Here is a 60,948-nt window from a genome sequence, read left to right as displayed (position 1 = left end):
TTCATACTTCATCATAACTCATACTTTATATTTTTTCATTTTTAAAATTCAAATTGTCGATCCGAACCGTTCAACATGATATCCATACTAAAATATGCTTGATAATGAAATTTTATAATTTTTGGAGATTTTTTACTACTTTTTTAAGATAGATACAAAATCATTGTTTCTGGATCGTTAAAAAAAATAGCGATTAATTTTATACCCATCTGGAAAAATAGTAAAAAAGTTTCATATAAATTGCATCCCCAAACATATTTTAGTATGGATATCATGTTGAACGGTTCAAATCGACAGTTTAAATTTTGAAAATAAAGCTATATAACATTACGAGGTATGATAAGGTATGAAAGATACGAGGCATTGAAATCCTCCTCAACCTGGTTATGGTATAAATATATATATTATATGAGGAGGGTTCAAATGCCTCCATGTTTTTGTGCCTCCATCATGCCTCCATCTCTCTCCATCGTTTTCAAAGTTCAAACAGTTAATCCAAACCGTTCAATCTAACCTCCATCCTAAAATATGTTTGGAGACCAAATTTTATATTTTTAGGAATTTTTTTACTATTTTTTTAGATAGGTACAAAATCAGTAAATCTGAACCATCTAAAAACAGTATTTTTGTACCTATCTAAAAAAATAGTAAAAAAATTCCTAAAAATATAAAATTTGGTCTCCAAACATATTTTAGTATGGAGGTTAGATTGAACGGTTCGGATCGACTATTTGAACTTTGAAAATGATGGAAAGAGATGGAGGCATAATGGAGGCACAAAAACATGGAGGCATTTGAACCCTCCTCATATTATATATACCGGATAAACTAACAATTAACATTTTGTATGAGATTGTAATAACATGGCCATTTGGGTTTCAGGTTCTCAGTCATTCCCTGAGATCTGTCAGTTGGATATAAACGGGAGCGATGCATCTGTAGTGAGTACCAAAGAAGTTGATGCAAGAAAACCACCTTTTGTCATGCCAGATCTAACAGCCCCTTAATGTCCAGATAATTAGCAACCAAGAGAATTTCGAGAAGCATGCACGACCTGATTAACATCGACGAAATTATCATCCCACCGCTTGAGTCGCTCTTTCGTTTTCTGCAGATTGCATGCATCAACAACTCGATCACCATTGAGAGGATCTTGACACTGAGGTTGGGTACCGAGATCCTGTGCTGGCCGCAATTGTCTTCAATTATGTGGCGGATTGTGGATTGCTTGTGATGTCATTTCTACTGCCTCAGAAACCATGAACTCTTCCCCGTCGAAGCTCTTGTGGATGATCAAAGAAGCTCTTGCAGGATGCTGCCTTGGTGTATACTGAAGCTATTTAATATAGAACAGTATTCTTATGTTTCGTTTTTTATATATAAGAGACCGAAAATTAACTCATAAATGGAATTTCATATGCAATTTGTCTGATTAATTATGTATTTTATGTATTGCCTGATCGTAAATAAAAAAATGATCAGATCATGGAATATTCAAGGATCCATAAAATATTGGAGGGAAAAGCATTCAAATATACACTCTATATTTTGAGGCGGTACGCCAGAAATACATTTTCTAAAGACGAAATTTTGTTGGTACTTTGTCCCCAGGTTACAGAAATACTTGTTAAAATTGATACTGAGAAAAGTTTCACAAAATCAGCAAAAATAATAATTATTCCTTAATTATAATATAATTATGTGACATTTATGGTTATTTGGTGACCACAATATATAGAACGGTTTTCCTCTTTCTCTGATTTTGTAATGTTTACATAAACAATTTTTTTATGTGCATATATTTGCATTTAAACGCATTACTCATAAATTAAATCAGTTTGAACGGTTTGAATTAGTCATTTAAAGTCTATCCAATAAGGTTTGAAGTTGATGAGATCAATCTTATAATATCCGTAATATTTTACTCTAAAGTATATAGAAAATCATATAAAAATACAAAAAAAATTAAAAATTAATGAGAATCAATTGATTCACATTCACCGCACATAGCTCCGCCCATGCAATAAAGCTTCTATTTGAACTCAAATTGCTTCCGTATACCTGAATAGCTACGGAATTATTATAAAAGCACATGTAATAATTTAAATTTACTACTTTTAAGTACAAATTATAAATGTTGGCATCTTTTGGCACCAAAAATAATTGTCATGAATCCCTCATCATAAATTGCAAGGTCGTTTGTTTTTTGTGACTAAACTACTGATCATATTTATGGGATGCACTTATCATTGTATATATATATATATACACACACACCATCTTATGCATATGAAATAACAATTATATATGATTCTAAAACACTGCTGCAAATATATACTTACCAGGATATATATGATATTGGAGGAAATTAAAATTGAAACAATGTTTTGCAAACAATCTTGTATTAAAAATTCATGCATCCATTTAAATAAAAAAATAATTCATGCATCTAAATATATCACAATTGAGAGATTCTTGACACTGACGATGGTTACCGGGATGATGTCCTCGAAGCGATTGCTACTGTCTCAGAAACCAAACTCTTCCCCGTCGAAGCTCTTGAGGACGAATGGACGATCATGTTCTTCATTGTTCGCCATATTATTTATTGCCAGAGCTTTAACATGAGAAAAATAAGTGAGAGAGGTCTTGGAATAAAATGAAATTGGAGTTGTGCATGACTTTTAATTAGTTTAATTTATATTTGAACAGTCCATTTTTAAATTAAAATTGGAGTTTGAAGTCATGCGTTTTTATGTGATCTTAAATAGTAAAACAAAATGTAATATATATTTTAACAGTCCATTTTTATCTCATAAGTTATATCTATATCTGAATTTATTTTTAATAAGCAACTTAATTTGACAATTTATTTTTGAAGTATCCTTTTCTGGGCAATAATTTATTTTAGCATTTCATCAGTGCAACTATTACGTGCTCCATCTGTTCTAAGTAAATGTTTCAGTCAATAAAACGGACATTTTTACCTTTAAAAAAAAAAAGAGTATTATGTGCTCAATTTTAGTTCGCTACTATGTTACCCTGATACACCTTAGAAACCCAACGTACCCGTGTCCGACACGCCTCCGACACGGGCACGATACGTATCAGACACGCCAGCTGGCGTATCGGCTTACGTGGCGTATCTTTATCTACTAGATACGGTCTCCGATACTGGTCAATACTGTGCGATACGGCAGTGACACGGAAGAGATACGTTTCCCGCTTACTGATTTTGGTTTCTTGATCGGATATGGCTTCCTACTGCCCAAGATATTCATTGCATTATATGGGCCGGCCCAAGATAACTCCTAGAATAATAAATAAAGTCTGCTTCCAGCGAGATTCGAACCCCTACCATTTCTGTTCAGTGCCAAAACCTTAGCCACTGCACTACACTTGATACATGCTACTCTCTAGTAACGTACATATTTAATTGATACTAGAGTTAGGCCGTACAAATTTGATTCAAGTTATAATTATAATTAAAATAATAAAAATTAATATATATAATAGTCATATCGTATCCTAGATTTTGAAAAATTACTTATCGTCATATTCGTATTGTATCCGATACGATACCCATACCTGTATCCATACAACATAGGTTCGCTAGCTATGTAACACTTTAATTTGTCACCCCTAAAAACTAATAAATTAAAATCCCTAAACACTTGAAGATCTTTGTTGATTAAAAGTGAAATATTGTACGTACACAACTATACTTTCAAAAAAGTACTATTATATTTTACGAAATTTAGATAAGTTGAGTATCCAAATTGGTGCATATTTAAAACCCAGTTGATAATACAACATCAAGCTGACTTGAAAATTTTAAACTTCAAAATTACTGGGATTTAGTTGTGAACAATAGTTTTTTTTTACTATAGTTTACGCTATTCACAATAGTTTTTTTTTTATCTCTCCGTTATTCCGTTATAATCGCTATTTAAAACTTTGATTTTGACCAATGATTTCTTTGTCAACATATTTTTATAGACTTCGGGCCATAATTCTCATTATCCATTATATTTAGAGCTATATTATATGCAAAAACATCATTGATATCAATTTTATCTTTGTTCTATATTACTCCATTCATGATATAATTTATTGAGATATTTTCATTTATATGAATTTCATATATATACCTGAATTTCTACTGGAACTCCAATATTATTTATAATTTGATTCTCTTCTAGAATTTTATTTGAAATTATCATATCCTCAACTTGACCATTTTCATTCTTTATTTTTTTTCTCGAGGATTTTTATCTTTAAAACCGATTGGTCTTCTACCTTCATGCGTGTCATAATATCATTAATCTGTCCAACATGAACATCGATTTTAATTGAAGCATTAGCAATTGGTATATCCGTATATGTGATTTTGCCACTTTATTTAAATTTGTAAATGTATTTGACAATTGATTAGCTAATCTTTGCAAATAAATTATCTTTTGAACATTTAGTTCATATTCTTTAGTACGAGGATCGTAATGTGACAATAATAGTTAATGCCAACTAATATGTTTTGCCAGGTGAATTGTCTTTTGAAACCTCCTCTTTTATTACCGTTTTATATTTTATTCGGACTATTTATTAATTATGTACAAATTTTGCTTATCAAAATGAATACATTATGCCACACGAAATATCACACTAGAAATTCATTAAAAATCAAGTAAAAATGAAATAATCATATGTCACAGGTTTTCTTTTCTTTTCTTTTTTTGTTTTTGCAAAAGGCTTTTTTGCAATAGAGTAATACGCAGTGACAATGATTTAAAAAACCTCTGTATTCTTTGAGAACATTATCCAAAACCAAATCCATCAAATTTATTCTTCAAAAAGAAAATCAGCTGCTTATTAGTTATTACTAGAAGCAAAGCAAGAGCTGACAAATCCCATTAATTTCTTTCAAGACATGCATAAACAAGCTAGCTAAGATCACACTAGGAACCAACTCAAGAGCATTTCATCTGAGACCCGCCTGAGAGGTGGAGGGTGCAGCCTTTGGACCCACTTGTCAGGCAGCAATTGCAGTGCGCCGACAGATGCTCGTCGCCAGAAGAAGGGCAAGTCATGTAGTCGACTTGTAGACAGTACAGCGGGCACGCAACAGCAACAGCAACAGCTTTTGCATTGCTGCTTATTTCTCCTAGGAAGAACACTCCTGATTTCATTCATTTATATGCAAGTTTTGAGAAACAAATTGAATAATTAAGAAAGTAGAAATAAGAAATTGGGACGAATCATATATTCATATTTAAGCTGTTGAGCATCACACCCTCTGATTAAACATGTGAAAGATATATAAACAATAATTTGAGTCAAAAAATTTACCAGACAGTAGGAGAATAACAGCAATGGAGAGCCATGTGTAAGCCATAACCTTTTGTGACTGGTGATGCGTGTACACACACACATATATATAGAGTAGAATATAAGTTCGCAGTAAAGTTTGACCAAACAAGTATTGACTTAATTATGACGCCGAAACCTAAAACAATCTTGACTTTTGACCATGGACTTCCACAGAGAATATCAGGTGGAATCTCTCTCTCTCTAGAGAGAGATGGCTATGGTATATCGCGGATGTTTTATTTTACGTCTATATCTTTAATTTTAATGTTCAAAATGTCGATTCGAACTTTTCATGTTAATTTTTATATTAAATTGTACTTTTTGATCAAATTTTATGTTTTTTTAAGACAAATTTTACTTTTTTTTTGAAAGATTTTTAAATCACTGATTTTTAATGATTCACAATTTTCTGAAAAACATTGATTTTAATATTTGGATCAGATATTATCCGTTGTATTTGAATCTTTATGAATTGAATATTTGGATGTAGATAGTTTGAGAACATGGACACGAATATTAATATAATTTATGTAAATAGGGATATCAATACGGTTTTAGTTTTAAAAGCCGGTATCAATATTTTTAACTTTGATATATGTTTTCTTATATAATTTGAACACTTAATAATTTCACTGCCATGGTGTAAAGAATGGATGCATCAAATAATTGTTGGGATAAATTCTTTTGAATCAGCTGGGGATCATTTTGATTTGAAATGGTTTTTGATTTTATTTTCCATATTCTCTTTGCATCTAGTACAAACTAATAAAAAATAAATAAAATCAAGTCCAACTTAATTTTTTTTTTTCACGGTGTGATGCGCAACTATGGACCGTAGTTAAAAATTGAGACTAATATATTATGATAACACCAACAAGATAAGAGCAATCAGGTGATAAACAACTTAATCTTCACAAGCAACCTAACATGTCCTGGCCATGTTGCCAATTTACACAAGGTGGGGAATATGTTACAGGTGCATAATAATCTACGAAGCGAAGTCGACAAAATACACTATTCCTCGCCACAGTCAGAGTCAGTAAACGAATACTCCTTTCGTCCTTCAATTTTGAGAATAATAGTTCCAGAATTTTCTTCCGACCATTCAATATTTTCCCTTGTAGCGAGGCTCTTGACCTGACAATATGAAGTGACATCTGGGATTAGATTTTTAAAAGTCTAAATTTGTAAGACCCCGAAAATGAGTTATTTTTTTAAAACTCACCGATCGCTTCATCTTTCCCTTTCCTACACCATTCTCGCCACATCCAGTGATAACTCTCAGATAATTGACCGCTAGTGAATCAAGAAAAAAGAACTCGTTAGACCATGAAAAAACACACTTATAGCTTGAAGTTTGGTACCACGACTAGATGGAAATGACTGGATTATTTTTTAAAAAGCCAACATCTTTTGTTTATTTTCTGATAAATTTCAACCATACAAACAAAGGGACAAATCAAGCAAGACATTTTAAATCAAAAAAAAAAGCAAGACATGACTCGACTTCTTCCTACCAACAGAACCAAAGCTTCCCAAAAGGAGTTTGTAAACACAAATAAACATTTAGTTCTATTAAATCTAGTTCAGTTTGATCTTATATGAGGGAAAACCATCATTACTAGCAAAGTTTTCAATACTTAACTGAATATACCTACAGAAGCACGCTTTTCTAACCATTAGACACATTGTTGAGAAATAAAAAGGGCAGGTGTTACAAGATAAAAGATGGGCATCATCTGCCAGGTACTATTATTTACTGCTCTTATAGTGCTTAATTGATTTTCAGCACGCAGACCGATGCTAACTGTTTGGATAACCTGAAACATTGATACAGCAAGAGCTTAGAAATTCAGAACAATCTTTGGACTTACAAGGTATACATGCGAATGACAGAAGATGTCGCTTGAGAATACCAATAGCTTGCTTAACATGCTGCCCATGCAAATCGATGGTCACAGTATTTTTTATAGTTTGATTCCTGCTTATACGAAATCGAAGATTAGGACTTGCAACAGAACTTCTAAATCTTTATTGTCAACCTATAATTATCTTAAGATCTGCTATAATGGGTTGACAGTAAATAGCTAGGAAGTTTTCACTACACTAGTAATGGCCAAAATGGAAATAAGTATTCACAACACATAAAATTATAAGGTGAATGTTAATATTCAAATTTAGCAATTAAAAAATAAAATTTGGTAACTGATTTTAACCTTGCTCCAAAGATCTCTAGGCTGGCCCTCTCATCTTCCGCACGAGCCAAGTCACGATAATAATTTCCCTGATATCATATGTAACTTGTTATATTATAAAAAAAATGACTAAGGCATATCTCGTCTATTTAAATATAAATAAAACATAATACAGACTATGTTTTTCAAAGAGCCTTCACAGACTCGCAGATAAAAAACTCAAAAGTATTGGTAAAATGTACGACTCTTTAAATGTCCATGAGGGAGAACATTTGAAAAAACATGTAACAGTCGAATGGAAATTAAACTTTCCATAAGGTCATGAAGTTCTACAACATGAAAAAGGAAGAAGTTACCTTTTCAGCAAGGCAAGAGGCATGGCTACGGCTACCTCTAGAATATTCCACTGCAGCCTGTAAAATAAACAAGTGGCAAAATTTGTTTATTTACATAAAACAAATGCTGGCTTAAATGCAAACATTGTATCATCTCTAATCTTACTCTCTGGTAGTATTTCTTCATCAAATCCCAGTTCTGTTGTGCGACTGTTCTGAATTCATGATAGCCATCTCCTTTTCCTGCATTAACATTAATTTCAGTGAGATGCACACGTGAAACTTAATTAATATACTACAAACTCATGATCAAGGAAAAGAATTTTACCATATTTAGGTTTTTGCCTGGTGGCTGACATGGCCATAGAATTCAACTCCCAGTTCTGCTGTGCAGATTTCAACTCAAGGTAGCCATCTCCTATACCCACATTAACATTACTTTCAGGGAGATGCACAAGGAAAAAATTAATATACCTCAAACTCATGAACAATTTCTATTTTACCATTTTTAGGGTTATGCCTGGTGGCTGACATGGCCTTGGAATGGAACTCAAAATCTTGCCCATTTTGTAGATTCTTAGCAATCTTTCTCCAGTCCATATTACCAGATGCATAACTACGGAGATGTGGTACTTCATGTATGTTGAACAGAGATTCTAGTACATCTTTTCCTATCTCAGGCTTTGATTGTGTTGGTTCCATTGGATGTGTATCATTCTTGGCCCTACAAAGCACAGATAATTATAAGAAACTTGCACCTACAAGTTACTCTACCAAAACAAAAGGTTTAGGGAAAAAAAAAATTAAACTTAGCAAAAGTTACATAAATAGAATTTTGAAAAGAGCAGTGAAGCTATTATACCTCTCAAAAATTAAACCACTCTCTCTTCTTTCCAATGGAAAGTTTGACCATGATGATGCTCTATCTCCGAACTAAAACAAACCCAATATAGAAAAGGAAATAAGCCCATAAAAACAAAAAAGCAAAGTGTGATAGCACACCATGTGACCATGACCATGATACCTAAATGGTTTAAGGTCATTATTCAAATAGAAAAAAGCAAAGTGTGATAGCTTACCATGGTACAAATTGAAAGGCTTTTCAGGTATAAGAGGAAAAAAAATAGCATAAAATAACTACCTGCTTTGGAGTAATGTTGTTCCCAGGTGGATTCTTGCAATCCATGCCATGAAAAATGTGAGAGTAATTAAAGCTATTATTTGGAGCAGGGATGAATCTCTTTCTGATTTGAGTACAATAAGATTGGTCTGACAACTCGAGCAGCAGTTCCAGTGCCTACAAAAAATTATGTCAGTTTCCTTTTCTTTTATTTTTTTCAAAAATCATTTTAGCATGACAAACCAAAGGACGTTCAATCCATGCACAATGCACTTGGTATTAGCTTATGTATATTTGCTTATAGATTTTGTGCCCACCATTTCACAGTACATACAAAGACAGCCAAACATTTCTCAAATTTACAACAACCAACTACAATCTTTTTGGTTATCTCCAAACAGTAAGTAAATAATAAGAAAAAGCTCGAGTAAGAACCAAAAAGAATAAATTACCTTAACTGTCTCCTACAAATTAACAAAATTTATTCACAAGAACTTTATAAACTGGAATCCAATTATCAAAATCCATCAGTAAAATTTATTTTCTCTTTAAAAACTAATAGTGCAGTTATGGACAGAGTACAAAGAAATTAGATAGAGTAAACATATAACATCACCCTAGCTAAGATAAGCAGGATGCAAGATGTGAATATCTCCTAAATTTGGGGTGAGTAGGAAAAAATTTCAATTATGGTTCTCAGATGACAATAAAATATAATTTTCATGATTTTCTAAAGATAAGCAATTATATAAAGATATTTTGACAGAATCAGGAAATGCAGTTCAGAATGTTGCATGACCTTTTCAACATCGCCTCTGCACAGGCCTGCAAATTTTTAGCACGGGGAAATAAATTGATTAGAGTGTGATCTGCAATATTAAATTGATATTAAAAGACAGCTGTGGCCAATACTCATGGAACAATTTCTATATATATTATATTACGAACTCAAAGCTAGTTCTTAGTACATACTGGTACAAATAGTGCCAAAAGAAACATGCCTGTACCAGATACGTACAGGCCATGAATAACTGTCTGTACGAAATAACAAAACCCTAAATTGAAATTTTAATTGAAGAAATTGAAATTTCTTACCTAGAATGTCTCTGACGACACCCATACCAAGATCAGAATTTTCCCCTAACATAGAACAGAGAAACCCTTCCGCCTCTTCCACATCTCTTTGGATTTTATCGTTACTCTCTGAGTGTGAGCCCGTATATTCCTTCCCAATCACGCCAGAAACCATGCCACTTGAAACTACTACATGCCGTGGCCGCGCCTTCTTGGCCTTCTTCTGAGAAGAATTCTCACTGACAGTCGGCTCCTTGTTGTGCTGATCCTCCTGTTCCACTTCTAGATGAGTACCGAGAATTCCCGCAGCCTTGAAGGTGTCACAACCCGCCTCGGTGTACGCCGACTCGATCTGGTCGACTGAAAGAGAGGTGAAGACATCGTGTAGCCAAGCGAGGTCGCTTGACCTCGATTGAGAGGTACAAGTGAGGGTTTGGGTTGGAACAAGTGGGGATCGTGAGGAGCTTTGATGCAGATCGGGATCCGTCGTAGGGGTTGACTCGGTTTTGGGCGGTTTGGTCTTCCGATTTTTCGGTTTTTTCTTAGAGGGATTCATCTTAGCGATTCGGAGCGAATGATTGAGAAAGAGGGTAGATAAAGAACAAGAGATCAAGCCTCGCCGGAGGCGCTGACCCGACCCAAATTTTGTTCCTCTTTCTCTCTCTCTGTCTCTCTTTTTTGTTTTTTTTTGCCCTTTCTTCTATTTTGGACTGTAGTGGCCTAGCTCCATTTTACACGAGTGCGTATCATCTGAGATATCTCATATTTTGCGTGACCGACGTGTCCGGTGCCTGTTCGGGGATAGCGCGGGGGACCAGTATTATTTATGCTTTGAGATTCGTGTAGAATATATTTGAACGGTTGAGATTATCCAAATAGTCAGGCAAAATTCTGGTTACTCTTATCCGAATTCACGCTGCAATACCGAACAAACAAAGTATAAGATTCCCTTCACTTTGGTGGGTGCGTTTCGACGAAGCAACAATATCACTATCCGAAAATAGTACTATTTTTTTAGTTATTGGATATTTAAATGAAACAAAAATAATACTAATTTTTTTTATCTTATATGAATTAGTTCACTATTTTACTAATTCAATTAAAAAGTTGAATTAACTGCTATTTTTAAACTTAAAATTAGCTCTATTCTTACTCTATTCCTTGTTTCATTCAAATATATTCTTTATGATTTTGAAGATCAACTCCCAGCCGCTTTGGAATTCGAGCTAGCGCGGGGCAGTATTATTAGACTTTGAGATTCGTGCCAAGTTAAAAAAAACGATCCAAATCCAATAATTGTAAAAGATTCTCTATTACAGTACCGGAGAGGATGTGAATTCGTGCAATACCTGAGGTGCATTTAATGGATCTGAACCGTTCTTTTAATATGGCACGAATCATAAAACGAATCCCTATAGCTCAATTAGTTTACACAATTTTAATTTTGTGTTCAAATTTACACAAATTGATGAGAACCAAAGATGGATCAAGTACTCGTGAAATTTTAAAATAAAACGACAGGTGGTTAAAAAAAGTTTCACATTGGAGGGCGGAGATATCCGTTAGAAATCTATTTTTTTTGGGTCTATTTATATGTTTGATTTATGTTAAAATTCGTATGTAAAATAAAAAAAAAAATTTGTTCACATATTTAAATTGGATGCGCAAGTTTTGTGATGACTAATAGAGAAAACATTCTTATTATATTAATTCTAAAATAGTCTAAATTACTGTAATTAGGTCATTTTTATTTTTAATATTCTTAATATTTGCACATTGTCACGTTAATTTTAACCCCCACATTTATATTATTGTTCTACTTAAAAATCAATAATAATGTGACATCAGCATCATATCATATCTCTCTTCGTTCCAACTTGGCGAGTATGTTGAATCACAAAATAAATTAAAAATATCTAACATATTTCCGAAATTTTTATTAATACCATTTCAAAAAAAAAAATACCTATGAAATTGGAGAATTCGAAAAATACCAGGGCCTCTAATTCAATGTCCATTGAAATTAGAGGACCACAGATTGAATTGAAGGACCCCTAAAAACCTAAATATCAGTATATTACAGTCCATTTTTTAGTTTTGAAGGGCTCTGAATTCAATCTGTGCCCCTCTCCCGCGAGAATGGAGCCGCAGATTAAATTGGTGGTTTTGATTTTTTTTGGAATTCAATAAAAAAAGTGGTTTTTTAGTTTATTTATTTTTAAATATGGTATAAATAAAAATTTCAGAACATATTTCAGCAATAACCTTCATCAAATTTGACTTGGCAGCCTCTGCAAAGACTAAAAAAAAATTCATCAAATTTATATTAGTTTATAATTCATGTTACAAAAAGGGATAGAAACATAATATTTATTACTGCATATGTTTAACTCATATACAAATTTTGATTCACAAATTCACAAAATTGCTTATTGCTAGACATAACACGCACAAAATTACCCGAAATTTTTATTGATATCCAAAAATAATAATTAATTTCAAAATCTACACTCTTAGAATTCAAAAACTATTGAAATCGGAAAAAAAAATTACAGTTCTAGACTAACTTTTTGCAAATTTTATTCTCAGTTATGAAACCTCCAAAACCGGAGATTAAATTTCTGATTTCTGAAACTGGAAAACAAATTCGCAATCGGTCACACAAGTTGAGATATCATTGTTAAAGCGATGTGATTGGTAACTTTCTAGAAAAAAAAATTCTAGAAATTAGAACCGGAGCTTTTTTTTTTTTTCCTTTTTTTTTTGTGAGATGACAAAAGGTTATTACTTTTTTTTTTAAAAAAAACTTAGCTGCTAAGTGTGCATTGAATAAAATGGTGTTCACAACGCCTTCAGTTGGCCACATTTCATAGCCACAATAGATCCTGTATCCCACTTCAAAAAGTTATTACTTAATACAGAAGAAACACAAACTTCCATGCTTACCAGAGGTGCTACTTTTATTATCCGAATTTGATCTGGAACTAAACTGGATTCGAATTGAAACAGATCCAAATCCGATTAATTTGAATATGGTGTGATTTAAAAAATATGATCGATTAAATTATGGTACAGTTATAAAATTAATAATTTAATATCTGATTCGGAATTGATACTGTAATAGGTAGGATATGGCTTTGATTTAATTATCTGATCTATAATCGAACCCGATCCGATACTCGTATAAATGCCCGATAAAATGATAATACTATTTTTTATAATTATTTAATATAAAAGCATATATTAATAGCTATGAAAGATAATCATTTGCAATATTTTTAAATTTTTTGAATAAAATTTGTTGCTCTTTTTGCACAGATTATTGAAATCAAATGTCACGTTCACCTTTTGTCTATAAATTTTTGAAGTTAATTAATTTCTTCATTGATCTCTTTGTCTACCATATAGTCTTTCTGCATGGATCATTGAAATTTATTGCTCTCTTCGCTGATTGAAACAAATTGGTATTAATATTCTATTCATGGATTTTTGAAACATAAAATGAAATCGCCATCTCCAATATTTTACTTTCTAAAATTATCTCACCTTCAATATTTTGAAGCATATTTTAATTTATATTATAATGATATATTATGTTTGGATATTCAAGAAATTATAATTATATTTATACGTAAAAGGGTTTCTCAAATGTTTGTGAGTGGCGACATGTACCCGCCCACTCCAGATCCAGACCCGTCCCGGATCCGAACCAGACCTGATAATCCACAAACAAGCTATGAGTATCTATCTACCCGAAACCGAAAGACTAGATCCAAAATATCTACGGATAGATAGGTATCCGTATCCGGATCTAATCCGATTTAAAATGAATAAGTATATGGATCGAAATTCGGACCCAAATAGTATGAGTGCAAATATAATAGCATCCGGATTCTACCCGACCCAATAGCACCTCTAATGATTACATGAGAAAGCGACAAACAGAAAATTTAATACTGAGCTCATAGACAACTCTTTGACAAACAGAAAAATGCATGATTTCTTTGTTAAGTAAAGCTTCCCAATTAGATGACCAGACGCCACTCTAGCAACTCATAAATTCATCGCTTAGAGAAACTTTTACTAATAAAGATAAGTTCATATATTATATGGAACTCAATATTAATATTACATATAATATTTTATTGGAAAAAGTGACTACAATTTACTGTTCTAGCGATATTGGAGTAAGCCAAAATCAGTTTAGATTAGTTTAGAAATGGCATAAATCAGTAGGCATTAATTTGAGTTATATTGATCAATTTATTCAATTAGTGAAATATAAAAATATACTTTTCTCAAAACCAATAATAATAATACAAATATAATAGTTTGGCCTACTCTATCCATACCCATTAAGATTAGCGAGTAACAAAACGGTAGTGGACGAATAATAAATAATACAAATGTAATAGTTTTATTATTTTTACAAATAAACCATCAAAACTTATCATGTCATACATATGCAATCACAATTACTAATATAAAATTAAAATATAAATATGCAAATAATTCTAAGTAATAGATTTTTATGAAGCAAAAAAAATCAAAATCACAAATATCTCTTCTAAAAAATTTAATTCCTTAACTAAATAATAAAATATTCAAATAAAAAAGTACAATGTTTAACATAATATTCTTCTTATGATATAATTTATTTTATATAATTACCCGTTATCCAACGGGTATAAAATAACCTTTACCCGTACCCATACCCGTTTATCTAACGAAAAAAAAATCCTTACCCATACTCATACCCAATAAATTAACGAAAAAAAAAATCTTACCAATATCCATCTTATCGAATACGATACCGATAAACGGTGTGATTGTCACCCCTAGTTTTACTTTGAGATCCATGCTTGACACAAATCTACACCATAATTTGGATTTGTAAGTGCATTACGTTCATGAGAAAAATTTATGTTTTGCGAAAAATTAGAATCGGATGGAATTTAAAATTCTGAAAATTTAGAATTGAGTTAAACTTATACAACCAAATTTCTTCATTTGGCATTTAATTTCCTCTATTATACCACCAAATGGTATATGGGAAAGTCTAATATTCATAAAATAAGACTTTGACATTGATTTTCATGGAATTTTGCTGAATGTCTATTTTAGTTATAATGGAACTGATACAAGTAATGCACAATGCATTAACAACACCAACTAATCAAGTTCAGAGATAAAAATTAAAGAAACCATGAAATCATATAGCAAGATTTTCCAAATGATGTCTCAGGCAGGTAATTTTCAATAGATTCAAGTTTTGTCTAATCTAATTCAATAGAAACTCTACAAAAATTCAAAACTATATGCTCCCAATCTTTCATTTTTTGTTAAAATTATAAAAATCTAATATTTGTGTAATAAATTTTAGATATATCAAATGTAATTAGGCATGCAAATTAACTATGATGAGGGTCCTATAAAGTCAAGTTACAATTTTAGGCTTATTAAAATCTAGCGACCCTACCCAAAATCTAGCTCACATTGAAAGTTGAAACAATTATTATCCCCTTAATTAAGATTCCAATATTGCCTTAGCTAATTGCTTATAAAATCATAGGTGATATATATAACTCATGTTGGTTGTCAATTATCAACTAACTAAAATAGAAAAAAAAAATCTACATAATGCTTGCTACAATGTGACTTTTGCGTGCATTCCAACTTTGAAAAATCATGAATAGGGTGACTGAATGAATGATATTGAACATCACAAAAAACTTGACTTGAAGTTTGTAATCAATTTTTTTTCTTATCAATTGTTAGTATATATATATGTTACGAATGGTTAGTATGATTGCATGTAGCCGTCAAATATGTTCAATTAACAAAAAAACAAAAAAAAATGGTTGGATAATGTAAATGAGGGTACATGAAATACTAATTAATTAATACTTTGAATGATGTCAGAATCAGGATTGTTATCAAGGCATTTTTTTTCACCTTTAATTTCTTGCCATCTTCATGCCTAAACTACGTACACTGAGAACCACGCTCCTTAATTCTGGCTTTTGAGTGCTTCTCAGCTTCAAAGGGGAAATAATATGAAATTATGAAGCAAGAACGGTTTATTCAAACGACTCCCTATGATGCTTTGCTTTAATTGTACATGTTCACAAGAGCCAGGAACACCTATCTAATACATTGCAACAATATAGTCCCCTCAATTTCTTTTGAGCTCTAATAAACTAATTAAAAGGTACTGCGTAACAGAATGAAGCAAATAGTTTGCACTCTCTAGTAGGCTTTTAGTGTGTTTTTCATGGTCTAAATGCCTCAATCAACAACAGAACACAAAAATGAAGTTCTTTGATCAGATTCTTATTTAAACCATAAAGATAAATCATTCAACAATGATGAAATTAATGGAATAAATCATTTGTTATATCTAATTGGTGATAGCTCATGCTAACCAAACCGTGCGACTGCACTTTCAAGCTCTGTTCCAACAGAACTCATATTTGGTCTTTGTAAACCATGTGACGCACATTATTGTTGTACGAGCTATGGCCTCCATTTTGCGTCCCGCCGGCAAAGACAGCCTTTTATCCAACACTTCCATTAACCTTCCAGCAAGATCAACATGTCATTCCCTGGTTCAGGCCCAAACAACAACAAGCCCGGAATCTGAGATTTTGGCAACCCAATTTTCATCTAGCAGTATGTTTGCTAACTTGATATCACGGTGTATGATTCGAGGTTCTCAATACCGATGCAGGTATTTGATTCCTCTTGCTGAATCAAGCAGGAACCTTAATTTTTCAGTTTCCAAGAAGAGAAAAGTTGGGTCCTCATTCGCCAGATTCTTGGTGGGTGAATGTGCCATTCCAGATCTCTGTTTTGCATAATTCAAAGACACAAAGCCGCGCATTGTTTTCTGTGCAGTAACCGATGAGACTCACCACATTTACATGATGAGCCTTGGCATGTGTTTGCAGCTCAGCTTTTAACACTGTCTCTCAATCTAAAACTGTGGTGTCACAGCGCTTCACTGCCACCAGACAACCATCAGAAAGCAACCCACTGAAGTGATGTTCAAGGAGCCAGTATCCACACTGGAATCGGATTCACTGGTTGGACTATTGCTATTCCTCGCAACTGCGAGACTCAGTAAATGTATACCCCTTTTGTCTTTTAATTTTGAGAACAATGGTTCCCAAATTTTCTTCAAACCAGTCAATCTTTTCCCTAGTATAGCAAGGCTCTTTACCTGAAAATATGTAGTGACATCTAAGATTAGATTTTAAAAAAACTAAATTTGTAAAGACATCTTGGCTATTTGAAAAGGCACAAAAAGCAAAATTGATGCATAAAGAAACAAGAATTTTACCACATTTAGGTTTCTGCTTAGTGGCTGACACAGCCATAGGATGCAACTCTGAGTTGTGCTGCGCAACCTTTGTGAAGTCATGGTAGCCATCTCCTTTACCAACAATAACATTAATTTCAGTGAGAAGCAAAAGGGAAAAAGTAGTATACATGAAACTCATATTTAGAGTGAGACATGTAGTTAATTAAATCATAGATAATTAGGTCCTTTTGTAAATGGGGTTATATTTTGGTATAGCTAAAATGTGAGGTTATATTTTGGTACAAGTGATTGTAAATAATTTGAAGAGTCAGGGGGAAAGCAATTAAATAGTTGTTTTGTTTTTCTCTTGTAGACTAAATTGTTGTTTTATATTTCTTTTCTAGTTGAGGCTGCTCAATGAACTTAAATTTATGTATCAGATTAAATTGCAGTCTGATTTTCTCTGCTTAAAAGTACTCGCAATCTCCAGGAAGCACCATGTGTAGTAGGTTTTAAAAGCAATATTTTGGTATATGTGAAATGTTGATTTAGAAATCTGTTATGATGTTTTGAACCACTTTTTAGGAAGTTGATTTTTTTCTTGTTTACAATTGAAATTAATTTTCTCATTTATGTCTCATTTATTTTTGTTTGTTAATTGCTCACTGGAGGGATGAAGCATCTAAGCCACTATTATCTGATATTTATTATCCTCTCCTAATTTTATGATATTGACAATTGAGGCATGTAAGCTTTCAGTGTACCAGTATACTGAAATTGACTTTTTTTTAAATGAAGGTTATGACACTTAAGCTGTGGTGTCCATTCTTTGTGACAGTTTTGCATCTGTTGAATTTGAGATGGATGTCCACCTTATTTTGCATATGTTGAATTTTACGTGTGGGCTAATCTGACAATAGAGATTGTGCGCTAAATGTGGATAGTCTTCTGGTACAGTACCGCTGCTTATGGATGTAACACTGCTGGTACAATACCACTGTTTATGCATGGATGTAACACTGCTGGTACAATACTGCTGTCTATTAATATAGAATTCTCTTATATTTGATTCCTTACCACCGAGTACACTTACAAATAACCAATAAAGTGGAATGAATAATAAGAGAATTGATTTCTAGCTCAGACCAAAAATGAAAGTAATATTAATTATTGTCAAAAGCAGACAAGGTAAGATTTCAATTTCTTCATAATATAACGGGTTTCGATAAAATAGTCTAATTTGTTATAATTAGATCTCTGTTATCTTTTTAATGGAAACGACTATCTAATTAGATCTCCTAACAACAATTATGTCACAACATGATTCTAAAATAGTCTACATTGTTATAATTAGATCTCTTTTATATATATTTTCAGGAGCCCGACTAATATGCTTTTTGTAAGTACTTCGGCCGAAATACTTACAGTCAAATTTCATATTTTTTATATTCATAACTTCAAGTTAAAGTTAAGTAGTTCAGTAAATTGCTTATATATTAAACTGGTAAAATATCATTTTTTTTACTATTTTTAATAATTTTAGAAAGTTGGTCTTTGTTGACATACCAACAATGCATTAGTATATATAGCACAAATCTTAACTTTTTGACCATTTCACTTGATACTAAATGAATTAAAAAAATTATATGTAAATGACACTACTACAAAAACAGGATTTACTAACGTCCATTTTCTAACGGTTTAGACCGATCTTGGTCTGCAACCAATAAACTAAAGGAATTGTGTCAAGTTAGTAAATAAGTTGAAACATTCGTCTATCGGTTGAGCCTTTCAAAAAATTTGTAGAATTTATTTTCTTCTTAAAACAAGATCCAACCAGACCCAGCGAGTCAACTCATCAGCTCGTGAGCTAGCTCGGGCTAGCTTGTCACGAGTTCAAGCTAAGGTTTTAGCTCGCTCGGCTGTAGCTCAGTCCATAATTAACGAGCTAAGCTAGGGCCTAGCTCGGAAGTCGGACCGAGCTAGCTCGTTGACACCCCTAGTAAAGGATGTTCAAATGCACATATTTTGAAATTTTACAGAATTTTTAGACAATCTGATTAGATGGAATAACTAGATTAATCTCAATCTGAAAATAAAATGAACAAGTCAAACCCTGCGGTTAACTATTGATAAAAATTGAATTTTAATGGTAATAAAAGTTCACACATCTATGCACATATATCCCTTTTACATAACATACAACATTTGTATTGCATCAAACAGGCATAAAAATATAGTTAGGAAGAATCAGCAAAAAGAAAACCAATTAACAAAAGCAAAGAAATAAAAAATTGAAACTAGTTACTGAGAAAAGAAAACTAATTAATAAAAACAAAAAAAAAATTAACTCTCAGGGAGCTAATCCAATTTATCAGCTATTCCAGTCTTCCTATCCAAAATTTTACCCGATCAACAAAAACAAATTGCAATTGAAATTACTAGGTACTGGAGCTAAAGTTGCATTATAACACAATTGAAATTTGCGTTGAGGTAGTGAAATTATTGTGCTATATGTTTGTGAGAATTACTATAATACATAACTGATCAAATATAGGTAGACTTTTGGCAAATGGTAACAGATCCGTACCAGTTTCGAAAGTTGTTTCAGTAAATTAAAACAAGTAGAGATACATATAATTTATTTTTTGTAATTTAGACTACTTATTGCTATCAAAGAAGCTTGGTAACTGCTTTTATGTGTAATCCTACAAAATCTCAAAATATCATAACCCTGCAATTTTTTTTTTTAAAAAAAATAAGGCATTAGCCCGTTTCATTTATTTGAAACTGGTAACTTACACAAACCCCATCGAATAAAAGCAAAGAGCTCGCTCAATCCATGGTGTCTGACAGCATCCTAATACATCCCTAATACATAGTCTAAGGTCTCACAAAAGTTCAAACACAGCAAGGTGCACGCAGGCACACTAAAAGTATATAAAGGAAGGATATCACACACTCTATAACAGCCAAAAAGTTTCAAGAGACTGATAACAAAATGAGTGTGATACAAGGAGATGATAAAAAGTTCAGCCTTCATTGATTCCACCAGTGACCCATTCCAACATCAGGTCATCGGTCGAATCCACCACTTGAAGAGGTATCTCATCAAGATCTTTGGGAATTCATGCTTGCTCTGCATCATGTATGTCATCCTTGATTGTGCCTGACCAATAAGTGATAAGAGACAAGATTTGTAAGATAATGGTGCAAGCAGTATATATTCTAACATTATTAAAGCATAGATTATATATTTCGGTGTTTCCAAATACTCCAAATAACTATAGAAACAACAATTAGAAATGCCATTCTATTATTGTGGGAAAGAGTACGTGTAAGCAAATTGGATAACATCAGCTATGGATGACCAGATTTGGTATCTATGTCGACAATCTCCCATCCACAACCACACCTGTTTAGCATAGAAACATCTAAAAAATAAGTGGTTAGAGTTTTCATCATAACTACAAAATTGACAGGCAATATCGTCATTACATCCTTTGTTTTGTAGGTTTTTCTTTGTCAATATTCTGTGTTTAGTAACTAGCCACATAAAGGCTTGGATTTTAGGAGGAATTGGCAAAGACCGCCAAATCAAAGGATGAGTAGGTTTAATTACTGGAAAATTCAGAAAGGACTACGTACATGGACCTAATTGTAAAAAGTCCATTAGCATTCCAACATCAAAACACATTGTCTAACTCATGTGTAAAAGATATATTGCTAATAATGTTCAATAGTTGGGTTTGTTAACACATCAAAACACCCCCTAGTGTTCTCCTGAATGTAATAGAAGCCTCCTGTGTAAGAACAACTTCTTGGACTCTAATCATAGGGGTAAGACAAATATCAAACAATTTGGGAAACTTGATTTTGAGTGCACAATTTTCATGCCATTGATCATGCCACAACAAGACTTGACCTTGACTGCTAGGTACCACAGTGCTACCTAGGGAGTTGAGCAAATTTGCTCAGTTTTCAAAACATCAATCCAAAATGAAGAGCATGGTAAAGGATTGGGATTATCATAGTATTTATAATTGATAATTGTTTTCCATATGTTTTTGTATGTGGGGTCTTTGAATTTCCATAATCATTTAGCCAACAAAGAAAAATTCATTTTCTGGATATCAAGGATACCCATGCCTCCAAAATTTTTTTTTCATGCACATTGTCTACCAATTGCATAGAGCATATTTTCTTTTAGTACTGGTACCTTGCCAAATGAAAAATCTCCTAATTTATCTATTTGAGCAATAACTATTTTAGAAATCTTATATAAAGACATAGCATACATAGGCACAGCAGACATCACAACATTCACTAAAGTGAGCCTACCTCCAAAGAGAGAAGTTGGCATTTTCAATTTTGCAATTTATGACTAATTTTATCAACAATGAGTCTCCAGTCTTGCACACTTAATTTCCTATTATGCAAAGGCACTCCTAAATATTTAAATGGGACATGTAAGTTAACAGGGATGCAAGTTCAGAGGTAGTGTCAGGATGCAACTTAACAGGGAACATTTTAGTTTTGTCTAAATTCATTATAACTCCTGACACCTCTTCAAACATAACCCTGCAAATAGAGCAGACATATTTTGATTTGATTGCAATTATATCATATATTCTTATCGAGCTTCAGTTCTCTGGTGCATATATAATACACCTGATTCAGTTACACTGAGTCTAATTTATTCTGTTACATTGAATCTAACTTTATCAAACTTTCAAATTTTCTGGAAGCTAATCCTTGTGTTTGGATATCTCTAGTATAATGTCAATGTGAGAATAATTCAAGCTATTATTTGAATCACGGATGTATGTCTTATGATTTGAGAACAATAAGATTCATGAGACATTAACTCAATCAACAATTCCAATGCCAAAAATAATTATGTTAGATTTTTTTTATTCAAAAATCATCTTAGCATCACAAATTAAAGGATACTCACTTGGTATTCTCTTATGTATATTAACTTGTAAATTATGCACCTACAATTTCACGGTACATACAAAAACAGAAACATTTTTCAAAACGACCTGATGGCTTGGTCATTCCGACGATGGTCGACCGTCGACAAGGGTCATTCGACTCTTGAGATCAGGGCGATGTCAATCCCGTCAACAGCTAGGACAGTTGTGGTCGGAAAATCGCGAACGGAGAGGAGAGAGAGTAGGAAACGTGGGTTCTGATTAAGGCTAACGTCAAGATTGGCAATGTGTGCGCGGATCTTGATGAGATTTGAGTTTTAGCGGTATTGATGAAAGGGTATATTTGTCTTTTTTATTTTTAAAATAATTAAATAAAAGGTAAAATAGATAAAGGGGATAGAAAAAAGAAAACTAAGTTTTGATGGGGATATTGGATATTTTGGTATTATTATGGGGAAATGGGCTATTTTGAAAATTTTGATGGGTACATGGGAAATTTTCCCAAATTTTAAAGTGCGGTGTAATTTGATTATTATTTTCTATATTAAGTATCTTTTTATAATTTATTCTGAAAACTTTTAATTAAGATGGATCATATTTTTATAATGTTTTAAATATTAATTATATATTTCTATAACTTTTTGGTAAAAATAGAAATTAAAACATTTTTTTAATTCGGTGCTCACTTCTGACTCTATCTTTATAAACCCTCAATTATGCATTTAACAGTGACGGCCCACTCAAGTAATCTTTTATTTTATTTGTTTTTGTACTTTTCAGTACGCATTATTAAAATTCAAAAATATCACATTATTAAAACTCACGGTTTGCTGATCCATGAAAATCATTTTTTTTTTTTTTCTATTTCGCACGACATATTACCTCCCAAAATCACTAAATTTCATTAGAATGTAGTTTTAGAACACGTATCCTCTGCATTAACTAAAAGGAATCTTTTGAGTTAATATATTTTGACCGTTTGATTTTAACCGGAATCAATCTGACCGTCTGATTTTAACACAAAAGTTCTTTAATATTAGATCCGCACAAATTTTAAAACAAATCGGATGGTCCAGATGCATTAACTCAAAAGATTCCTTTCTGAGTTAATTATGAGGATACAAATTCGTAGTTTTATCTATCTTCATTCTTCAATGTATCCATCATCGATGTCAAGTCTGTCTGAAATTTCAAAAAAGAAGAACGTCCATACATTTCAAGCACGGAACCGGATCACCTAGGGATGTAGGAAATTTCTGCCTCTAGAGCCACTGCCGAGTGGGACCGGAATCACTTTTAACATTTAAATATTTGAACTCGGATCCACCTCGGATCCACCCGACAGTGACTCTACTGGTAGAAAATTCCTGCCCCGAGATGCATGCGTTTACGCAACATAGAATTTGGTGTCCAAAATAGAGATGTCCATAATCATGAGATAGCAAATAGATGTGACGAGGTGAAAAGGATTTGAGCCAAAAATAGATTGATTTCTGGTCATGATTTATTGCGTAAACGAGAATCGCCAGCTGGTTGGTTCCGGTTGGTTCCCCATAATCTCTGGATGCGATGCATTCCGAGCATTGCTGAATGTTGATGCCTGGGTCCTGCACGCTTCCGAAAGTACGACCAGAATCTGTATCCTCCACAAAATTCTAAAATTTTGAGTTTGGATTTTGGAAAAAATTAAATGAGATATACCTTTTTTTTTATATTTTCTGAAAATAAATATAAAAATAAAATATATTTTTTATTTTACGGGAATGTTGAGATATCACACGTTTTTTTTTAACAAGAATGCATATCCTCTGCATTAACTCAAAAGAAATCTTAACCATATGATATTAAACAGAGTCAATCTATAACTTATTTATAACATAGAAGCATTTCAATATTAGTGCAGATCTAATTCGCACGAATCTTTAAATAGATTGAACAATCGAGATTCATGAACTCAGAATATTCCCTTTTGAGTTAACGCAGAGGATACGAATTCTTTTGACAACACCTTTGTGACTTTTCGTCGTACTTCGGAAGGTGGAAAATGACGCGTTGATTGTTATTTTGTTGCAGCCAGATTGTTTGTAGACATGCAATTGCAATACACATTGTCGTTGCATTATATACATCAACTTTTTTTTTTAAATAGTCACAACTTGCAATATACCTCCTCGATGAATAAAGCTTTATAATTAGAAGACTTGGTGAACATTATTCTAAAATCTATTAAATTAGTTTTGCAAAACTAATTTAAACTATTGAAACTGATTTACTTTACGAGTAATGCGTGTACATTCAAAATTTTAAAGTTTTTAAGCGGTAAAAAAATAGAGTTTTATAAATTATTTTAATAGTTTCATTTTCATCATTTTGTTACCGTTATTTCTACTAAATGAATTTGAATTTTTTTAACTTTTGCATGTACATGCATCACATGTAAAATACACTGGTTTCAACAATTTGAATTTATCATTTAAAACTAATTCTATAAATTTTGAAGTTATATTCACCAATCATCCAAATTATTTCGATGAACATATAACATACTAGTCAAGCGCTCAACTTGGACCTATACCTAATAAATTTTGAAATTACATTCATCAATCATCCAAATCATCTTGAAAAACATAACACATACTAATTTTGCTTTTTCTAATATAATAACATAAAACACTGAACATTGGATTTGAATTTGTATCTAAAATTTAAATACGAATATTCGATACCCGAATATCTGTGTAGATACGGATACATATAAAATATAGTTTTAAATTTTAATTATTCATATTCGAATAATAAATATATACTATATAATTTAATATATATATGAAAATTTTTATGTTATTCATTATTTCTTTTGAAGAGGATTATGTTATTCATTCTTATAAAAAATAAATATTTATATCCATATTCGTTTAATATCCAATTCGTATATAATTCATATTTATATCCGTTTAATATCCGATTCGTATATAATTCATATCTATATCCATATAATATCTAATATATATTTGAAAAATAAAAACAGATACGGATATGATTTTCCTAATATCCGATCTGTTTGCACCCATACTATATGGATCCATAAATTATATAGAAAACAGATTGCCAATTTGCCATGCACCCTGGCTGTTATAAATCCCTATCTCGTAGCCACAAACGGTTCCCTCACACAACAGACGGCCCAGCAACGAATTCGTATCCTCTCAGATATCTCAAACTTTGCGTGACTTTATGGAAAAATCCAACCGTTTAAATATGTTCTACACGGATCTCAAAGCATACATAATACTGACCCTTACATCACCCCCGAATAGGCACCCGACACGTCGGTCACTCAAAAATTGAGATATCTCAGAGGATACGCACTCCCCAGCAACACCATTTGCCATTCAGGCCGCCCTCGGAAAGCAGTTTTGTCTTTTTCCCGCGCCATTCGCCATTCGACCTCATTCTAATGTCTAAAAGACTCCGACTCCCGAGGCGTTGCAAAGAATCCCCACAAACACATCTTAACAGTTTTCTTTTACTGTCACCGTGGCAATGCTTTATTGGCTTATTTTACCTACCACTGAGTTTTCGTGGGGAACGTGAGGAAATGTATGTTTAGATTGTGACTGTTGAAAACACCCACATGCATTAATTGAAAGCACTAACAAATTTTGCCACTATAAGCTTCTCTCTTCATTCCACTTAAACACTAACCAGTAACAAGTAATTACTTCTCTTTATCTCTCTCAGACGTCACCACCTTTTTTCCTTTTCCTGCGGAACTCGAGCTTTTCTCTTTCTCGTGACCACTACCTTTTCATCTGTCGCACTGTGTCGTGGTCCTTTTTGGCATTGTTACCGCTTTTTGTCTCTAATTAGACCAAAAGTGCAATAGATTTTCGTATATACCTCTTACTCTTAGCTTAGCAATCGATTCTTCAAAAATAAGCACCACTAACCAAAAGGGGAATCGCGAATTCGGATTCGAAGTATCAGATTTCAAATATCGAAAATTTGAATTTCAAATTGAAATGGAGTTCTGGCCTGAATTCTTGGCGAGCAGCTGGGGACGTGAATTCGTGGCAGGTGGGGTCGGAGGCATGGCAGGGGTCTTAGCGGGTCATCCGTTAGATACCCTCAGGATCCGGCTCCAACAGCCGATTCCCGACCCAGCCAGGGCAATTAATGCCTGTACCGGTCAAAGAGGCAGTGCCACGTCAGCTATCGGATTGCTTAGGGGAATACTCAGATCAGAGGGTCCCTCCGCACTTTATCGGGGAATGGGGGCCCCGCTGGCTAGTATAACATTCCAGGTTTGTGTTTTAGTTTTGATTATTTATTTGATTGCAAAGGATTGTTGTTAATATGTTAGTTCAATAAAAAATGGTTTGGTAATATCTCTTTGGACTTTCAGTGAATTTTTGATTCTATAGTATGGAATTTGGAATCTAGAATCTAGTCTAGATACGTTTTCCTTTAAAAAAGGGGCAAATACAAGAAAAAAAAAAGATTTCTAGATCATGTTGCATTAGTATAATATTGTAATTAGTGATACTTCTTCGTTAATAAAAGTAGATTTAAGGAATATTCCCATTTTGCAGCACGGTACAAAATTTAGATACTGTCATTATTGTGAAATTTCATTCTGCAATTAACCCAATGGTTTAATTAAGCCTCAGTTATGAAGCATTGTGAAATTTCATCTCATTTAAATTTTATTCATGGCACAGAATGCAGCAGTGTTTCAAATCTATGCAAGTCTCTCGAAATCTATCAATACATCAAAAGATGATGAACCAACTTCTTATAAAAATGTCGCTTTGGCCGGTGTTGGTGTTGGTGCCATACAAACCCTCATTCTCTGCCCAGTCGAGCTAGTAAAAATCCGGCTCCAGGTTATGAGCGGGCCCAGCATTGGTCCAATTACAATGGCCAAGGAGATATTCAACAAAGAAGGGATTCGTGGCATTTACCGCGGTCTCTCTGTGACGGTCCTGAGAGATGCGCCAGCACATGGAGTCTATTTCTGGACATATGAGTACACACGTGAATGGTTGCATCCTGGCTGTAGAAAATCTGGAGAGGAGAGTCTGTCCACCATGCTTTTCTCTGGTGGTCTCGCAGGTATTTCACCTGATTATTTTGATCTGTCAGGGATCTATTTGATCCAGTAATAGCTTTCACTCTGTAGTGTACTCTACTGGTACCCGGTGGAAAAATTGTTGGAACATATAATTGGCACTTGTTATGTGGAAATTTACAAGGAAGTATATCATGTTGTTGCGAATATTTGCCAAAGGAACATCCTATTTTGTTGAAAAGTAAAAAAACAAAATCCATATGTAGTTGGGTTCTTGCACCACTAGTTTTGCCGGATGATGTTTTTGGTAGTTCAAAAGGGAAGAATATCTCTTGTTTAATATTGAATCATGTTAACTTTCTTGATGTGTTATGCCAACAAATTTTGTGTGTAACTTAATACGAAGTTGCAAAAGATGGACCAGTAATAGGACTTCTTTCTGAATATACCAGTAAAGTACAAGTTTTTTATAAATATATAAGAAGAAAGGGATTTTTTACAATGCCCTGGTAAAGCAGGAGGGGATCTTTTATTAATTGCATGTATGCTTTACTGTATTGATTGTTATGCCTTAGTTCAGGTTCCACTGGTTAGAGGTTAAGGTCCCTTGTTTGTTACATTTTTAGACCTGTATTCAACTCCCTGGTACCTCAACTTTTCTAACTTGGTTTTATTAAGATATTTAAGGTTAAGGCTTAGAAAAGTTAAATTAAGCACAAACTGATTGCAGGGGTGGCTAGTTGGTTGTTTTGCTACCCACTAGATGTGGTCAAGTCTCGACTTCAGGCCCAGTCGGGGGGTCACCTGACCAAACTGAGATACACTGGAATTGCTGATTGCTTTAAAAAAAGTGTTAGTGAAGAGGGCTTAGCTGTGCTTTGGCGCGGTCTTGGCACTGCTGTGGCACGTGCTTTTGTTGTCAATGGTGCCATTTTTTCTGCTTATGAGTTAGCCTTGAGATTCTTGAATGGGAATGATGGCCAAAGGCTTGTTTTAGAGGAAAATTGAATTTCATCTTAGGCATCATCATGTCTTCAACCACCCTTTAATTCGTGTAAAAATCTTCTCGAAGGGAGCTAACTCATGGTGGATTATGTTGAAAAAGCAAAGGATTTGGAGGTCAGAGCGCTTCTGTTTTACAAAGCGTGCTTGAAGGTGAGAAGGTCTTAGTGCTTTTAATCGGATTCGAGTACAAGGGAGAAGAATTCCATTTTATTATACCGATTGAAGTACTTCAGCAAAAATTTAAGTACAGATTGTTTTGTATGTATTCCCAAATGACTTTTATGGTGTATTCAGAGATTTTTAGTGCAACATATGATTGCAATTAGGCATTACTGGTGTTGGGTCACTGTTTTTGATGGTCCAAGTTGGGTGTGGTTCAATAATTACATAAAACAATGATTCATTTTTCATTTTCAATAATTACATAAAACAAATATAGATGTTTCTTTAATCAATTTCAGATAGATATATAATTTTTTTTGTAATTTAAAGCAAAATAGGGTGAGCTGGAGTTATCATGATTTAAATAAACCTAAAAAATATAAGCCCATTTATTGTCCATGGGCCTTCTATAATACTGGGCTACATTTGTAAGGCGTGGAGGATTTTGGATCAGCCTAGCAATTTTTAGCCGGGGCAAGAAAATTGTGAGATTGTCACTGCATAATCTTGAAATTGTGAGATTGCCACTACAGACTTCAAAATTGTGAGAATGCCACTATAAAATGTCCATAATTGTGAAAATGCCATTAACAGTGTATTTTTATAATATTTTTATCAAAAATTAATTTGAAGAGGCGAGATCAACTGGAGTGTTACTTTTTTTTGTATGAAGGATATAATCGGAAATACAGAATTATGTATATCAAAACAGTATTTTTCAGTTATTTTTTGATAAAAATATTATAAAAATACACTGTTAATGACATTTTCACAATTATGAACGTTTTATAGTGACATTCTCACAATTTTGAAGTTTGTAGTGGCAATCTCACAATTTCAAGGTTTTGTAGTGGCATTCTCACAATTTCCCCTAATTTAAAAAAAAAACACGGGGACCACAACAAACAACTGCTATTTATATTATTTATGAGTTTGGCTAATATAACATCAGTGTCATTTCAACTTATATAACACCAACTCTAAAACCTATCAAATCGACTTCAAACGGTAAATCCAAACTGTTCAAACCGATTTACTTCATTAGTTGTGCGTTTACATGCAAAATTTATAACTTTTCGAATTTATTTAGTATTAAGTCAAGCGGTCAAATATGTGAGTTTTTAAGTTAATTTTAATACATTAATTTTATAATATTTTTACCGCTTGATTTGATACTAAAATAACTTGAAAATATAAAAATTTTGTATGTAAATGCATCACACATAATGTAAATTGGTTTGAACAGTTTGAATTAGTCGTTCGAAGTCGATTTGATAGGTTTTTGAATTGGTGTTATATAGGCTGAAATGACACTGATGTTATAGTAGCCAAACTCATTATTTATGTTACAACGAAACATGATACAGCATAACAGCAGTACATAATTGTTTGGCGACAAATACCAATTACTTGCCTTATCCACACATAATATATATGCAAATCCAGAACAGAGACGAGCAAGCTAGTTAGCTAACTAGCTCCATTATAAATAGATAACACTTGTTCTTCAAGCTAACTGATTGGACCTCCTAAACCCTAGCCCAGAGGAGGTCATCTTGAGGAAGGAAGTGGCAAACTGGCACGCTGCCAGGCTTGACACCGAGCTTCTTGTATGCCTCCTCCACTCCGGCAGCTGCATCCATGTGGCACGCTGCAAGTGTCTGAACCTTTGTCCCGTCAGCACCGATCAATGACACAGTGTAGGCTGATGCAGTTGTCGTGTGGCAGTGGAACACAGCATAGGAGTAACCTTGTGCATGGCAGGCCACCAGCTCAGATGCCTTTACCTGAAAGTATATATAAAAAATTAATGTATAAAAATCTCAAACTTTTATATAAAAAAATAATTTTTCTTACGTCAGTAAAGAACAGTAACCATGCATGGTTAAATAGAAAATTATTTGATTATTTGAAAAATATAATCACCTTGTTCAAGCCGTTAATGGTATATTTCTGGTTTGGGGTTGCGGCCTTTGGATTTGAGACCAGACATGGCGAAGTCAACCATGGACTCAAGTGATGTGGCACAGGTCTTGATCTCACCAGGCAAAGCCTTGGACTCGCACTCGGTTAGGGTCTTCTTTATGGAGGAAGCCATTTCAGAGCTCGGTTCAACAGAGAGGCGGGAGAGGATGTCGGGCAGCTTGGATGAAGAGAAAGGGATAGAGTCAGCAACCTGGCGGGGGAGAAGCGAGGCACCAGCGGTGGCACGTGTGAAGTGGAGTGTCATTGTTGAGCCAGGCTGAAGGCTCTTCTCCAAGAAGAAGATGGAGCCGACATTGTCTTCGCTAGCTGCAGGTAAGGCAGCCTTACCTGCAAAGCAAAGCCATATCATTATTTAGAGATAAAAAAAAAAATATAGATATCCTCCAATTGCAAGAAATTGTAAGAGAGTTTAATTGCTGTTTGCCTGTTTCGATATATATATATGTGGCACCGGCTCTGCTTTATGTACTTTAATTCATGATATTTTATTTACTAAATGAGTCCTTTTACTCCTATAATTACTCTGCTGAAATTTTGTAACTGCAATTGTTTCATAAGAAAAATATTTGGACCAAGATACTAATTAATGAGAATAATATAACCTAGAGTAGAACTAGGGTGTTCTTAAGTTCACCAAGCCTCTTGATGAACTCAAGTTTAAAATCCGTTAAATCAGTTTCAAATGACGAATTCGAACCATTGAAACCCGCCTACTTTACGAGTGATGTGTCTACATGTAAAACATTTTAATTTTGAAATTAATTTTGGATAGAGTCAGGTGGTCAAAAAACGTTCAAAAATGAATGCATTAAAATTAATTTATTAACCTTCTAATTTTGACCGCCTGACTTTATACTAAATTAATTGAAATGTTTAAATTTTTCACATGTAAACGCATCACTCATAAAGTAGACAGATTTCAACGATTCAGATTCGTCATTTAAAGCTGATTTAACGAATTTTAGACTTGAGTTCATCAAAAAACTTGGTGAACTTAACCTATGTATCATATGAGCAATCAAGTAACCTAGTTCTACTCTATAACCTATGTATCATATGAGCAATCAAGATAATTAAGTCCTTATTTAGTCCTTATTAAGATCAACATTCTTTAAGATTTAATGAAAAACAAACAAACTAAAAATTATTTAAGATAATTAACAGTTCCCGACTAGCTAGGATCGATGTATTGATTAGCATCTGTGCGTCGCATTTATTGTCATTTTTTCGATTATTAATCTACGAGAAGTGAAAAGGAGAAATTAACTGGAATAAATGAGATCACGAATGGCACTCGGCATTGGAGAGTTTGGCAGGACAGACCGCCAGTACGCCTCTGCTGATGAATCAGCATCACTTACTCCGAATGCCACAGCAACCTGATCAAAAAATAAATTTTAAAGATAACAATTCAATAAATTAATTGACCAAAAGTAGCAACATAAAGGAAATTGTGATGAAACCAATATTAATTTGCCAGAATGCAAAGTATGTACTGTCAAGCAATAAACCAGTGTTTCTAGTGATGTTAGTACACTTTGTCAGATATATCATTATTTTGACCTTTCTATTTTAAAAGGACAATATATATATATATAGTCAATAGTTGTTGGTTTCAAAAATTGGGACATTTTAGATAGTGTGCTCACCAAAAGGAAGGAAAGGAGGAAGAGAGAACGGGCCATGGCTACGATTAAGAAAGTAGAAAAGATGTATAAAATGTAATAGGTTTTGGGGTGCATGGCAAAAGAAAACACACTGGTATTTATAGAAGTGGAGGTACTGAGGATGACTGAGAGGTGTGTGAATTGACCTATATGCCCTGATGCGACCCTGGTGGAGTTGTGTGGACCTCGTTGTAACCATGGTTCTGAAACTCGGAATCAGAATCGAAATCGGATACTTGACCGTGGAATCAAAATTGAATGAATCGGTCGGAATCGGAAGAATCGGATCAAAAACTCAGATTTTTTTGGCAGAATCTTGTTTTTAGCCAAAATATAGAAAAAAATCGGTAAAAAAAGGTTTTGTCAAGAAATTACGTTAAGACAAAATATTATAATCATATAATCTATTAATATGATATAATAGCATTACAACCAAAAGATTTTTTATTGTCAATTGCTATGACGGCCATACTAGATCATCTCGACATCCTATGTATTAAAATATAAAAAGGGATATTGTTGTATTGAGCTAAATAATAAAGTACTTTAAAAAAAACTAAATAATAAAGTTATTAATGTGATAGCAATCAAATTTGTATTGTTTTTTTTTTAAATAAGTGGTCATTGCCACCGATTTTCATTAGAAAATCACAAGGGTGAAGATGGTACCAAGTTGGTACCAACCCACCTATGTTCTTACATCAATCCTCATAGCTAGAATTAGAACAAAACACCACATAGAAATATAGTTTTGTAACAACAAAATAGCAAAAACTAAAGGCAGTCATAATAAAAAACACCGGTTCAAAGATCTTCAAATAAAGCCAGGTCCAATAGATCCTCATCATATAGTGTCATCTGCTCTAGGTTCTGAATACCTAAAGAAATAAGCTCACCAACCCCTAAAAAGCTATCATATCACCAACGTATCAACATATGCATAATAGTCCCTGTAAGCAAAGAAATCTCAAAACAGTTCATCAAAGCCTTCATAAACCAGAAACCCTAACAGACAAGTATAGAACATAACAAAAGAGAACTTTAGCATAAAAGACCCTAAAATATTAGGTCACCGCTATTGTTAAGTTGCTTCCACTATATCCTGCACTAGTTGAGGAACCTTCTTCATCACTAGAAATGATCTCTACTCCATGCATAGGGGTTGAAACTTGTGTAGCCTCCATGGAAATGACCATTGTACACCCTATCAGGTCCTTCAAATCACAAGGTAAAATTAGATTCAAATGACATGTAAGATCTGTTTTTTGGTTTAAAGTCCAAAATCTAGCCATAGTTAATATTTTTGAACCTATTGCATGCACATGCTGTATATTACCTTCTTTAAAAATAATCCTATTTCTATCCAACCATATATTCCATAAAACAGACCCTCGAATTATTTCAATAATATTTGGTTCTTTTAATGGAATACAATAATCCATTTCCCACAGGGTATCTATAGTCATATAATCAAAAGAAAAGTTATTATACTTAGCTATCCAATTCCAAATCGATCGTGCAAAAGTGCAAGTCACAAACAAGTGGTCCACAGTTTCCTTTTGGGAACAATACACACATGTAGTATGACCTGTCCATCCTTATTTACTTAATCGATCTTTAGTTAAGACACGCTTTTGTCTTACTAACCATAAGAAAATCTTTATTTTTAAAGGAATTTTAGCCTTCCAAATACTATTCTAAGTATTAACAGGGACTCCACCAAATTCTAAGAACTTATAAAGGGAATTAACAGTAAAGGTACCATGTGGATTCCACCTCCAAGAGATTTGGTCAGCAGTAAGGTTTAAACTAACAGAAGAAATACGGTTGACTAAAGCTATCCATTCAGTAAGGAGAGTTTCTGTGAAGTGTCTAGCAAATTGAATATTTAATCTATTGTTTTGAAAAGATGCAGCTACCCTAATATTTTGGTCATAAGCAATTTCAAAGAGACTAGGGAAATCAACACTTAGCAACGTATCTCCACACCATGTATCTAACCAAAATCTTATTGATTCCCCATTACTAACAGACCAACTACTACTTACCTGAATAATATGTCTAAATTTTAAGATATCATTCCATAAAGAAGATTTCACTTTTCTATCACCTGTATACGAATATTTTTCAATTATCAGCTCTTTCCATGTACATCAAATTTGTATTGTAATTACTTACAAAAATAAAATTTATTTAATTTTTAAATAAAATAAAGAAAATAAAAATACTAACTAATATGTACAAGAGAAATATAAATTTTTTAGTTTCTACTTCTATATTTTTAGAACAATCAAATTTCTAACCTCATAATCCCATTAGGCCATACTCTCATCGTTTAGTCAAACAAATAAAAATAAAAATAAAAAAATATACACAACACTTTGAGTGTCATGAGCTGTACAGTTATGAAAATATACCAATAGTTGACTACCGTAATAGTTTGGATCTACTTGACTACATAAACCAATAGTTGATATGAACATGGTCTACCATGAACCACTTTATGTTCTCAAAATAAAGCCATACGGTTCACGTACACCCGGTCTATTTAACATTTTATAATACTTTAAACCACCTTCTCTTCTCCGCAGCCACATCTGTTTTCCCCAAATTTCTTCGACGGCAATGGAAAAATACAAATTGGTTCGATTTAATCATCAAAACAGTTTAATTTTGCTCTTAACGCAAGAGAAATAGAGGAAATTTGGCTGATTGCTTCGATTGACAATCAATTTTATCGGTTTCTGCATGTAACTTGAAAAACCCAAGTTAACTCGGAAAAAATCGGCTCGCCTCCGGCCGATTCCGGTCCGACTCGGCCGAGTCAACTCGGAATCAGCCGATTTTTCTAACCATGGTCGTAGCATGATCAATCCATAGAAGAAGTACAATAATATAACAATAGTGATTATAATGTTTGTACTTTGTAGTAATTATATATTTTGTTTGGAGTTGTGCTAATGCATTAACAGTTTAGTATAGTGACTGATGTATATCTTTTTTTTTTATTAAAAAATAGTGGTAGTACCACTGTAAAAGTATTCAAAATAAAAACCTAATGACTGATATATATCAAAAGGTTAACTTTTACTTTTCATGTCGGAACAGTTAATTCAAGCATCTCAATCAAATAGCGTTTATCGTGTCATAGCGGAACAAAACTATCCGTACTCTATCCTTATAATCCGAACCTTTATAGTTCAGAATATCACGCTATAGCGCCGATAGCGCCATAATCTTTATAGTCCGAAAACGCTATAGCAGCACTATAGCGCGCTATTTAGAACCTTGATCTCAATAAAATCTACAAATAAATACTTGGTAAATATCAAATTTTACTATATTTTAGATATTTTACTGTTTTTTCAGATTTTAAAAGATGACCATATAAAATATGTGCAAATGCTGATGTTTTTTTAGTATCATATTTCAAAAATAAAAAATAGTAATAATTTGTTTAGAATTCTACAAAATTTTATTACGTTAATTTAATTGAGATGCTCTAATTGACCCTTTTCAACATGAAAAAAAATAAACTTTGTCCCATTAATATATCGGCTGATATATATCACAGTTAATTAATTAGCAAAACTATATACATTGAACTAATTAATACAAGATATAGAAAATAATAATGTATATAAATCAATTCCAAAAGTAAGGTATAAATCATTCAAATAGATGAAATGTTGAACCAAGTAAATGCGACATATATCGTTATCACACTAAGGTACCACTAATTAGTGTAGACTGTGTAGTCTAGAGTTGTAAATGAGTCGAGTTTGAGCGAGTTACTTCCAACTCGTGCTCAGCTCATTTAATAAATGAGTGAATTAACTCGAATTAGGATGTCAATAACGAGCTGTAAAGCCAACTCGAGTAGTTTAGCTCATTACCAACTCGAGTTGGCTCACAACTTGTTTAGCCAGTCAATTTTCTTAGTTATAGTTATATACTAGTAAGAGTTTATTTAAACAAAAACAATTCAAATGATTTAGTAAGAGTATCTAAACACAAACAATTCAAATATAATTAACAAGACAACTAACAAAATAAAAAATTCAAACAACATTTTAGGAGTTATTTAGAAGGGCATGGGATTTATTGTCACGAAATTTGTATAACTCGAGTTGTTAATGAGCGAATTGGGATATGCTAAAATTCAGCTTATTTATTAAATGAGTCTGTCAACTCGAGTTATAAATGAACGAGTTAAAGTAAGCAGTTAGCAAGTGAGTTATAAACAGAGTTACGAATTTGAGCGATTTTGTACAACACTGCTAGTTCCATCGAGTGTATTGAATTATACAGATTCCTTTTCTATCTAATCAATGCTATCTGTGTGCGTGTGTGCGCGCGTGAGAGAGAGAGAGAGAGAGAGAGAGAGAGAGAGAGAGAGAGTTATATTGGATGCCTATCGGACCTAGCTTGATTTACTTAAGACTGTGCTACTGTAATTATTTCATTTTGTAAAGAGCATATTTTTGAGCTATATAAAATCGCACCTTAATGATAAAAAAATAAAAAAAATCGCACTGAAATGATAACTTGAAAGACCAATCAAATTGGGCCAAAACATGTAAAAAAAGACACCTGCAAGCACAAACTGAGACAAAGCTAAAAGTTTGTTACCACTGTTATCATTATTACTCTAATTAATTATTTAGATTTAGAAGAAGTAGTTTTTAGTCTAGTGACAAAGGCACGTAGTCTTTATGTAAAAGATCATGAGTTTAAAATTTAAATGGAAGAAATCATTTATTGTAATAATAAAAAATATAATTTAAAAACTTGATCTTCATTTTTCTTTTAAAAAAATGTAATTATTTAGAGAAAATAAATTTGCTAGTCCAAACCGGTCCACGTGCTAATAGATTTTTTTTTTTTAAATTATTAATTAGCGTTCTATGGCCGTTTCAAGCCATCTAATATATGAAAAGATGAGGTGTTTCGATGGACATCAGACCAAAATTCGTCTAATATCTGATCTAGGCCATTCGATTCATGTTGAGATTCGCGCTAATGGTTTAGATTCATGAGGTGGTTTAAATCCACTCACACAAATATCTCAACAAGGATCAAACAACCAAATTCAGACATCCGAAATTACAATTCGAAGTTTGTTGAAAAATCTCTCCTCCCTGCAAAGGCGGATCTATGTTCACTGATAGAGAATGCTAAGTCATCATCTATAATTTTAAAATTTTAATTATGTATATTAAAATTTAATTTAATTCTATTTTTTTAGAATATTTAATATAATCCAGCCTTCTTCATAAATATCAAATGTTTATTTATATTCTAGTGGTGAAAGCTTTATTTTATGATTGTAGAAACTTGAATTTAAATTCCATCCACTACATATTGTACATTTTGAGTTTAAGCCCTGTCAGTGTATATCGTTTGAATGTTGCTTGTGATTAGGGGTGTTCAAACGGTTCGGTTTGTTCGGTTTTCAACAGAACCGGAAAAGTTTCGGTTTGAATGATTTGATTTTTCGGTTTAAATTAAAGGATCGGTTCAGTTTAGACTTTTCAAAACCAACTAAACCGAACTGACTGAATATATTGGTTCAAGTATGGTTTATATATATTTTGTTTGGTTCAATTATTGCTTCATTTCTTTCATTTTAGTTTAAATATTTTAGAACATCTACACATTTTGTATGGAATTGAACAATTTGTGTATAAACATGTGTAATTTTCATTAATAATGGCATGAATAGGTTTACTTCGGTTTGAACCGAAGAAACTAAAATTTACTATAGTTTGTTCGGTTTGGCTCTTAATTGGTTTATAAGTTTAATCGGTTCGGTTCGGTTTTGATTCTATTTTTGAAAACCGAAGAAAAATTTGGTTTGATTATTTTAGTTCGATTTCAACCGAATTGACCGTTTGAACACCCCTACTTGTGATTAGAGGTTTAATTAAACCCGAATCGGGTAACCCGGTCCATACTCGTGCTCGAGCCCGGGTATGGGTCGGGTACGCGGGTACGGGCAAAAAACGGACCGGACGCTATTTTTGGACGAAAACCCGACCTAACCCGTACCCGTACCCGTACCCTACCCGACCCGTTTTTTTCAAAAATTCAAAATTCCCCCCTCCCCCCAAAAAAAAACGGAAAAAAACAGCAAAAAAAAAGCCAACAAAAAAACAGAAACAAAAAAACCAGAAAAAAAAACAACAAAAAAAAAAAGAAAAAATACCCGTACCCGCCCTACCCGTACCCGGACCGCCCTACTTGTCAAGGGTACAACGGGTACAGGTATAGGACGGATAGGGTATGGTTTTTGAAAAAAATACCCGACATACCCGTACCCGTATACCCTAGTATCCGTCATACCCGTACCCGAGACGTACCCGTGCCCAGGTATACCCGGGGTACCCGTACCCGCCCGCCCATTAAACCAGTACTTGTGATGCTGTAAAACTCAATTCTAAAATCAGAGAAACTTCAAGAATCAAGATTGATTTGGATGTGGATGATACGCCCAAATAGCAAATAACCGAGCCCATGACTGGTATGTGGGCCCAGATTGTAAATGCCAACAGCGATTGATAGTTGCTGATGTGATGTGGTGGGTGAGCCATGTTTTGTGGATACTGTAGATAAATTACTGAGATTTTTGAAGGCTATTATCAAATCATGTCTTAATTTGTTTAAAAGCCGTTGCTGATGAGTCCAACTCATATAATGCAGTTTATTGCAATTACAGAGGTTTAGAGAGATATATGATTATTTGTTGTTAGTTTTTAAAAATGCAGTCTAGAAATTCTTGTAAGTTTAAAAATGCAGAACCAGAAGAGTGGTTCTGTAAGTTTTCGGTACAGGTAAAAATAATTTTTTAAAAAAAAATATGATTAAATGATTTATCTTGTTTTTTTAAAGATGGTAAAAAAAATTCTTGGTAGCCGCCATTTGTCATTGCGGCCCCTCAAAAATTCAAAAAACTCAGCATATTATGATGCATTTTTTTATTTTTGAGAGACCGCAACGAGAAATGGCGGCCTCTACGAATGGAGCCGCCATTTGTCATTGCAACCCTGAGAAATATCGAATTCTCCACAAATTTTTGGAGCCGTCATTTATCGATGTGGCTCTCGTAAATATCAAATTCTCCAAAATTTATAGTTTATTTATTTATCTCTCCTCCTTATTAAGGAGCTTAATGTTTAGATCCTGCAAGGGTCCTAATTTACTGGTTTTTTTTTTTGGAATGATGCTCAGCCGTTGAATTTTCAGATCGCACATAGATGAATTTTCCAAATTATGAGCTTCAACACTTAAGTATGCATTGGTCGCGCAGCATATGATCCCAGTGCCCGTAGACCGCGCGCCGCACCCGTGGACCGCCTCTGAACAACGCACGACACCTGCGGACCGAGCATGTGCACCGCACACCCTTTTTCTTTTTCTTTTTTTCTGCTGAAGGCGGGATTCGAACCCAACTGGGTTCTGTTGATGCCAAAATTCTTACCACTACATTAGAGTTTACATGTGTTATTTTGTAGATAAATATAGTATTTAACTATTTTTCTCTACAAATTTGATTTAAATTATCTCTCCTTCTTATTAAGAAACTTGATGTTTTCTACTACATAATTTGCTCCCGTTGATGTGCACAAGCACGATTACTAGTCTTTTGTTGGGAATGATATTAATAAAAATTGCGGGAATAATTCCGAATAACCTACTATTTGATTGACATGATGACATATATAGACCGACAGTGAAATAGTTTTCAGCATTTAAAGAATTAAATCCAAAGCCCTTAAAATATCTCTGTCTTTTTATGTATGCGGTAGGAAATAGGAATTATTGCATGGGCCCATGCATATTCAGGCTCTTCTGGGCTGTTAATGCTCTGTACATCATATTCAGGCATTTCTGGGCCCCCACTGCGGACGCCAAATTGCCCTTAAATCCGATTTTAAGACGGATAAAATCCGATTAAAAGACAAAATTGATCATAATTCATGTCGAGAAATATAGAAAGATCCATTAGATCTAGGGGTGGCAACGAACCGAACCGAACCGAACTTATCTTAGGTTTGAGTTTGGTTTGAATTAATTTCGAATCGAACCTGGTTTGATTCGTTTCGAACCGAATCCATTTCGAACTACACATTTTTCGAATCGAATCACGAACTAAATTATTTTTTAGCAGTCCTAGTTATACCGGTAGTTTATACATTAATTTTTTTTCGCGGGACAATTCACATGGCTTCCTTTTACCGGTATGAACTATGAAATGAGTGTTTTTAAGTTGAAAAATTATTCATGAAAAAATACATCAGAGACGGCTTTCCTGGTATAAACTATGAGAGACGACCGAAGAGAGAGGAGAGACAGTCATCTAGTTCGGAGAGAGGAGTGACAGCCGAAGAGACAACCAGCCGCCGAGAGCGTCAGCTAGATTTTAGAGCTAGAGGGAGAGTGAGTTAGGAAGAGGTGGAGAGAGAACTAGGTTATTGAGATTTGAGAGCGAGGGAGTGTCGGCTAAGTTAAATTATGACTCTCTATCTTGGATTTTAATTTCATCAGGTAAATAGACGGCCGATGTTATTATGAGATTCGAACCATAAAAATGATCGAACCCATTTCGATCGAACCAGGCTAGGTTTGGGTTTGGTTTGAATTAATTCCGAACCGAACCTGGTTGGGTTCGTTTCAATTCGAACCCATTTCGAATCGAATTAAACTCGAATCAAACCCGAATCAAACCCGAATCGAATCACAAACCTCGAATTTTTTTGCCAGCCCTAATTAGATCACACACAATTAATTTTTATATCTATCTCCACAAAATTAATCTCCGACAAAATTGATCATGATTTTAAGACGGACTTGTCGAGTATATTGTTTATAATAAATATAGAAAGATCTGACTTATAGAGTTTGATTCAAAATATATAAATCTATTTCAGTGGTCTAGATCTAAATATCATGTTCTGTTGGGATCATCTGTGGATCAAAGTTAGATTCTCCTCTAATCGGACGATCCGGATCCAAACTAAAAAAACATTAGATCTGAATCATTAAGTCTGATCCATGATATTTGAATCAGACGCAATAAGTCAGATATTTCTATATTTATTGGAAATGATGTACTCTTTCTATTTCCGTACGTCTGATTTTAGTAATTTTTACATATAAAAAAATTATGTAAAAAGTTATCTAAGAGTGGTTTAAAAAGTCAAATGGAGCCTAATTAGAAAAAGTTTCAAATTGACTCATGTCATAATGAGTCAAGTTGAGACTGAGTCACACATACTATAATTTATAAAAAATTTCCGTAAAAAGTTATTTAAGAGTGGTTTAAAAAGTCAAATTGAGGCTAATTAGAAAAAGTTTGAAATTGACTCATGTCATAATGAGTCAAGTTGAGACTGAGTCAAATCTGATTTTAGCTGAGTCACACATACTATAATTTCTACAAATAAAAAAAATTTCATAAAAAGTTATCTAAGAGTGGTTTAAAAAGTCAAATCGAGGCTAATTAGAAAAAGTTTGAAATTAACTCATGTCATAATGAGTCAAGTTGAGACTGAGTCAAATCTAATTTTAGCTGAGTCGCATATACTATAATTTCTACAGATAAAAAAATTTCTGTAAAAAGTTATCTAAGAGTGGTTTAAAAAGTCAAATCGAACCTAATTAGAAAAAGTTTGAAATTGACTCATGTCATAATAAGTAAAATCAAGCCAGATCGATCAACTTGTTCATACTGTGAGTCACACATAAATCAAATATAGAATAAACAAAGACCAATGTAATTGCAACTATGTAAGCTCCTTTTCATGCAATGAAAGCCTACGGGCACTTTTAACCAAAAAATAAAATAAAAAAATAAATCAAATATCTTCGTCTACTTTATACTGTAAGTTGTGTATAAATCGCGAATTAAAAAATAATTACATCTTTATCTTACAACGATATTTATTCTCTCGTAGTAGAAATAATAAATGTCCGTATAGAAAGAGTAATCGTACACAGCTATTTATGTAATAATCCGTGTAGCTCGGTTATTTTCAGAGCAAAACTGGCAAGCATTTGTACACGGTTGTTTATGTAATAATCCGTGTAGCTCTTGATAATTGCATACAGGTAAATATCCGTGTATAAATATTCAGGGATTTCTACACCCTCGCATTCCACACGGCAGGAAATGCGTGTAACTCTCATGTTTATGTCCGTGTACAATCACTTATTCTGTAGTAGTGGTAGTTAATAAATATTAGAAAAGAGTTTTGAATTAGTTTTGCAAAAGGCTGAGGAACGAGTCGAGCTGAATCAAAATTTTAACTTTGTTTATGTTAGCATGAATCAGAATCAAACGAACTAATTACAAGCTTTTTCAAAATGATCTCACAACATTAAACAAGAGAAATTTACATTTTCTAAAAATAATTATCCCCCCTATACATACTACGTACGCTACGTAGATATTGCTGTACAAACTATTATGACATATCATAGCTTCTAGGTTAGATTCTAATGCATTATTTCAAGAAGATCACGATCTATAGTCTGAAGTGGATTGCTATTTTTTTCCCCTAATTTCGCAAATTTTTGTGTCATGAAAGAATATAAATCTTTTTTGCTTTGAAATGTTTTATTGGGATAAATGAATATATAGCATCACGCGGTTATGTTGTAAAGTTGTAACTATTCAAAAGAAACTTCTCAAACTAATATATAAAAGAGGAGGGTTCAAATGCCTCCATGTTTTTGTGCCTCCATCTCTCTCCATCATTTTCAAAGTTCAAACAGTCGATCCGAACTGCTCAACCTAACCTCCATATTAAAATATGTTTGGAGACCAAATTTTATATTGTTAGGAATTTTTTTACTATTTTCTTAGATAGGTACAAAATCAGTAAATCTGAACCATCTAAAAACAGTATTTTTTTTACCTATCTAAAAAAATAGTAAAAAAAATTCCTAAAAATATAAAATTTGGTCTCCAAACATATTTTAGTATGGAGGTTAGGTAGAGCGGTTCAGATCGACTGTTTGAACTTTGAAAATGATGGAAATAAATAGAGGCATGATGGAGGCACAAAAATATGGAGGCATTTGAACCCTCTATATAAAAATGTTTGAATGAATGGATTAAAGACAGTTTTAAAATAAATAATTGGACAATTTGAATTCTAAAATCAAAATTTAAGATATTTTAGAGGATATTGATTCTGGTCATACTTTTAGAATCATATGAGCCTGTTATTCAAAATCCACCACTTCATCAGTTTTGAAATTCGTACATAATAAAAACAACTTCTTTTTAGATTCGTACATTTCAAAATATGAAAAAAATTAAATTTGAAATAACAGGATCCAATTTCAAAGAATCAGAACAGGATTATTTCCTCAACAATGATCAGAAATAGTGTTGTAAAAAACGTCCGTTTAGACCGATTAATCGTCCGATTAGTCGAACCGTCACGGATTTTCTCGAATAATCAACTGATTATTTCCGATTATGCCTGATTATTTCCGATTACTTCAAATAATCGCTTGGCGGTGCCCCATCCATCTAATGAGCTCATACCGTTATTTACAACAATGATCATAAATGCATCACATCCAAAGATAATGGTGAACCAACCAGCTGGCTATTCTCGTTTACACAATAAATAAATAATAACCATAAATCAATTTCACCTCGTCCTGGACATGTAATTGTCATTTAATTATTATTTTTTTTTTGACATATCTCGATTCATGACAGCAAATTTTATGTTGGTCTTTTGACCCGTTTCGGATTACATTCGATATGGATACGACTTCGTGTGATATTTTTTTAATTTAATGGGTGACGAATTTCTCATAAGCTACATACTTGTTTATATCGGAAATAACAAATAATATTAGCTTAAATCATACTTTCATTGTATGGTGAGCCATGGGCATGGCGAATCTGTATCACCCCATGTACAAGCTATGAATCTGGACCGTTCTTTCTACGTGACACAAATCTTAAAGCTGACCCCCCTATAGTTCCAAGTGATCCCGGATTGAATTTCACCCAGTTGAGATTAATCTGGGCCGTTTATTTTTTCAAATTGTACCTCAGGTACCGGGGGACACGAACTCAGGCATGGCACCGTATATTCAAAGTCAAAGTATTTAATTTCTATTTCTTTCTGACCAAATTTTTGCATCCATTTCTGATCCTCTATAAGTCGAGTTCCATTCCTGAATCCGATAAATTTTCTTGTATGACGGAGAATGAAATATGTTGCCGACGTGCTGCATAAAAAATTTCAGCGAACCATCAAACTAGCTGTATCGGATCATCGATCGAATAGTTAGAAGAGAATTTAAAATCGAATCAGATCGGATCTGAACTTCCTTACAAATCAAATGTTACGCGGAAGGAAGCACATGAAATGGGTGCAATCATGCTTTGAGCTTTTCCATTTAAACTGGGCCTTCAGGAAAGTAGGCCTTTATTTTGGACTCGGCCCAATATGCTCCTCAAATGCATAAAAATCGTCGACCTTGTTCGGTTCTATACACCACACGTATATAAGACATTTATTTATGCAATTATGCCATGCTGTCATAGGAAAAATTAACCTTGGAAGAAAATTCTATGGGGAAAGGTATTTTAATCATTTTAATTAAAATAACTTTCAATTATAAGGGTCATAATAAAGAGATGGGCTATGGTGCATTGCAATGTATAGCCTCTTTTCTAAATTGAACTATAAATTACCGGATTCAAAGTTCAAATGACCGATCCAAACCGTTCATCTTGTTCTTCATATTAATATGCCTTTGGAGACCAAATCTTACATTTTTTGAAAAAAAATTACTATTTTTTTAGATTTATTGAAAATCGTTGTTTTCAGACAAATCTGGACCATAAAAAACAGCGATTTTCAATAAATTTTAAAAAAATAGTAAATTTTTTTCAAAAAATATAAAATTTGATCTCCAAATACATATTAATATGAAGAACAAAATTAACGGTTTGGATCGGTTATTTGGACATTGAATTCAGTAATTTATAGTCCAATGTACAAAAGAGACTATATATTGCAATGCATCATAGCCCATCTTCCTAATAAAATATTACTTTGAAGGCTTTCTATTTCTTCTGTCCTCAATATTTTACATACAGAATCCTAAAAAAAAAAAAGAGAGAATATTTTACATACAAGTTAGTAGGCACAAAAAAACATACATTATGTAGGCACGGAAAATTAAACCAAATAAAAAAATGGATTAAACAAATTAAAGTAAGGTATGCACGTCATAAGTTTTCAATTTTAAAGAAATTAATGATAAGGTCAACATTTTGAAATATTGAGGTGGTAACTAAAAAGATTTTGTTTTTTATATTCTTAAATTATTTTTCCGATTCAAAACAAAGTTGCTGGAGAAGTAGAATTAGGGTGTTTCTAAGCTCACGAAGTTTTTCGTGAATTAAACTTCAAAACTTATTAAATTGACTTCAAACGAGGAATCAAAATCGTTGAAATAGCTACTTCACACGTGATGTATTTACATATCAAAGTCATAAATTTTCGATTTTAAATAGTATAAAGTAAATCGGTAAAAAACAATAAGTAAATAAACACATTAAAATATATTACAAACTTTATAAAAGTTTGTCAAAATTTTATAAATTTAATATGTTAATGCATTATTCGTGAATTAATCAGTTTCTCAATTTTAATTCATTATCTAGAATCATTTGGATAAATTTTGTAGTTAAGTTTATTATAATACTTGATAAGCTTAAGAGCATCTATACATAACTATGTAAATTATAGAGAAAGAAAACAACTTCCATTTGAGCAAATTTCAGGATGAAACAAGTGCGTCATCCTTTCAACTTGCATATTAATTAAATGAAATTGACTTGTTGCGTGCTTGCCTACGCAAAAGTCGTTCTTGGCTACTCTTTGGATCCACACAATCTTAATCTAAATGTATCAAAATCCAAATAGCCAAATCAATAATTAAATTTTATTTTCAGGAAAGTTATGGGTATGGGATTCTACACATTTAAACTAGCAAGATAGACTTGAGTTATGGGTCATATACGACAAAAAAATATAATGCAACAATTTCCAATGGAAAATGCATAGGCAGGGGTAAAAAAAAAAAATAAAGTCATACTCATAATGGAAAGTTAATTTCTCCCATGCAAATAAAGTTGGGAAAAGAGTTTGATCTTGATCTTTTTCTAACTAATTTGGCCCAATAAGGCCCTTCCATATTGGGTTTATATGTGGCTGAAAGAAAAAAGTTCTCCTTTAAAGAAAGCCGAAGGTGGAGGGAGCTTTGTACAATTAATTGTTCTCACCTGCTCTGAATTGTCAAACAAATACAATTTGAGAGAAAGTTAGTAATATAAAAAATAAAGAGAAAAAGTGGTTGCTCGGATTTATTATCTTCATTGTTTTGTAATTTGTATGCATGTTATGATCATATATTGTTGGTATATAATGAGGTAAAGCAGGAGTGAAGCCAGGTTTTCGAACTACGAGGGTCAATTATATACAATTTTTTTTACTGAAAATGAGAGTCAATTCTATAATATCAAATCATTTTACTCTAAATTATATAGAAAATCATATCTAAATACAAAAAAATTAAAAAAAAAAAATATGGGGTCAATTGACCTCATTTCCTCTAAGTCCCTCCGCCTCTGAGGTAAAGCGTAATGTTTCAGTGAATAAAGTACTGATCAAATATAATTGTATTCATATTCATATTCATATTCGTATAAAATTATCTTTATTTGTAATCTTTCATTTTTGTCAAGATTAATGGATAGACACGAATAACAAATAAGTATCGAACAAATTGATGTTAAGATTAAAGTGGTAGTTCCTGAGATTTGGTGTTACTAATTCGTTTTTTAATTTTCAAAGTTCAAAACATCGATCCGAACTATTCAAGTTGATCTCTATATTAAAATGTGCTTGGAGACCAAATTTTATATTTTTATGAATTTTTTTACTATTTATTAAGCCACTTTGAAAATCGCTGATCCAACGGTGACTTCTGATTTTATTGTTTTGTTAAGCCACCGTTGGATCAACAATTTTCAAAGTGACTTAATAAATAGTAAAAAAATTCAGAAAAATATAAAATTTGGCCTTCAAGCACATTTTAATATAGAGATCAACTTGAACAGTTCGGATCGACGTTTTGAACTTTGAAAATTGAAAAATGAATTGGTAGCACCAAAGCTTAGAAAATACCACTTTGATCTTAGCCAACGTATATATAGAGGGTCTTCGTGCAACGGCTAAATATTTGAGTTTTCAAAGTCCTAACGGTCGATCCGAACTGTTCAACATGATCTCCATATGAATATGTACTTGCAAACCAAATTTTAAATTTTTTAGAATTTTTTACTATTTTTTTAGATAGGTAGAAAATCACTTGATCTGAATGGTACATAATTTTTAGATCAAGTGATTTTCTACCTATATAAAAAAATGGTAAAAAAAATTCTAAAAAATGTAAAATTTGGTTGGCTAGTACATATTCATATGGAGATCATGTTGAACGGTTCGGATCGACTGTTAGGACTTTGAAAACTCAAATATTGAGCTGTTCCACAGAGGCCCTCTGTGCTATGCGTAGCATATTAGTATTTTCCTATATATATATATATATATATGAGCCGTGCTATGGCCTCAAAAACTTATCGTATAACATTCAAACTTCGATTTAAATAGCTCCATAAATTGGTTATATAATAAACTTGTAGAATACTAATTTTTACTATTTATTATGATTTATGAAAGATGACCAAAAATGGCCTAAATTTTCTTTTATTTTCCTATTCATTTTTGGTCATCTTTCATAAATCATAATAAATAGTAAAAATTAGTATTCTACAAGTTTATTATATAATCAATTTATTGAGCTATTTAAGTCGAAGTTTAAAGGTTATACGATAGATTTTTGAGGCCGTAGCACAGGATAGCCTTATGCTAGCCTTACTCTATATATATAATCTAATCAATCTATCAAAAGAATGAATATATTAAATTTAAGGGGGGATTTCATATACATCCCTCAAAAGTTCTAATATTACGTATTTATCCCTCCAATCAGTAATTACATATTTATCCTTGAAAATTGTACAAACTCACATATTTGCTAACTCTATGACATATCAAATATCTCAAAAAATAATTAAATAATACTTTTAAAACTTTAAAATTTATTTTATAATATTAATTAATAATATATTGACCATTATGCCCTTCGATCTCTTTAGTCTGTCTGAGTTCTCTTCTCTGTAAGGCGCTAAACATCCCCCGTCTCTCTCCAAATGCGCCAAATCACAGATTTCTCTCTGCTTTCTCCAGTCGCCTCCCCTTTCACATATTTATGCTGCCCCTCGCTGCTTTAATTTTCCATTTTCGTTTGGAGAGAGAGGCAGGAGGTTTGGCGCCTTAGAGAGAAGAGAACTTAGACGGACTAAAGAGACAAAAACGAGGAGCATAATAGTCAACATATTTTTTAATTAATATTGTAAAATATTTTTTTAAGTTTAAAAAAATATTATTTAATAAGTTTTGGAAATATTTATATGTTATAGAGTGAGATTGGATAAATATGTGAGTTTGTATGATTTTGAAAGATAAATATGTAATTATTGATTTTGGAGGGATAAATACGTAATATTAAAACTTTTGAGGGATATACATGAAATTGTCCCTAAATTTAAACACATATGCAACTTATAGATTATGTACGGTGGTTCATAAATTTATAATTTTTTTAGACCATCTCATCAATTGGAAATGCAACAAATTGAAGAACTTAATTTAATTAGATATTAGAGCCATATATGATGTGACATAAAAATATTTTACACTAGAAGTAGGGTGGAACAAAATATTTGAGTGAAGTACAATTTTATAATTTTTTGGGAAAAGCTTAGAGATAGGACTAAAAAAATTAGAGTAAGGCATAATTTTATATTTTTTTTAATTTTAAGAATATTTTAATATTTAACAAGTGTTTTTCCTGAACGGGTAATTTATAGTTGCAAAATTTTGAATTGTTAGATTTAGTTGCCTTTAAAATATATAACATTAATAATGGGTATGATTAATTGTACTATTAAGCACATAAGCGTGTAAACATAGCCTTTTTAAAACCTTGTTTGGAGGAAATTAAAAAGCATTTATATATATATATTTTTTTTTCTCATGTAGAAAACGTAAGCTACGTACGTACTAACTTTCCCATCATTCCCTATAATGATTCCTTAAGTGAACTATAATGTTTTAAGTGAACAAAAGGAAGTTCCATCTAGCTACCTAACAATTAATATTCTATTTTAAATATGAATATATTATAACATAGGGTCATAGGCTTTTGCATAAACCATGCATGGTAAAAATATATATACCTAATTAAGACCTACAAGTGTTTAGGGCTTTAGGCTATATAGCCTTTAATTACTATCAATATCAAGTGCCTCTGATCAAGGCTTGGAAGTACAATTTAAATCTGGCATGAGTGCCACACTTTTTGCCAAACAAAATTTATTAATTAAAAAGGCAATTACTACCGCAAAGCAATACCACTAATTACATCATGGAAAAGCATTCCTTCCCACAAAAGTCTAATCACATTGTAAGTATCATTAACATATAATTAATTAAGATATAACTAATAACAAAAGGTCCTCAATGGTTCAAGTATGTGAATATATATGTGATGCATTAACATCAACGCGCAAAACATGGGTTCGTCTTATAATATATATATATATATATATTTAAAACAAGACTGAACCATCAAAGTTGGCAGGTTCAAGATCCAAAAACATTTTGCGTCGTATGTATTGTAAATATTAATGACAATTGGCAACATTTTATGTACTCCAATAATTAATTATTGTGAGAGATTGGTAGGGGTGGCAAAAAAAAGTTTGTATCTTGTGGCTCGATTGTGACTCGCATTTAATTTGCTCGTTAACAATTTGTTTGTTATTAAACTGAGTTGTTAACGAGTCAGTATGTCCTCGGTTTAGAACTTATGAGTCCAAACTGGAGCCTAACTTGCTCGCCAGCTCGCGAGCTAACTTGGCTAGTCATTAATTTATGAATTTGTATGAATGTGTGGGCATTTTATACTGTTCAGCTCAATTCAGATTGATTCGCTCGTTCTCGCTCGGTCTAAAAAATTTGTAAAATTTATTTTCTTTTTAAAACAAGATTCAGCCAGTTCGTGAGCTAGTTCAGTCCAGCTCGAATCTCTAAAATCAGCTCGTGACGAGTTCAAGCTGAATCCAACTCGTGACAAGCCGGGAGAAATTTAAAGGGGTTTTTCCGCATGCATCATGAGGTTTGGTTGGAATAAAAAATAAAAAATGAAGCTTCGGGGTCTGATTGAAAATTTATATTGTAGACGAATGAAGCTTCGAGGGGTCTTTCCACATCTTATAATTAGGCAACCATAGGTTCCCATTTTTCAGAATATTTCGTTTAATAGAAGGTTAAAAATGAACTATTTTATTGAATTAAGTCCATTTTTAAAGAAGCTTCAATGGCTGAAAAATTAAGTCTATTTCATTTTACACAAAAAGTTGAAAAAAAAAAAAATGAAAATTTTCTTATTTTTATTTTAAAATGATCTTTCATCCATGTACACGTGTACACGTCATATGTCATTTTTTTATCAAAGATTCTTAATACTATTTTTGTACTTTTTTTAAAACATCATCCAGTAGAAATCACCAGGCACTAGATTTCAAATTATATATCCAACTATCTTAAAAATAATTCTCTACATTATAGATTGATACTGATCGTCTTTCCAAATCATGATTCACCATCAAATATTATCTCAACTTCAACTTTGCAAAATGTCAAGAGGATACTGTTTATTTATTTTGGATCCTTTCTAAAAGGGACTTAACATTTGGATGGGAAGGATTCAAATTAAGCCATCTGAAAATAACATATGCAAGTTGGGGAGAAGAAGCAGATCCCTTGGTAAAATAACACGCCTTTAGGTGCAAGGTCTCTTTTGAAAAAGATTATTAGTGGGGCTGATTAGGAGCACTTTATCCCTTCGATTAGCATCAAAGACGACATAATATTCTGGAAGTACTGAATTTTAAGTCAACCTTGAATTTGCATCCAAGGAGTTAGAGTGGAAAATACGTGCCGTGTCGTGCTGTGCCATGACTAATACGCTGTGACTTTGGTCTTGTGTCATGACCAAGTTAATTTTTCACGTGCCGTGCCGTGTCATGACTAAAATATCAAGGGGTAGTCATGGCACGCGAATGGTCACACCATGTGAGTCACGCCGTGCTTAAACGTGTCTCGCGTGACCATTTAATCATAATTTAAGTTAGTTTATTCAAGACTCACTATTTAATCAATATTTAATGGTCCTAATTACACATGACTTGCGTGACTATGTGCCACACCATGCTGTGATTAGATTTTTCACATGATGTGTCGTGCTGTGCCAAAGTTTCAAAAGATGATCACGGGACGTGAATGGTCACAGCATGAGACACGCGAATCACGACACGTAACTGACACATGTGTCGTGCGGTTTCATACCATAACTGTGGCATTCTGTAATGAAGTTGGCTCCACCGTGTCATTTTTCCCATTCTACAAGGAATGCATATATATATGCTTGCAATTCCAGTCATTTCCATATAATAGATATATATTTAATTAAATTAAAAAGCACTTTTCATGTTGTTGAAATTTAACAAACCCAAATTAAGTGCAAATGATGTTGTCATACACCCAAACCAATTAATTATTACCAACAAAGTCATACATCAATATTGGTTTTAAAGCCATCTTAATGCCTAATAAATGAAAGTGATATTTAATTTAACAATTGGTTCCATACACATATAAATCATACGGATGAAACCTAATGCTTTTAAATTATTGTCAATCTAATTTAATGTTTTTTTTTTATTTGTATACATGAAATGGATATATATGGAAACACAAAAGTAGAGACATTTAATTTATCCTCGTAAGGAAATTTGTGATATCTAAATTTTTTTTTTATTTGCCCCCTAAATTAATATTCTTGTAATTTGATACAAATTGCTATTGTGTAGAGAGCTCAAGCAATACAATGGCACAAATTCCATGTTCATAACATTAAGCTATTTATTAACACCAGTCACTGACGTCATCGATGATGCTCTTCACACAATAAAAGCTTGCAAACAGGCCCTTCAATTTAAGATTTTCCAATTAAGGTCCTCTAAAAGCAATTTTTAAAAATAAAGATTAGTTTTTTTTTTTTGACAAAAGTGGGTAACCCCCACCTGTTTCTTATAGAAACAAAATGTTGCAGTTATACAAAAATCAACGAGGTCAACCTCATTGTGCAAGATAACCATACTGTCAAATATTTGCAGAGGAAATATTACAAAACCAACTACCAAAACAACCAATTAAGCAACTTCTAGAAATGGCAAAGATGAACTAAAAAGTTAAGCATCAAAAGAGGCAGAGTTGTAATCCAAAAGAGAGCCTCCATTTATTCTTGTATCAGATGAGGAGGAGGCCATGTGGTGAGATTCAACCCTGTCTACCAGGTATGCTGAGAGATCCATTTCCTCTGATCCAAGACCTCCTTCCTCTGTATCTTGGCTGTGGTCCTCCTCTATAGTATCTGGCATAAGATGAACCATGCCTACCTGAGTTAAATTACAAGCATGCATTGGCAAAATCAAAGTTAATTTAAAGTAGGTGTCATCATTTTTAATTTTGCACCAGAAGGAAGCTAAAGAGATTATAGTAGAACTAATGCTAGCTACTGAGGGAATAGAAGTATTATTGAAGCAAACTTTGTTTCTAGTTAACCATAATGTCCAAAGGGTGGCTGCTCTTACAAGTTCAACTAAAAGCTTATCTTTCAAAGGAATGCAACTATCAATTAGCCAAAGGTCCTTGATTGTTTTGCAATTAAAATTAAAACCATTGTGGTTAGCAATCCAAGACCAAATTGACTGTGCTATATAATAAGTAACAAATAAATGATCGGTGGTCTCTAATTCTCCACAAAATATACATGATGCATTACCAGACCAGCTCCTATTAAGTAAATTTGATTTAGTCAAAATTCTGTTTTGTTTAAGAAGCCATAGAAAAATAAAGATTAGTTGAAGCCAGCTAATTTATCATTGGGAAGTTTCTTACCACACGCCGAAATCTCATTGCTATTCACATCTCCTGTTGTGAGCCCAGTTTTACAATTTGTGTATTTTTTATTTTTTATTTAATGCAAATTGAGTGGTTGCAATATTTAGTGAAATATTTTAAGATTAATTTAGCATATATTTAGCTTTTATGGTATGTCTATTTAATATTTAAAAATAATATCATTCACACTAAAACAGTAAAATTATAGATGTTTTGTCAATTATTTAAATATGACATGCATCAAATTTGAATCAATAGGAAATTTAATTGATCACCTATCATAAAGCCATTATTATAACTCTTAACTTAATTTTTTTTTATATTTAATAAAAAGCTAAACAACTTCAAACCTATTTAAATTTAATAGACATGCAATTTAAGAAACAAATAACACAACTACAATTTTTTTACTTTCTAATTTGAACAATATTTTTCAACATACCACACGGATGTACAATAAAAGTGAGAGGTGCACTAGAACTATATATATATATATACCTTTATGTTAATAGCTACATCATAACTATGCAATGAGAAATTTGTCCCACTGTTCCAATCTTTTAGTTGGCATGTTTACTGTCAATAATATTCATAAGCTTGAGAATCAATATTTCATTCAGTAACCAAAGACAATACATTTTTTGTGAGAGGTTACATGCTCGAAATTCAAATAAAAATTAATTACTCGCACAAAATATTAATGAGTGGGTGGTTTTACCCCAACCTCTTACTCAAAAAGAAAAAAAAAATTACATAAACAATCCTTTATTCTAGACCATAAAAAAAAAAAATTCTTTATTTTATATTGGTTTCAAATTCTTACCATTTACCAACAGCCATTGTCCATGATATTGCCACAGAAGATCAAGGACTCAATTTTTTAAATGAATTGTAAAAACCCAGGCCCGGCCCACTACTGGCCACCCTTGATCTAGTCGCAGAGTATTTCTTATTTCTTAATTCATTGTTTACTTCTTTAATTTTTTTTTATTAATTAATTTTTCCTTCATAGGTGGTTTACACAGAGAATAAAATATGAACACCGCAAGTGGTGTATCTATGTCGGTTCATCTTATTGGTTGCACTTTTTGTTACTATCATGTACAGGTTATGATGGATGTAATATCTTTTTGTTAATTAATAATTAAACGGTTCATTTTTTAAGAAAAAGCAGCACACACTATTTAATAGTAGAACAATTCTAAATTACAGGTTTTACTATGCTGTCACCGTCATTTTCACCAAAAGAGAGAGCGTGTTGCCACCTACAAAAGATATATATAGGAAAATGCTACTATATATGCTAATATGCTATTTCGATTTAACATGGAAATTTCCGTTTATTGTAATATGTTTGTTTTTTTAAAATATATAAGTTACCTAAAACAATTAGTTAGAGGAGTTTAACTTTAGTTTAAAACAGATTAGTTCATTTTTTGCACTGCAAAATATTAGTTCTTAAAAGATCAAATATGTATATATATAGATGCCATATGTAAAAAGCAAGATAGAAGAAAATGTTCAACAAAATAATTTTTATTTTTATTAATATCATGCTGAATTTTTTTTTGTCAGTATATTATTAATCAAACAGCTGCAAATGGCACCATCTTCAAAAAGTCGATCTGAACCGTTCACCTTTCGAATTATTCACTATTTTTTTATATATATTATTTTTTAAGATAGATACAAAATTAATCACTATTTTTAGATTTCCACAATGACCTGAAAAACAGTGATTTTGTATCTATCTTAAATTTTTTTTTTCACAATATATAAAATTTGATATCTAAGCACATTTTAACATGGATATCATTTTAAAAATATTGTAATACGGTTGGGGTATGAAGTAATGGGACATTTGAGCCCTCCTCATTTGAAGCTATATAGCTAACAAAGTTGCGCTTATTTTAACCAAGAAAGATTATCCTCTATAAATTAAAAAACACATACTAACAGAGATGCATATCAAAAGCAAACTTTTGTACCTAAATTCTACACCAACATAACTATCTTAGCCTGATATATAGCTTCCAAACAATCTCCTAATTAAGTCCTAACAGCAATTTTTTTTTAAACATTTTGTTTAAATTATAAAAAGACATACAGTTTGTTTGATGCTTAATAACACCGTAACGGAAAAAATGAGCCATCCCAGTTCACAACAGCAACAGCTCTTTTAAGAGCTAATCATTAGTTATAAAGAAAAAAAAAAAGATAATAGTTCGAAAGATGCCGGGAACTCAAGGAATAAGGCCAAAAATAATTCCAATTCCAATTCCAATTCCAAACCAACGTCCAAGATTCACTGTAATTATATAATCACAAGCACAAATATCATATCACATATATATAATGCTTATGGAAAATTTATATATAACCCCATTCATCTCTTGCATCTCTCATTTCTCTCCTACCGTCCTAACTACACTTCTCTCCTCGGAGAGGTAGGCTCTCTCTCCCTCTCTTTTTTCTCTCTCTATAATCGTTTTCTGGATAAGCTTTCCTCTGCTTATCCACATAACTAATCTCCCCCACCGCCACCTCCCTCTCTCCTGTTATATATATACACACATATCCCTCATCATTCTTTTATTTTTTTTCTCTATAGCTATCAAATGGCAGTTTGGACTGAATCCGAAGGGAAGCGGGTACACGATCCATTATACCACAACATCGTCCCATCGAAACCGGACAAATGCATCGTTGTAGATGATCCAGTGATAATCGGAGCGGGTCCTTCAGGACTTGCTGTGGCAGCATGCTTGAAAAAACAAGGTATACCAAGCCTAATCCTCGAGCGTTCTAACTGCATCGCCTCTCTCTGGCAGCTCAAAACCTACGACCGCCTCCACCTCCATTTGCCTAAAAAATTTTGTGAGCTTCCTCTCATGTCGTACCCACCGGGCTTCCCAACATATCCAACCAAACAACAGTTTATAGCCTACTTAGAAGCATATGCAAAACAGTATGACATAAAGCCGGTATTTAACCAGACAGTGGTATCGGCTGAATATGAAGATGGTGCTTGGAGAGTGAGAACAGAGGAGGGAAGGGAGTATCTCTGCCGGTGGCTGGTGGTGGCGACAGGAGAAAATGCTGAGGCAGTGTTACCAGAGATAGAGGGATTGGAGAAGTATAAGGGGACAGTGGTACATACCAGTGCATACAGAAGTGGGGATATGTACCAAGGCAAAAAAGTTCTTGTTGTGGGTTGTGGTAACTCTGGCATGGAGGTGAGCTTAGATCTCTGCAATCATGGTGCCATGCCTTCAATTGTTGTAAGAGAAGCGGTATGTCTAGCATTCTTTTTTTTGTTCTGATTCTCATCATCTCAATTTTATAATATTGTGTCTGTGACAGTATTGATAATATATTATGTTTGTTTGTGCTCATCTTTCTTAATTTTCATGAAAAAAACTAATTAGGGACAAAGTATTATATATATACTAGATAGTTACATTTGAAAATAAAAAAGATATTTAATACAGCTTATGATACTATGAATTTACTTATTATTATCTAATGAAAAGATCAAGAGAATGTTGTTCTTTCTTTATATTATGTACATGAGGGTTTCTCCAACGACATAAAATATAAAATTTGAGATTCCATAATGATTGAAATCTTAGCGCTGATATAAACAAGTACATAAAGTTTGGTTCTACTTCTACACAGATATGGATGGAACTTATTAATCTACTTTATTAAGTATTATTATAAGAACAGCCTAGATATATATTACCTCTTTATTAGTGCAAGTTCTTTTTTCACTGTTTTCTTGCATTGTTTATTCTATCTTGATTTAGTGAACAAATCATCAGGTACACTATACAGCCTAGCTACACTCACGTGCAACTTCACATCCCTCGTATTAGCTGCTTAATTAAATTCCTTTTTAAACTACCCACAAATTGAATATTTTTTGGAATTAAAAGAGAGACATAACCAAGGCATGCGAAGAAAGAGGAGATGGTTTTCCATTAATTGGAAGTCGTTTTCTGTGCGAATCTTCTTCCTTTTTCTTGGGAATATACATTTTCCCTTTATGTTTTTTTTTTTTTTTGGGGGGGGGGGGTTTGTTTGGATCAAAAGCTGAGCAAAACAGCACGCGAGATATTGCACCGAGATCAAAGGGGTCGTAATCGCCAAATCAACAGACGCAAAAACCTTGTCATTTGAAACACCAACATTAAGCAAGAAAATATATCTTACTGGTCTGGCCCCATCACCATTACATCTTGCCTCTTTGAACATTTTTTTCCACATCAAATTCACACTTAGACAACCTATAGAGGTTCTATACTTGCACTTTGTTCCTTTTAACCAGAAAGTAGGTAGTTTAGAAATATAAATATAAACAATTAATTAGCTCATGTTTACAGATGATATATATATATATGGGTTCAAAAAATTAATGTTTTTTTTTTGTTATTATTTGCATGTAATTATAGTTTGTATACTAGGTGCATGTACAAATTCATTTGATTATTGCACTTGTGCATGTTTTTACAAAAGATATTGAGGAATTGTATCATAGAGCAATTGGAGTATTTTAGAGAGGATATGGGTTTCCAACTGATAACTCATAATGTTATTTTTTTTTGTTTTGAGAAAACATCTTTTATGAGATATTGTGGAGGCTGCACCAAGTTGTACATTTCAAAAACAAAGTTGCATTCGTACTACTAGCAATACTAGTGCCTTACAAGGTTATATGCCATAAAGCAAGGTTTAGTGTATGCATGGGACCAACCTCCTAACGTATGACCAATATAATACAAATCATCATTGTTCATCTTTCGGCATTCTAGCTTTTTTTATACTTGGAATGTTATTGTATTAAATTATTATTTAATTCTCTGCAGGTGCACATATTGCCTAGAGAAATGTTTTGGAGCTCCACATTTGGCCTCTCCATGTGGCTTTTAAAGTGGTTACCAATGCAAACCGTTGATCGGTTTCTTCTTCTAATGGCACGGTTAATGTTAGGAGACACATCACAATGCGGGCTCGAGCGGCCACATTTTGGTCCGATGGAGCTCAAGGCAGTCTCAGGCAAGACTCCTGTACTTGATGTTGGTACCTTGGAAAAAATAAAATCAGGACATATTAAGGTACTTGACATAAACTCAACACATCATACAATATCGAAATTGTTTTCTATATACATATATTTTGCATTATATTAATGACTTACACAACTTTATTTTTCCGATAGATCTTTCCCGCAATAAAAAGTTTTACAAAGCATGGTGCAGAGTTCATCGATGGTCGAATGGAAGAATTTGATGCAGTTGTTTTGGCCACTGGATATAGGAGTAACGTGCCTTCTTGGCTTAAGGTATATCCATTTTACAATACTTATTACTAATTAACAATAAAATCTTATAAAACATTAATTAGGATAGAATGGGGTCTGAATGGCTGTAAAACATTCCACTATATATAAATTAAGCTTGATTCATATCAATATAAGAAAATAATTTGTAAGCTAATATGTTTGTAAAACATTATTCGGATATTATTCTGTGTTCAAATTCAAATTATCTTCTTATTGAAGTAGCTAGTCACCATCATAATATATTTGTAAGCTAATATGTTTATAATATGTCAGGATACAGAGCTCTTCTCTGAGAAAGATGGATATCCAAGAAGGCCATTTCCCAATGGATGGAAAGGAAGACAAGGTCTATACTCAGTTGGTTTTACAAAAAAAGGTTTGTTAGGTGCATCAATGGATGCAACAAGGATTGCTCATGACATAGCCCAATGCTGGCAAGACATGACCAAACAACTGAATCATCACTTGTATATGCCATCCACATGACATGATGCATGGGGTCCTCCCTTGGTTACTACACAATATTCAACTGTTTTAATTAGTTTTATTAGTAGATGTTTTGTATATGTTGTATATTGTCAGCGGTTTTTCTTATTTGATTTGACTGACAGGAAAGAAAGGGAGAGGAAGAGAGATTGTGGTGAGGGAATGCAAATCTAGATTGATGGTTTTGTTTGTTATTTTTCAATCTGCATGGGGTGGACTTGGAAAGATTTTTGTTTTGGGACGCTCATTGAATCAAATATGAGGCTTTTGATTTTTTTTTTTTTTTTTTTTTTTCTTTCTTCTCTATGTGGTCAATTAAGGTTGTACTTTGTATAATATGAATACAGAAACGATAAAATTTTGAAAATTTGACAAAGGGATGGATATATATGACTTATATATGAGTACGGGCATATACATATATGTATATATATGTTGGTTCTCTTAATTTCTTTTATCTTCTTTTTTCTTAAGATTGGCAGATGATTATCTTCCAAGTTCCAACAGAGAGGTAAATAAAAACATAGTTAATGATAAGAAAAAGGAAATTTAAAAAGACAAGATAAATAAAACAAGTGTAAGAACAAGTGTATATCCTAAAAAAAAAAGAATCTCAAAATTATGTATTTCTCCCTGCACAATTCTTAACATCATTTTTACCCTTCTAATTTAAAAAACACACAAATTTACCCAATTCACTATTTTATTAAATCTCATTTTAAATTTATAAAGAAGTAGAATTAGGGTGTTCTTAATTAAGTTCAACAAGCTCCTTTGTGAACTAAAGTCTACAATCTATCGGATTGGCTTCAAGCGACAAATCCAAACCATTGAAACACATCTACCTTACAAGTGATGCGTCTATATGCGAAAAGTTTAAATTTTGAAATTAATTTTGTATAGAGTCAAGTAGTCAAAATAACGTTCAAAAAATGAATGCATTAAAATTAATTTATAAACCTTCAAATTTTGACCACTCGACTTTATACCAAAATTAATTTGAAAGTTTAAAATTTTTGCATGTAGATGTATAACTCATAAGGTAGATGAGTTTTAACAATTCAGATTCGTCGTTTGAAACCAAGATGATAGATTTTAGAGTTAACAAATGGACTTGGTGAACTTAAGAACACCCTAGTTTAACTCTTTATTAAGTAATCATTTTATCATTTATTAAAAAATAAAAAATATGTAATATGTTTAAGAGAAATAGTTTTCTAATTTGTCAGTTTTGAGATAAAATGGTTATTTTTCTTAATTACTTGTGACGGACACACAAGATTATGCCTATATTGTCACTTTATATGCATCACAAGTAAAGAAATGAACCACTTTGATACGGGTTATCTCGGGACAACAGGCCGTATGAAAAAAAGGGCTTGGATTGGGCTCGTCCTGCTCGAAGTCGCAGGCCGAGAGATTGTTGTGTCTTGGAGATCAACGGATGATCTCGGGTCTCGAAAGTCGGGTAATGACTTCAGAGACAAAGGAAGATCTTGGGAGTATTGAACTCTAACCTGTATGGTACCTCCGAGTATATGGGTATGCAAGTGTGTATTCCTTGGGGTTGGCCCTTGTCCTGTCAAAGGAGAGGCTTTATATAGTCTGACCTCTGTCCTTTGAACCGCCTTACGCACACAGGGGATAAACCAATTCATGGGACAGTTATGAGATCGTGTGATCATGGCCACGTTGTAACCGA

The 60,948-nt window shown here is 32.8% G+C and overlaps 5 protein-coding genes across 5 annotated transcripts; 2 read left to right on the top strand and 3 right to left on the bottom strand.

The window, feature by feature from the left end:
- Positions 1-4,821: 4,821 nt before the first annotated feature.
- Positions 4,822-5,471, bottom strand: LOC144568529 (serine-type endopeptidase inhibitor). The gene is made up of 2 exons (XM_078318891.1): positions 5,347-5,471; positions 4,822-5,176 (listed from the first exon to the last, which is right to left on the bottom strand). The coding sequence occupies exons 1-2, from the start codon at positions 5,390-5,392 to the stop codon at positions 4,968-4,970; spliced, it is 255 nt and encodes an 84-aa protein (XP_078175017.1). The 5' UTR covers positions 5,393-5,471; the 3' UTR covers positions 4,822-4,967.
- Positions 5,472-6,246: 775 nt separating this feature from the next.
- Positions 6,247-10,808, bottom strand: LOC144568806 (SMR domain-containing protein At5g58720-like). Its single transcript, XM_078319199.1, has 12 exons — positions 10,113-10,808; positions 9,817-9,842; positions 9,039-9,194; positions 8,760-8,830; positions 8,401-8,621; positions 8,226-8,315; positions 8,064-8,140; positions 7,919-7,975; positions 7,584-7,651; positions 7,242-7,348; positions 6,593-6,663; positions 6,247-6,504 (listed from the first exon to the last, which is right to left on the bottom strand). Exons 1-12 carry the CDS (start codon positions 10,645-10,647, stop codon positions 6,382-6,384), a joined length of 1,602 nt encoding a protein of 533 aa, XP_078175325.1. The 5' UTR covers positions 10,648-10,808; the 3' UTR covers positions 6,247-6,381.
- A 15,227-nt stretch (positions 10,809-26,035) lies between these two features.
- Positions 26,036-28,716, top strand: BAC2 (Mitochondrial substrate carrier family protein). Its single transcript, XM_078318787.1, has 3 exons — positions 26,036-26,635; positions 27,053-27,446; positions 28,133-28,716. The coding sequence occupies exons 1-3, from the start codon at positions 26,354-26,356 to the stop codon at positions 28,408-28,410; spliced, it is 954 nt and encodes a 317-aa protein (XP_078174913.1). The 5' UTR covers positions 26,036-26,353; the 3' UTR covers positions 28,411-28,716.
- Positions 28,717-29,951: 1,235 nt separating this feature from the next.
- LOC144568779 (BURP domain-containing protein 6-like) lies at positions 29,952-32,313 on the bottom strand. The gene is given in 5 exon segments (XM_078319166.1): positions 29,952-30,356; positions 30,496-30,615; positions 30,617-30,882; positions 31,823-31,934; positions 32,205-32,313. Coding segments are annotated over 5 exon segments (792 nt in total). The 5' UTR covers positions 32,241-32,313; the 3' UTR covers positions 29,952-30,098.
- A 23,517-nt stretch (positions 32,314-55,830) lies between these two features.
- LOC144568727 (indole-3-pyruvate monooxygenase YUCCA2-like) lies at positions 55,831-59,622 on the top strand. The gene is made up of 5 exons (XM_078319098.1): positions 55,831-55,863; positions 56,028-56,709; positions 58,285-58,533; positions 58,638-58,760; positions 59,034-59,622. The coding sequence occupies exons 2-5, from the start codon at positions 56,035-56,037 to the stop codon at positions 59,244-59,246; spliced, it is 1,260 nt and encodes a 419-aa protein (XP_078175224.1). The 5' UTR covers positions 55,831-55,863; positions 56,028-56,034; the 3' UTR covers positions 59,247-59,622.
- Positions 59,623-60,948: the final 1,326 nt, after the last annotated feature.

This window comes from Carex rostrata, chromosome 17 (assembly GCF_964058835.1).
Source record: "Carex rostrata chromosome 17, lpCarRost1.2, whole genome shotgun sequence".
NCBI lineage: Eukaryota > Viridiplantae > Streptophyta > Magnoliopsida > Poales > Cyperaceae > Carex > Carex rostrata.
Note: the sequence above shows the minus strand (reverse complement) of the source record. Positions and strands in the feature narration are given on the sequence as shown.

Coding starts and splice junctions, on each gene's coding strand:
- LOC144568806 (XM_078319199.1), bottom strand. CDS start 10,647: ATGAATCCCTCTAAGAAAAAACCGAAAAATCGGAAGACCAAACCGCCC. Junction 8,831..9,038: donor ACAACATTACTCCAAAGCAG/GTAGTTATTTTA, acceptor GGTTTGTTTTAG/TTCGGAGATAGAGCATCATC. Junction 7,652..7,918: donor CCTCTTGCCTTGCTGAAAAG/GTAACTTCTTCC, acceptor ATATGATATCAG/GGAAATTATTATCGTGACTT.
- BAC2 (XM_078318787.1), top strand. CDS start 26,354: ATGGAGTTCTGGCCTGAATTCTTGGCGAGCAGCTGGGGACGTGAATTC. Junction 26,636..27,052: donor TGGCTAGTATAACATTCCAG/GTTTGTGTTTTA, acceptor TTCATGGCACAG/AATGCAGCAGTGTTTCAAAT. Junction 27,447..28,132: donor TTTCTCTGGTGGTCTCGCAG/GTATTTCACCTG, acceptor AACTGATTGCAG/GGGTGGCTAGTTGGTTGTTT.
- LOC144568529 (XM_078318891.1), bottom strand. CDS start 5,392: ATGGCTTACACATGGCTCTCCATTGCTGTTATTCTCCTACTGTCTG. Junction 5,177..5,346: donor TGTTATTCTCCTACTGTCTG/GTAAATTTTTTG, acceptor GAATGAAATCAG/GAGTGTTCTTCCTAGGAGAA.
- LOC144568727 (XM_078319098.1), top strand. CDS start 56,035: ATGGCAGTTTGGACTGAATCCGAAGGGAAGCGGGTACACGATCCATTA. Junction 56,710..58,284: donor CAATTGTTGTAAGAGAAGCG/GTATGTCTAGCA, acceptor AATTCTCTGCAG/GTGCACATATTGCCTAGAGA. Junction 58,534..58,637: donor TAAAATCAGGACATATTAAG/GTACTTGACATA, acceptor TTTTTCCGATAG/ATCTTTCCCGCAATAAAAAG.